Here is a 72,089-nt window from a genome sequence, read left to right on the forward strand (position 1 = left end):
TTGGGGACTTCATTTCATACTATGTAGAGATATGAATTTTCCCGTTTTCATTACATTTTTTATTGCTGATTCACTCTAATTAGTCGTAGCGTGATGTTTTATAGCCTAAAGCCTTTCTCAATAAATGGACTATTCAACACAAAAATAATTTTTCAATTCGAACCAGTAGTTAGTGAGATTAGCGCGTTCAAACAAACAAACTCGTCTGCTTTATATAATTAGTATAGATAAATATAGTCTAACACACAGGTAGTGATGAAAATAATGGAAACACTTGAGCAATTGATTCATACAAGTGTTGAATAGTGTTCAACGGAATTTTATACCATTCTTCATGGAGACATTGTGAATCAAAGTAAATGAGATAGAACAGTCGATTCCGTTTTAATGAAATATGAATGTTGTTGCTTTTCTCACCCGTTGCTGGCGGAAAATATTACTTTATATTTTATGTAAATATGATATTTAAAGTCTTTTTTTTTTAAACATAAAAAGTGAAAAATTTGTTTTATCTACTTAAGGGGGTCTGGGACACAAAAATCGTCAAATTTTGCAATTTTTTTTTTAATCATGTGAAAAATTATTCCGTTTTTTTCCGATTAAGAGGACGTTTGAATCTTGTTTCTATCTTAAATATAACGAAAGATATAATTATTTTCGTTGCATGCACACCTAACTAAAGTGTACTTAACTTTAAAACTTTAAACGCGTTTTTCTCCATGATGCAATTTTTCCCGATTTCTTGCATTCAAACTCTTATAAGTCAGGAACCGATAAAGATAAAGTAATGAAACTTGGAGCATATCTTTTTCAAACAGTTTACTTTAAATTTTATTCGTCGAATTTGAAAAAAAGTTTACTGCAAAAATTATAATTGTTCTTAAAAAAGTATCTTCGAATTTTTCGAAATTTTACTTCAAGATTTTTTATTTTTCGTTAAATCAATATTTTTAAATTCGCCGAATAAAAATTAAAGCTTAGGTATTTGTGCGTAATTTATTTTAAAAAAATGAAAATTGATCAAGAATATTTTGAGTTTTAGCAATTTAAAGCAACCCCATTTTTTTAAACTAATTAAATTTAAATAAAATTTTTTTTTTCATATTTATGTTATGATTCTGCTTATTCAATAAATGGTGAATCAGTGCAAAAAATTTCAAAACTCTAAAGTATACAATAAAAAAAATTCAACATGTGTCCCGGACCCCCTTAAGTGCAGAAATACATTTGTTTATTAAAATTCTAAACAAGAGGAATGAAGTAAAGACAAATCAATGAATACAAATTGATATCAGTAAATGTATTCCAAAGCTTCCAAAAGTCATCAGCCCCCTGTCACCAACTACCGCCCTTATAATTTACTTTAAATTTCCCATGCGCATCATTTTTAAATGTCAGGCTGCGATAACCGCTCAGGGAAAAGCGATGATTTCGAATGCCGAGAGAATATATTTCAGAACCTCCTGACGGTTTAAGCTGCGCATTAGCATTTTTATTGCCCTTGTCAAGAAATTTAAGGAAAAAAAAAACTTGATTTCATGTTATTTAGCAATGCAGACAATCTTCAGAACATGTTTATACTTTAGATAAAGTTGAGTATATATACCTTGAGATCTCTGCATCTCCGCATACCAGCTGATTTTAGTGTCAATCATACCAATCCTTTTTTTTTTTTTTTTTGAGCAATCACGATTGCTATTGCTTTCATTTAACTGTTTTTGGCTTTCCTATGATTTTATTTTCCCCCCGCCTCCCTCTGCAGCATCACCGTCGACCGGCTCCTCACGATGCTGCTCCTAGAGCGAAAATCGTCTTTAGCTTGCGTCCATTTCCTGCACACACGCGCATGCATACACAACTACACACGCACACAAACACATACACACATAAACACATACACACATACATTTACCTACACACATACACAAACACATACGCATACATACACATAACTACCCACACATTCATGCCTGCACACAGACACAAACACACATGCCTACACAAACACACACGCATACATACGCATAACTACCCACACATTCATGCGTGCACACAGACACAAACACATATGTCTACACACATACACATACCCCGCCCCCACGCACACAAACACTCATACACACAACTACCCACACACTCATACCTGCACACAGACACAAACACACATGCCTACACACACATGCACATATCCCCTACGCACAAACATACATACCCCCCCCCCCCCACGCACACAAACACACACTCGTAATTGCGAAAAACATAATTTGAATTCAAAATGACAAAATTCGAATTTTTTTTTTTTTTTTTTTAGTTTTCTTGACCGCTTAAAATCATAGGAAGACATTCATGGTGTGCTGCATTTTGATAATTTCGAACAAAGAGATTGAATTGACATATTCATTTACAATCGATTACACAATCCCACAAACGCACCTACAACGTCGAACTTTTCTTAAAAAATCCATTTTAGTTTACTTTTTCCGAGAACTCTTTTTTAGTAATCATTTTTCGTTCCTTAATCTTTCTTAGCATTCAAAACCAATTAATAAGCTTCCGCAGCAAACGACTAGTAACAAAACCAAGTGTTGCTATTAAAGAAATTACAACTGAAAAAAAAAAATAGAATTGTTAAAAGTCAATGCTGAAGAAGGTAAATATTAGTTCCTGCAACACCACCTTGCCCTAATGGGGTGGTTTCCTTCAGTCAAAAGTACTACTTTTAATCATTGAAATTGATAGAATGAGCAAAAATAATTACGTGGACCCAGAAAATACTTTCATTTTCCCAACAGTTTTTTTTAAATTAATTTTTTAAAATGTCCGACTTTTCGAACAAGGCGTGGTCTTGATGACGTCACAAATGATGCAATTTGGCGCATCTTTCTACCGCATTTCCACGTTATGATAATCAAGAAGCGAATTAAATATTGCGCTCTACGCTTGCTATCAACCCTATCGTTGCCAATACACGTGAGTAAAGATGCGAATTAAAAATTTTGTTCTATGAATGGCAACATTGAATGGCATTTCATCATTTGTGATCTCACACGACAGAAGAGTAAACAATGAAAGCACAACGATTTAAGTAATTTTTTAAAAATATTAAACTTAAATAAATTATTTAAAAAATGGTCAGATCCTCTGTTTTTAATCATGCTCTTTGAAATTGAATTAAAAAAATACTTTTAAAATTTTGGAAACGACCCCATTCTTATACTGTCATCTTGAAGAATATTCTATTTACAAATGAGACAGTGTAGAAGCAAAAGGATGTAAGTGTCAAAATTCAAAATTTCCAGATAATCTACAAATGGAAGGAGATCCTCTCCTCTGTGTTGGTGAAAGGGATGTAAATAGTAACTTTGATAGGTTCAGCTACACACTATGATTTAAAAAAATCAATGTAATACTAGGTCAACCTGGGATCTGAACTTCAGATGCGTTTCACTCGAAACTTAATAACTTCACTTACATCCCCTTGCTTCTCATTGCCACAAATGCTCACCATGCGTCAGTTAAAGGGTTACAATACCTTTCAAACAATTTCTTTCAATTTACATAAATTTTATATTTCTTTGAAACCATAACATGCATACTTATTTCTTAATCAATATTTTATTTTCAAAATTTAAAAATATTGCCTACTTTTTTTGAAAATTCAAAAAATTGAGGAAAATTTCAATTTTTTAAAATGCCTAAGGCTTTTTTATTTTTACACTCATTTAAAAAACGTTTTTTGATAAACGATCACTATAATCATCTCTAAAAATCTGTGCATTCATTTGCTTATGAGTTCATTAGAAAATTTTCTGGGATTAATTATGTAAAAAATCAAAGTTTTTTTTTTAATTTGGTTTTTAAAGGTTTAACATGCTCTAAACATTAGAGAATTTATAAAATGCTTATCCAATGCACAGTTTTCTCAAATTGCAAAAAGTATTACTTTAAAGCTGTATCTTTAATAGAGAAAAAATCATTAGGGATTCTAATGACACGAAAGCACAAAAAAAAAAAACCATCATCGAGAAAAAGCAATTTGAAGTTTTTCTTTTGCCTAAGAACACATAGGGAGCATGGCCTAAAACCACTCATAACTTTTTAAACATTTGAACTAAAGCAATGAAACTTTTCCCCTGTGTTCAGAATAGGTTTTTTGTTTTGAAATAAGCAATAAAAACTTTTTTGATCGTTTCATCATTTTTGAGGTACTGAAACTTCTTAATAATGTCTGTTGAATTCTTAAGCAGGCACATCATTAGGAAAGAAAACCCTCCAGGATCCAGCATACAACATCTGCCATCCATCCCCTGGCATTATATAGAATGGGGTTGTTTCCTTCAGTCAAAAGTACTACTTTTAGTCACTGAAATTGATAGAATGGGCAAAAAAAGAAAATAATAATAATTTGAATTTTGACATCTTAAATTAAAATTATGTTTTTCGCAGTCACGAGTGTGTGTGTGTGTGTGTGTGTGTGTATGCAGGCTTGTGTGCTTGTGTGTGGGGGGTATGTGTGTTTGTGTGTAGGGGTATGTGTATGTGTGTGTAGGAATATGTGTTTGTGTCTGTGTGCAGGTATGAGTGTGTATGAGTGTTTGTGTGCGTGGGGGTGGAGTATGTGTATGTGTGTAGGCATATGTGTTTGTGTCTGTGTGCATGCATGGATATGTGGGTAATTGTGTGTATGTGTTTGTGTGTGTATGTGTAGGTGTCTGTGTGTATGTGTTTGTATGTGTATGTGTAGGTGTCTGTACATATGCGTCTGTGTATGTGTTTGTGTGTGTGTGTATGTATGCGCGTGTGTGTGTAGGATATGGAGACGGTTTTTGCTATAGGAGCAGCATCGTGAGGAGCCGGTCGACGGTGATGCTGCAGAGGGTACTGGCGGGAAAATAAAATCATAGCACATCAAAACAGTCAAATGAAAGCAATGAGCAATCGTGATTGCTCAAAAGTAACATGGACCCAGAAAATACTTTCATTTTCCCAACAGTTATTTTTTTAATTATTTTTTTAAAATGTCCGATTTTTCAAACAAGGCGTGGTCTTGATGACGTCACAAATGATGCACTTCGGCGCATCTTTGTACCGCGATTCCACGTCATGAAAATCAAGAAGAGAATTAAATACTGCGCTCTATGCTTGCTATCAAGCATATCGTTGCCAATACACATGAGTAAAGATGTGAATTAAATATTTTGCTCTGTGAAAATGGGATTTCATCATTTGTATGTCATCGGACGAAGCGTAAACAATGAAAGCGCCCGATTAATATATATATATATATATATATATTTTAATATTAAGCTTAAACAAATTATTTAAAAATGGTTAAATCCTATGTTTTTAAGCTCTTTCAGAAAAAAATACTTTTAACATTTTGGAAACGATACCATTGTGTAGTCTTGAATTCCAATTATGCTTTTCGCACTCAGGAATTGAGATAGGACACTATTCGTTGCTCTAACAAAATCTGGTCTCCTATCGCAAAAGCATGATTGGGAAAAAAATAATTTGAATTCGAGACGTCATCACTCAAATGAACGCCAGGGGCTGGCTGCTAGATGTTGTGTACTGCATGTTGTTTTTGCCAAGAGAGCAGGGGCGTGCATAGAAATTTTGGGGCCCGTCACAAATGACTTTTCCGGGCCCTCTCCATATTGTTTACCCCTAAATTTACCCCTAGTTTTAGAAATATTGGGTCCCCTTCAGGCTCGGGCCCGGGTCAACAGGTTTCCCCTCTTTCCCCCCTGTGCACGCCCCTGCTAAAGAGGATTGTGTAAAGTCAGACATAAATAACGCCGATTACGGGGGATATGGACGAGAAGCCGCTGCCCAGGAGAAGCACCAACGAGTGGAGGCCGGTGGACCAGAGGAGAGTTCGTATTATAGTCATCTTTATCTTTACTAATAATAAAGCTGAAAGTCTCTCTGTCCGGATCTCTCTCTCTCTCTCTCTATCTGTCAGGATCTCTGTGATGCGCATAGCGCCTAGACCGTTCGGCCGATTTTCATGAAATTTGGCACAAAGTTAGTTTGTAGCATGGGGGTTTGCACCTCGAAACGATTTTTTAAAAATTCTATTTTGTTCTTTTTCTATCCAGAACATTTTCCCGAGCAAAATTATCATAAGATGGACGAGTAAATGACCAAGTTATCATAACGTGGAACGGTAACATGGGCAAGCCAATTGGCGAGAAATTCATCATCTATTATTTGTAACTATACAGGCGAACGAAAATACCTTTTAATTTTCTACTACGGGCAAAGCCGTGCGGGTGCCACTGGTAGAGAAATAAAAGGATAGGACGTCACCTAAGGTCAGGTGAGAACCATAAGCAATTCGTAATAGCTCAAAAAAAAGTGTATCCTCACGCAATTTTTAAACTTTTATTTCCAAATAATTTCCCAACTTTTCTCGCAAATAATAATTTCATCTTCCTCAAACATTGAACTCCCATTCTTTACGTAGATATGAACAAACTCGGCAACCAACCTATCAGAAATTCCCCATTAGCGTCGGCCGAGAATTGCGACATTAAAAGCCCTAAATCATAATTATTAGTGGGTTAGTGGATGAATTAAGCACCTTGATTATTCAAGGTGTTGGATGAAGGATGAGAAAGGGACCCGGCTTTAGTCGAGCGGTAAATGAGAATTTGACTTTAATGTTTGGCTGACGGAAATTATTTCAGGACATTTCGGGCCCCGAGGCACGTATATCAAATTTACGCGCATGAAGCGGTTAAGATAAGGACATTTTTGTAACTCTAATATTTTAAATTAGCGGTACCTGCACGGCTTTACCCGTAATAGAAAATTGAAAGTTCTTTTAATTCGACTTTATAAAGGGTGTCCCAAAATTAACGCAAGATTTGAATTTGCCGCCATTTTTGCAATAAATTGTGGGCAATCTTGAAAAAAGAACAATTTGGCAGCTGAGGGTCTAGGGTTATTACAAATGGAGCGTTTTCGATTCTATAATTCGTTTTCATTATCGAACAATTATTTGAAAAATAATGAAAGTTTGGGCGGGTCAAGCAGTTAACTGTTATTGGCGCTCGATATCGCAATTAGGTAATGCGCAGGTGGTTGTGGGCTTGCTGACATAGACGTTTGACTTCAAATAACCTCATAGGGAGAAGTCTAATGATGTAAAATCACACGATCTAGGGTACAATTCATATCACCGAAACGAGAGAGTACACGAACAGGAAATGCCTTATGCAGTGATTGAATTGTTTCGCTGGCTGTATAATAGCATAACACTCCGTTTTTACTAACCCTAAACTCCCAGCTGTCAAATTGTTCTTTTTCCGTGGCTGCCAACAATTCACAGCAAAAATTGTGGCAAATTCAAATCTTGCGTTAATTTTGGGACACCCTTTATTTACAAATAATGTATGGTGAATTTTCTCGCCAATTGGCTTGTGCCCATGTTACGGTTCCACGTTATGATCATTTCGTAATTTACTCGTCCATCTAATGGTAATTTTGTTCTTAAAATTGGAATAGAAAAAGAACCACATCGAATTTTCGAAAAATCGCTTCGAGGTGCAAACCCCCACGCTAAAAACTAACTTTGTGCCAAATTTCATGAAAATCGGCCGAACGGTCTGGGCGTTATGCGCGTCACAGAGATCCTGACAGACAGAGAGACTTTCAGCTTTATTATTAGTAAAGAAGATAACTTGAAATTGATGCTCAGGTTTTGCCAGAAGTGCCACCACGGAGAATAATCAGTTATTCAGAAGTTGCAAAAAGGTTTTCTCAACCTTTAGTTTATGTTTATGGAATCAAGCAAAGTGTGGTAAAAATAACTCCCACACTTGAAATGTGAGTAACAAAGACACAGAGAATGTCTACGGAAAAAAAAAAAAAACTTATAATGTGGCTCCGATAAGTTGAATATGACCTTGAAGATGTTTATTTTTTTTAATGAAAAGGGGGCATGCTATTTCAACTTGAGTTGGAATACTTTTGAATAACTCGTAGATCAACCATCAAGTTTAATAACGTATTGTTAAAAACATGATAACTGAATGACAATTGGGTTGTTTCCGAAATTTTAAGAGTTTTTTTTCTGAAAGAAACATGCTTAAAAACATAGGTTTTAACCATTTTTAAAATAATTTCACAAAGTTTAGCATTTTTAAAAAATTATTTTAATCGCTGCGCAGATTCAATTTCATTTCTTACGCTTCTGCTCATGACATCGCAAGTGATTAAATGCCTTCACTGATGCCAACAGCGCGGAGCGCTTGGCATTAAATAAAGATTAAAATATCATAACGCAATAATACTAATGAATTACATGTTTGCTTCAGAAAAACCTTCATTCAAAATTCTGATTATGATTGCTATTAAATGCTGTTTAATGGCAACCTTTTCTTTTTTTTTAAATAATACATAAACCTTCAGCGCGCCAATGGAGTAGAGTTCCGAAGAACATCACTTGTGACGTCATAAAGACCACGGCTTCTTTCCAAAACCGTACATGATAACATATTAAGTTAAAATAACTATTGGGAAAATATAAGTTTTTTTTCTTGGTCCCTCTTTTTTTTTTTTTGTCGTTGTTTATTCTTTCAATTTGAGTGACTAAAAGTCGTACTTTTAACTGCAGGACACAACCCCATTGTCTGTCTGTCAATTAAAATGCATTTAGCCCTTGTTTAAAAAAAATCATTTAAAATGTATTTTGAGAATCCAACTATCTCAAAAAAAATTTCTTAAATTACAATAATACTAGAGGACCCGACAGACGTTGTTCTGTTCAAACTTTGTAAATTGAAAAATAAAAAATTTCAGTAAACTATCAAGTGTTTGAACCGTTTTGTTGAAAAAAATAAGTAAAAAGAGAATGTTTTAAGCTGCTTGGTGTCCGAATGCGTACATTTATTATAACTTCATTTATTTGATGCCCACTGATCAGTTGTTTTATTGACTACTTTTTATCGCGTAACTTGAAAGATCTTCATAGATTGCATGGTTTGTTCCTTCAGCCATACTCAAAGTATAAAAATCGTCCTCAGATTCTAAGTGAAAAAAAACTAACTACCCATCTAGAACAAACGGGAAATCCCGCTGCAACATCCCTCATATGAAAACGAATAAAAAAATCGAAAGGATATCGTTTAAAAAAATGATAAAGGTAAAAACAGTTCTCAAAACCAGCTGAGAAAATCGCTCACCCCCACCCCCTCCCGGTGTAAAATAACCACATTCTTCTACTAAAATGACTAAACACTCTTTAAAAACGAAAAACAATTCTTTGCAATTTAAAATATTTCGCCAAAAAAAAACAAAAAACGCAATTTTTTGCATTAACAGTAGCTTAAAAATGTAAACAAATGATCATGCAACTCTATTGTTTATAGCCAAAGTCGCCAAGCCACCACGTTACTGTAATCCAGCTGATCAGTGAGCGAAGCGAACTCCGACCGATTTGCGATCCGATCTTTTGAACGAAAACTTTTAAAACTTCATATATTTCCTGATTTCTTCTTTCCACCAAAGATAAAGATCTTCCACTGGGGAAGATTTCGATAATTGGGAATCTTGCGATCTTTCTTAATTGGCGTCAATTTTTATCTTCAGCGCCTGCGCGAGAGGTATTTTTCGTTGCAAATCTAAACAAAGAGAACGGAAACATCTATTCACATAGGGTTACTATAAATCAGCAGGGTTACCAGAATAAAATTAGTTACGCCAAAATGAAGAAATGATCGACGACCGCGCTAGATTCCCAATTATCGAAATATCCCCTTCCACTGCACTGATCTTTTTTGTACAGAACTACCCAGTTGTAATTCATCTGGACGAAAATAAAATTTGTTTCGTCTTTAAATTCCATCATCTTTTCCTTTAACAATGTACCTATTAGTTTGATAATCCTTAAAGTATTCTTGACAATGGTGCCAAAACTCAGATGGATTTGAACGATGCCGAGAAACAAATGTTGCTAGGTACGGTACTTTTCTGATCATTCAAAACGTAAAGCACCGATCCGGTCACATGTTTCAACTACGACGCCAGAACACACGTTTTGCGTGAACCTTCCAGTACTTTAAAATATATCTCGGGATCTGAAATCGTTGCTTTTTCAAGAAATGAAAAAAAGGCTTCACTCTCTCTCTCTCTACGTTTTATCTATTCTCAATCGACATATCACAGTAGGAAATTTCATTACAAAAAGCAGAGCCGGCTTTCTTATTGTCCTTTGGCAACGGGTTAAATATTTATTTCAGTTCTCGCTCAACAATAGGATAAAATAAATATTAATCATTTGGGAGATATAACCATACAATGTTTAAATTATTTAATTAACAAAAACGTTTCCGATTCGATCCATCGCGCTTCGAAACCATGCTTGCCACAACTTAATTACACACAAAAAATTTGGTCAAAATCGGTCCAGCCGTTTAAAAGCCTTATGGTGACAAACGTCCGCACAGAAGATTTTTATATATTAAGACGATAGCTCGTATGACGTGTATATTTTGAGCTGAATGTTACAAAATAATTACTCTTTTGTTTCAAAAATGTCATTCAGTTACACGGGACATTGCCCAGCTTCTTTTATTCTTCGTGTAAGAGGAAATTTTTTGAGATCATGAAATGTTCTAAAATATAATTTTAAGTTTTCTCTAGGATGCGAAGAATAATAACAAGCTTAAAAGTAACACGTATTTCACTTTCTTATTTCACGCTCAAGTATCTTTCATGAAATAAGTATTTATTTTAAAGAAATATATTTATACTTCACGAAATTAAAAACACACAAGTATAGCTTCCAAAAAATATCTTGCTTTGTTTTACTCTTATTGCAACTTATTGCATTATAATAATGAAATAGCTTGAGCAAAACAAAATATATAATACATCAAGTTCCCAAAAAATAAAATTCAAACGTTCGCAGTGCCTCGGGTTTTTGAAAATTGGAAGCAGCTAAAATATGAGATTTTAAAGAATGTAAATAATAATACAAACAACACCTTTTCTTGAAGCGAAATAAGATGTACATGAAAATTTTCCTTAACATTTAATTTCATTTGTGTTTACTTTAACTGAAGTATGGGGAAAAAGTTTTTAATAAATAAAATAACTAAAATCGCGTCCAGCAGTAAACGCTATCACATTTTCGTAAACCGGAATGTAATTTATGTGACTTTAGCTGCCTTCATATTCAATTGAATTATGAAAGTATATAAGAGTTAAGAGAAGTCGGATTGATTTTGAAGTAAAGAAGTTCAATTCTTTAAAATTCCAAGTGTTTGTGTCGGAGTCGGAGTCTCTGAGTACGGAGCTCTGAGTCGAAAACTCTAAAATACCCGGAATCGGCCAGTTTCCCTCCGACTCCGCGGCCCTGAGGTACTCTTAAATTTATGATTTTCTTCAAAATCGAAATAAAAATCATGGAATACTTCTTTTCTTAACGAAAGGTACCCCATGTTCACCACCGCACTCCTTTGGTTGAGTAGTTAAGGTGTGAAAAGGTAACAAGCAAATAAACAAAGTCATGAAATTCTTAAGTTGTTTTCCATCTCCAGCTCAGTCACTTTCCTATGCCGGTCTGATGAGTGCTAATAAGCACGAAAGTGCAGTCCTCGACTGGAATTAACTGAGTTGGGGGCGTATTTCATGTATTTCTGCTTTAGCACTATGGGCGGTAATTTACTGAATAAACAAAGTCACTTTCATATTTATAATATACTAGTGGTACCCGCACGGCTTTGCCCGTAATAGAAAATTAAAAGATCCTTTGGTTCGCCTGTATAATTACAAATAATGTATGGTGAATTTTCTCGCCAATTGCCTAGTGCCCATGTTACGGTTCCACGTTATGATCATTTCGTAATTTACTCGTCCATCTTAGGATAATTTTGTTCTTAAAATTGGATAGAAAAAGAATTACATCGAATTTTGGAAAAATCGCTTCGAGGTGCACACCCTCATGTTAAAAACTAACTTTGTGCCAAGTTTCATGAAAATCGGCCGAACGGTCTAGGCGCTATGCGCGTCACAGAGATCCTGACAGACAGAGAGACTTTCAGCTTTATTACTAGTAAAGATAAAGATAAAGATAAAGAAGTAAGTATATTAGTCTTAATGGAATGGATGAATATCAATTTCTCATGCTAAACTTAGCTCTAAATCTGTTGCGGTAGTACATCTTTTTGACACGGAAATTACAAGCTAATTTTATTTTTTTAAGCTGTTCGTTCATCTGGCTCTTGGATATCGTCGGATGCCTTTCATCCAAAAGCTCATTCAAATGAAAAAAGATCAACTAAGATTTGTGTTACAATATCATTAAATTGTAAAACCAATGTAAATAAAGCACAAATTAACACGAAAATACAGCAGCTATTTCAACGCTACAATGGAGCATCTTTGTCAGTGCAAAAACTCAGTACATAACCAGAAAGTCGTGGGAGAACTGAATGTCAACCACGTGGACACTTAATAGGTCGACCATTAGGAATTCACAGCAAGATACGACAAACAACCAATCAGCGAAGGACAAGTCACCCCCGAGGCACTTAGCAAGGGGAGGAGACAACGAAGCAGAAGACTGGAAACAAACGAGCTGATGTGTGCATCACATGATTTCCTTTTACTCCAATTTAATGTCATTTCCACATTATTGGCAGTTTTAATGTGATTCAATAGTTTACTCTCTAAATATCACCAGCAGTGGCCAAATTGAAACCAGATTTAAAAAAAAAGAAAGTAAAATGGCCAAGTTGGCGACCAAAAGACTGGCGATATATCGCCAAGTGCCCGCCGAATTATAACACCTCTTGAGTTTACATCGGAATTAACAATGATTTCCCCCAAAAAAAGGCAAAAGACCCCCCTTTGGAGCATCCGAATGCAACCAAAAAGGGAGGTGCATAACTAGACCCCATTAGAAGTCTACGTACTAAATTTCAACTTTCGGGGACATTCCGTTCTTGAGTTATACGACATACAAACGCACATACGCACATATGCACATACATACGTACATTACAGACGTCACGAGAAAACTCGTTGTTCTTTTTCTCGGGAATCGTCAAAATGGTTATTTCACGTGTCTATACGTTCTTAGGCACTTATCCACGTGTGGTCGAGTCTAAAAAAAACTCAACATTCATTCGGGGGTGAGCAAAATGGAAATTAAGGTCGATTTTTGAGTGAAAATTTATTCGCGAATGCAATGCTTCCTTCTTTGTAAAAGGAAGTAAAAATGTTTACCATTTAAGTAGTTGCATTAACGATTTCTAAAGAACTTTAAATCTCTTTTAGAGAGTGCAAAAAACTCTCTAAAAATGTGTAAAGAGTCTTTTTTAAAAGAGTGTTTTAGAGAGTGGAACCATTTTTGTAAAAGGAAGTAAAAAAAGTGGGAGAAAACGAACAACCCGAAGAAGCAAATAATAAAAACTGCATCAAAATATCAGGAGAAAATGGAGAGCTGGAAAAATCATTGACCAGAAAATACAGCAGCTATTTCAACGCTGCAATGGAGCTTCTTCATCAGTGCAAAAAACTCAGCACACAACCAGAAAGTCGTGGGAGAACTGAACGTCAACCACGTGAACACTGAATAGGTCAACCAATAGGAATTCACGGCAAGAGACAACAAACAACCAATCAGCGAACAACAATTCACCCCCGATTCGCGTAGCAAGAAGAGGAGATAACCAATCAGAAGCCTGGGAACAAAAAAGAGTCGGAGAAAACGAACAACTCGAAGCAAATTATAAAAACTGCTTCAAAATATCAGGGAAAAAATGGAGTGCTAGAAAAATCATTGACCAGAGAATGAAAATTTTTCCAAATATAGTGAGCTTCCCAAAAATCGAGATCATAGACCGAAGAACGTTTACAAATTATTCTGGCAGATGAAAAATCAAAACTGTTTTGAGTTTTCCCGTCTTTCCCCACAATTCAAGATATTCACCTTTTAAACTGTACTAGAAGTTTAATGGCCACATTAATTTATGTTTCGCAGTAGGATGTCGTTTTAATAAAATTATCTTATTCTTGAAATGACATAATCGAGTGTTGTACTAAGACAGTAAATGAATTTTTAGTCCACAATTCATTTTAGGAGTTTTTCTGCAGTTCGTTCAGAGAATCTCTACATAAGATAAATAAATACCTTTGTGCTGAACAGTAAAGTAAGACAAAATAACGTTAGAAGAAGCACAAATTTGTAAATTACAGCAGACACGTGTTTCGGCGTTACAGGGAACGCCTGTAATTTACAAATTTGTGCTTCTTCTAACGTTGTTTTGTCTTACTTTATTAATCTCTACATAGTATAAAATGAAGTCGACAAAAAGCGTCTGTGTGTTTAAATTCGCAAAACTCGAGAACTACACGGCCGATTTTGCTGAAATTTTCAGTTTGTTCCTTTAAGTCCTGTGAAGGTTTGCAGACCTGTTCAAAAAAAATTCGACGAGTAGTTCTTATTTTATTCCAATTTAGGCCCAATTTTCACATAAATTCCCGAATATTCGGGTGAAAAATTACTTGCACATATTAATATTACACATCGTTAGAAAGGGTAGAATGTTCCGCGTTCAACGCAATTTGGTTCAATGCTCTAATTTTATTATGGTGGGAGTTATTTGCGTTTTTAGCTCGAATTTTTTTAGGCTTAGCTGAAATTTGGGCACTACTTTCTTCATTAAATAAATCAATAAAAAGTGAAGGAATCGTTCCACAGCTTTCTTTTTGTCGCCATTTTAAAAAAGCGATCTTTTTTACTCCAGATCTAACTCGATCTTAGGTCGAAAAAATAAGCTTTTATCTCGAAAGGAAAAAGAGTTACAAGCCTTTTTAAATCAAGTTTTAAGAAATCTCGATTCCATTCAAATTGCGAACCATTTTCTTTCGCGTTTTAATTTCTTAAACTTATTTTGTGTTTACATGGTTACTCATTTTAAATCCATCTTTCTGGATTGAGTTTCTTAAAAGAATTTTAATATCTGTCGTCTTTGTTTGGGCGGGAAATCATGATTTTTTTAAATTTATTTTTTACACCGATTGTTAAATATACGTCACTTGACACAATTTTTATTTTCAAGGTTGACCGGGCAAAGCCGGGCAACGCAGCTAGTACTGATTAAAAGATTCACTCAAACCTTATTTTGATCTATTTTTTGAGCGACTAATTTCAACTAAAAGAAAGAATTCAAGTTCCGCGGAACCTCTAAGTGAGCTGCGTGGTACCGGGACAGCCACGAAAGTAACGGAGAGCAGCTCTGCTGCTTCTTCGGGCCCGGTACTACTAGAGGGCGCTTTAGCGTTCCGTGTCGATGGACAACGTGGTGTTTGGGCCGTGGTAGCCCGATCGGTAGAGTGTCGGATTCGGGGCCGGAGGGTCCTGGGTTCGAACCTCGATGGTCGAAGACCCACCGTCGTCATTAAAGGGGATTGGGCGACGTTAATCAGGCTCGTGGTCTCAATGTCCTCCAAGTGAAACGATACCTCTGGGGGTGCTAGCACCAAGTAGCTATTAGTTCCTGGACTAGTTCTAAATTCTCAATAACTGTTCGATCCGGTGATGGTGCTGCCATCTATCGGTATAAAAAAAATAATGGAGGCAAGGCACTTAGTATGCAGTCCTCGACATCAATACAGTTGTAGTCAGGTGTGACTCGGAATCGGAAGTTCTGTTGCTTCTTCGGGCCCGGTACTACTAGAGGGCGCTTTAGCGTTCCGTGTCGATGGACAACGTGGTGTTTAACATCGGCGATTGTTAACACTGTATAGGAAAGTATGTGATGAAAATTATGTGATTAAAGTCTTATTTCTTCTAATTTTGAGTGCACTAGATTCGCATGCAGCTGAAGACATTAACTCATTTGATGCAGGTAAGTTGTTATTATATTATATCTATATTTATATTAATTCCAGTGATAGGCTTAAGTTTGATTGTCAATTAATTATTCTCAAGCTTTCGTTTCAAATAAAATAGTGTCTAATTAAGACATGATTAACATTTGTTATAAATTTTTGAGAAAAATGTCTAGGACCAATTCATTCTAGTAGTCAAGTGTTTGAATTGTGTTTTTCGCTGTTGAATAATAAATCGTTTGTGAAAGCGAACTTTAATAACTAAGATCTATAGCTAGTACTTGGTTGACAGTTGATTGCAACTAATATTAAATATTACATTAAGTTAAACTAGCACTGGTCAAGGGGTCGACATTGTGACATGACAGCATTTGTGAGGTACTGTAAGAGTTTTTTTATTTTGATGTCGACCTCCAGTGAATCGATAACCCACAATTTCGATCAAAATACGTAACTACAATGACTTTAAAATAAAAGAAAAATTAATTTGAATTTTGACATCTTGAATTCAAATTATGTTTTTCGCAATCACGAGTGTGTGTATGTAGGCGTGTGTGTTTGTGTGTACGGGTTATGTGTATGTGTGTGTATGAATGTGTGTGGGGGGGGGGTTATGTGTATGTGTGTGTAGGCATATGTGTTTGTGTCTGTGTGCATGCATGAATGTGTGGGTAGTTGTGTGTGTGTGTATGTGTCTGTATGTATGCGTGTGTGTAAGTGTTTGTATGTGTTTGTGTGTGTATGTGTTTGTGTGTGTGTAGTTGTGTATGTATGCGCGTGTGTGTAGGACATGGATGCAACCAGGAGACGGCTTTCGCTATAGGAGCAGCATCGTGAGGAGCCAGCCGGTACACGGTGATGGTGCGGAGGGCGGCGGTGGAAAAAATCAGCGTAACGCCAAAAACAGTCAAATGAGAACAATAAGCAATCGTGATTGCTCAAAAAAACCGACGATTCCGTATACTTTTTATTGGTTTCGCAAACTTAATTAAAATACAATGCTCCAAGTTGTACAAGAACAAGTCTGAAAATCAGTCATTTTTTTTCCACAGCTAGTTATTAAAAAATATTAGTTTAATATTTGTAGTGCATTAGAGTACATTGTTTGCTATTGTAATTATATTTGATTTGTTTATCAAGTTTGTTTCCGTGTTAATACATTCAACTCCCGTTTCTGTTGAAGCCGTACATAGCAAATTTAAGGCTATGACGTAACAGCTTCAATCCTTCTTCACGCTTTACCAGGGCATGATTATCGCACAGGCCAACTAGGCCTGGGCCTGGGGCCTCATCTTCCTCAGGGGCCCCGATTTTTTAAAAACTTATTCATAGCATCAAAAAATCGTGCATTTTTGTGAAAATAATGAAAATTAATGATTCATTAATTGAAAACATACTTCTTAAATATTGTTAAACATTATTTTGCATTGACTTAAAGTGATAAAATAGAGAGGGGGGGGGGGGGCCTCCAAAGCATCGAGGGCCTTGGGCCTCACATTTAGTTAGTCGGGCCCTGAGCTTTACTGTAACTTTTTATTATGAAATTACGGCTATAACGAATTTTTTAATCGATTCTTCGACTCCGCTATAAACGTACTGTATTTCTTAAACGACTTAGCGATAAAATTGCTTTTTATTCTTTTATTTATTTGTTTCTTTGTAAAGGGGATAGGAAAAGAAAGAGCGACATTATATTATCAAGTGTGTTTGAATTGTAAATTTAGTTTTTACTTCATAGGATATTTTGTTATGCATTTTCTAGTTTCCTAATATGTGAAGAACATGATTGTTGTATAACTTTTGTATATATAGTTGCAAAAAAACTATTGTCTAAATATCTTTTTGCCTAGTGTTTCATGATATAACACTTACTGTAAATCTAATATAATTAAATTTGTGACTGCTTTATTTTGATCAATAAGAATTATTTACTTTTTAACTAGAGCTGAAGACAAAAGCTGTTTTACATTGAATAATTATTTGAGTTTTTCTTTTTTTTTGCTATGCATCAAAAAAGAAAAATTGTTATTTGATAGGGATAAGCTGACATTTCTACTGTAGATCTATAAACAACTTTCTGCTGCTCATTTTAATATTTTATTTTTATTGTTATTGAAATGAAGTGCATGAAATTATTTTCTATTCTCCTAAAATTAAGTCAATTTTGTTAAAGTTAGATTTTAAAAGTGACAGACGATTTTGATATTTATTTAGTGCTCAGGAATGAAAGGTTTGTCATTGTATTGAATTTGATTGGTGTGTGAAGTCTATACTCACATTTCCTTAATCTATTCTTCAATACAAATGACATGCTTTTGTATCCTTAAAGGGTATGAAAATGTAACTGTATTATCTAGTGCACGTCTATACTCACATTTCCTTAATCTATTCTTCAATACAAATGACATGCTTTTGTATCCTTAAAGGGTATGAAAATGTAACTGTATTATCTAGTGCACCTGAAGCGTAAATTTTTAGCTTTAATTTTAAAAAAGCTTGTTATGAACTTGTAAATTTTCTATGTACATGCCAACAAATCTGATTTTAATATAATTGTCGTGTTTATTGACTGAAATAATGTTTCATGTTTTACCACCTACAAAAAGTTTGATATTATTTAAATCTCTGTGCTACACTTTGATTAATCATAAAATTAAAAAAAAAATCCAATATTATCTTATCATCAAACCAGAAAGAAGATTTTGTGGTTATTTGTTTTTAAAATATTACAATTGCACAAGCTTTTCTTTAATCGATAGGCAAAAGGTTTATGATCCGAAGGAGTTAGTGTCACCGATAAATTTGTGCTCTTGATGAATTTCTATTTCGAATAGCATTTTCTTCCTGACGCGAAAACACCGTACATCTCCAGATCGTCAATATTTTCGTTTCTTCCATTGCTTAGCTTTCATAGTTACTTTCGCGGCGGTCCCGGTGGTACCCTGAGACTGCGGGGGACACCCTTTAGGTTTTAAAGTATTTACTTTTACGAGTTGGGATTGTTTACAAATAATTAAATCTAAAAAAATAATAATAATAATAATTAATATGAATTTTGACGTCTGGAATTCAAATTATGTTTTTCGCAATCACGAGTGTGTGTATGTAGGCGGGTGTGTTTGTGTGTGTGGGGGGGTATGTGTGTTTGTCTGTAGGGGGCATGTGTATCTGTGTGTAGGCATATGTGATTGTGTCTGTGTACTGGCATAAGTGTATGGTAAGTTGTGTGTATGAATGTGTGTGCGTGGGGACGGAATATGGTGTATATGTGAGTAGGCATATGTGTTTGTGTCTGTGTGCAGGCATGAATGTGTGAGTAGTTGTGTGTATGTGCGTGTGTATGTGTAGGTGTCTGTATGTATGCGTGTCAGTGTGTGTTTGTGTGTGTATGTGTATAGGTGTATGTGTGTGTAGGTGTTTGTGTGTGTGTATGTGTAGTTGTGTATGTATGTGTTAGTGTGTAGCATATGGATGCAACCTGGAGACGGCTTTCGCTATAGGAGCAGCATCGGGAGGAGCCGGTCGACGGTGATGCTATAGAGGGTGCTGGCGGGAAAATAAAATGATAGGACGCCAAAAACAGTCAAATAAGAACAATAAGCAATCGTGATTGCTCAAAAAAAAAAAGAGGATTGATTGCTTTTAAAAACCTAGGCGCACAGCGTTTTGACTGAATATAAGTATCAATGCTTTATGATCGAATTTTGTCATTGTTGAAAACATTAATGCTAAACTTTAAGAAAGCGAACCAAGATGGAGAAATATCACTTTTACTTTCTACTCGATGGAAAAAGTTTTCTCTTCTACTCGATTCCCAGAAAATGGAGCCCGAAATTGTCTTTTAAGGAAATACGATTTTTCCATGGCGTTTACAGAATGCTTTACTAAAAAATGAAGCTCTAATGGAACTTAAACTTTTCGAAAAACGTTGTAATACTTCTAGAAAAATAGTTTTAACATATCTGGAGTTCGAATATTTCAGATGCGCGTATTATATCCACAATTTGAGTGAACAGGTTTTTATTATGATTAAAAAAAGAATGAACGAAAGAAAAGAAAGCTTTTATTTATCTTGATCATAGAAGAAACCAATTATCGAGTATAAGAATATATGAATAGAAGTATGTTCTGTATTTCGGTCAATAAAAATGCATTAATAAACTTTTGTTTATAGTAGAAATTCTCAATTAATAATTTTACTCAACAAATTAGTGTTGTTCTATTTAAAGTTGAGAATGAAGTTTCACTTCTAAATTTATAATATCCGTTTTTAAGTTAAATATAATACACTGGCCATGGTGTGCACTGCATTGCAGTGTCCTATTGTGTAAAGTAACTCTTCGGAAGCAACTCTTGAATGCTGATTGCAAGGGATAGAAATTTCTCATCCCCTTATACAGTAAACCCTCGACTATCCGCAGAGTTAAGTGCCGCGGATAATAAAAATCGCGGATAAATCGCAAAAAGGCTAAAGTGAGAGACTAATAAGGTAAAAATTTTCCTTCCTCAAAAACTTGGCTGCATTGATGCATAATACTTTCTTCAAACAGTGAAAATATATACAGTAAAGTAAAAATGGATTGTATTTAACCAACAGATATTAACATTAATAAAGAACATGCGCATGTGCGATAAAGAAAGCGCAATTAGTAAATAAACAAATAAATGAATAAACAAAAGCAACTGAGTTTAAATTTACAATTTTTCGACAAAAAAAAAAGTCATTGTTAAATCACTCGCGGATAAGTCTCTCGCGGATAACGGGAATATACTGCTTGACCACGGATTGTATGTAATTTGGCAATTGGCCAAGTTAAGACGATTCCATCTGATTGAATCTAGCAGGGAGAAGAAAAAATAGCAATGGGATTTTGATTCACGCGTTTTATAGTGTCACTAGTGCCTAATTAATTTATTTTATTCTCTAAGTTGAAAAAGAGTGGAAACAAACAGTTTCTATAGAAACAACAAAAAGAAAATACAATGTTTTCATTTCGTCAGGAAAAGTAGAATCAAAATGGTAAGTGCAAAATTATGTTGTTAAAAATATGTCAATTAATTTTTGTAGTAAGAATTTAGATCGAATGTAACTTAGATTTAGGAAATGATTCGGTGAACGAATAGTCATTTGCACAAAACTGCGTCTAAATAGGCAAAAGCGCACATCTTAGACGAACAAACTACCACCCCTGCAAACTAATAGGTGCGTCCATTTCCGCCTATAAACCGGATATTAACCTTTCCATGTAATCGATGGTCAGACAGTACTGTATTGTAATGTTCAAAGAATGCTATCAAATAAAAATGGGAAAAGCATTTAAAAACTTCCTATTTTGGGTTTTAAAAAGTACAATTTTTTAGTAAAATAACGTAAACATGTAGGACGTTTCAGATACTGTAGGATCTGATGCGAGGGAGGTTACTGTGGCACCTAAAACGTTTTTTATCCTCCAAATGTTGACTGTCGATTCGGAAAATAGGAGGCCGAATAACAGTATTCCCATTACCTTTTTTTTTCAACCTTTAATTGGATAATACATTACGCACCTCTTCAATAAATGTGCACTCGTATACAAGCATTTTTGACTTTTAGTCATTCGGTAAAAATCATAATTTTAAGTGAGAGAAGAATTCAAAGTGAGAATGTTATTATTAATTTAATTTTTAAAGCATTTTTGTTAACTTATTTTTGTTTTTTCTACTTACTTCTGTAAGATTCGTAGCATGCTTTGTGGTACACGAGGAGTTTTCAACTTTTAAATTAAAAAAAAAAGTGAGAATGTTCCTCTTCAAAAATTTAGGTTCAAGGTGAAGTTATGCATAGAATAATCTCTTATATAATTAAAAACTGAGCGTATCTATGTATGTCCAAGCTTCTTCTCCCGAACGACAGTGAACTGACCATCGAACCAGGTATCGATGGATTCGTTATCTTCCCATCTTCAAGTTTGGCTATTTGACATAATAATTAGCGGATATATCAATTAAAAACTATTAATTACGACCCTTAGATTTCGACATAAAATCCCTATTTTTCGAAGGCTTTCCTCCATTCAAATGATTATTCAGTGCTTCATCTCCACTTTCCGCAACAATGCTTTTATTAAAATGTATAGCGTGAAGAAAATCATTGAGATAAAAGATCTATTGCCATTTTTTTCTCGAATATGAACAGGTAAAATTCTTGTTTTTGTTTTGAGGCTTTTCTTGTAATCAGGGAATTTAAAATGTTTACTTTTTGCGGTTTTTTCCGCAATCTGTCGCAAAATTTCACTGATTTTTTTTTTTGGTTCAAGACTGAATGTTGAACTCGCGTCACTTGACATAACTTTTATTTTCGAGGTGGACCGTGCAAAGCCGGGCGACACATCTAGTTATTTTTAAATTTTGGGGAACGATAAAGTATTTAAGTTTATTTTATGGGGTGCTTGCTTCAATAAGTGCAATAATACTGCTTACAATATGAGTGAGTCCGTTAAAAATAGCAACATCGTGGATCAAAGTTATGCTGAATGAATGGGGGTCAATAGAGGTAAAAGGCAGTAAGCAGTCATAAAATCGAATATTTCATACCCTGTTACTCTCAGAGAGAAGTCTTGGACGCTATGCACGAAATTTTACATCCGAATTCATCCAAATGAAAAGGAAAGGATGAAAAGTTAAAACATTGGAATTCCGTTTTACTTCGCCCCAACTGATCCTAACGTTATTTATATAAAGAAAAGGAGAAAGAAAATTGTTGATCTCGAATGACAAATGGAAAAGTTTACGGGGAAAACTTCCCATTTTTCAAGATTCGGGAAGAATTTTAAGATTATTTAAAATGGATGGAACGAGAACAGAACGAAAGCCATGCATTAATGTCATATTTGGAAAGATTACTCAATACACGGCGATGCGCCATTTTGACTATTCGAAAGGAATGAAGCGACCCCACAAAAGAGCAAAAGAAGAAAAAAAGTCTTTACGATCTGTTAAAATGCTGAGGCGCGCAATTCCCAGGAAGAAGCGTAACCAGGGAGATCTCTCCAATGTGGGAAAATGGCTTTTATATAAAGGCCTCGGGATCTATTATGAATTTAAAAGCATCCCCGTGTTTTCATCTCTCGAGTTTGTGACTATGTAAATGTGTGGCATTCCGTAGCCAATCGTGGGTTAAATAGTAAATAAATTTTGTATGGTGCAGAGGCGAATCGTAGAAGTTTCTTCCTTGGAATTTTAATAAAAATGAATTTATTTAAGTAAATAAAATCGAACGCTTCGCCTTTTATAATAAACTAGTGGTACCCGCACGGCTTTGCCCGTAATAGAAAAATTAAAAGGTCTTTTGGTTCGCCTGTGTATTTACAAATACTGTATGGTGAATCTCCTCGCCAATTGGCTTGTTATGGTTCCACGTTATGATAATTTCGTATCTCGCCAATTGGCTTGTGTCCATGTTACGGTTCCACGTTATGATCATTTCGTAATTTACTCGTCCATCTTATGATAGTTTTGTTCTTAACATAGGAATAGAAAAAGAACCACATCGAATTTTCAAAAAATCGCTTCGAGGTGCACACCCCCATGGTACAAACTAACTTTGTGCCAAATTTCATGAAAATCGGCCGAACGGTCTAGGCGCTATGCGCGTCACAGAGATCCAGACATCCTACAGACATCCAGACATCCTCCAGACATCCTCCGGACATCCAGACAGAGAGACTTTCAGCTTTATTATTAGTAAAGAAGACTTGGAATTACATATTTAGGTAAAAATTGTCAATCATATTCTACGTTACTTAAAATACACCGCCAGCTCAGTTATTCCATCCGAGGACTGCAGTTTCGTGCTTTTTAGCACTCATCAGCCCTGAATAGGAATTACTTGAGCTGCTGGCGAAAAACCTCTTAACCCGAGATTGCTCGCGCGACCAAAACGAACGGGAGTGCTCGCGCAAGTTATCTCATACCCTAGGAGGTTTTTTAGTATTTTCGAGTTCAACTTTTTTTCAAAAAGGTTGAAAAGTCAAATAAGAGTAAAGAGTATAGTTATAAAATACTTTCTTAAAAGACTTGCATTCAATTTCTGCATTTTTTTGCAAATGCGTGACATATGGTCCATGCAAATATTTTTGTCACATTTTTCACACACAAATTTGGTTTTTGTCTTTTATATTGGGGCTTCAATACAGCTTTTGGACGTTGACTTTGCTTTTTTAGCAGGGGATGCAATGTCTTCACTAGATCCTAGTTTTAATTTTAAGTCTCTTGGAAGCATTGCGTGTTCTTTAGTTCAGAACTGTAGCGGAAATACTCGCGCAGGGTATGATACACCCGTAGAAGTCAATTCCAAAGAAACTAATTTTAGAATGTCCCCACCGTTTCTACCCCTTCAAGGTCATGACCTATGGGTCAGCTACTCAAGAAATCGTCCACTTCCAATAAAAAACGTGGGGAGAAATTTGATTGAAAGCGAAGAGGTGGGTATGTCATACCCTGCGCGAGCAATCTCGGGTTAAGGGAGCTAAGAGAGCAGAACAAACTGGTAGCTAATGTAGAATTAGCACACCAGATGATTGACTGCATCAGCAATGGTGCGGTTCAACTCGAAGATTGATGGCAAAGCAAGGTATTTTGTAGTAAGTTACCGCCCTAAGCCAGGGCTAAGGCAGAAATACTTAAAATACACCGCCAGCTCAGTTATTCCATCCGCGGACTGCAGTTTCATGCTTTTTAGCACTCACCAACCCGTAATAGGAATTACTGGAGCTGGTGGCGAAAAACCTCTTCAGTGAGCCAAGAGAGCCAACCAAGTAGCTAATGTAGAATTACCACACCAGATGAATGACCGCAGCAATGGTGCGGTTCAACTCAAAGAGTGATGGCAAAGCTAAGGTATTTTGTAGTAAGTTACACCCTAAAGCCAGGGCTCAGGCAGAAATACTTAAAACACATCGCCAGCTCAGTTATTCCATCCGAGGACTGCAGTTTCGTGCTTTTTAGCACGAATATATGCTTACTAGTGGAACCCGCACGGCTTTGCCCGTAATAGAAAAATTAAAAGGTCTTTTGGTTCGCCTGTATATTTACAAATAATGTATGGTGAATTTTCAAGCCAATTGGCTTGTACCCACGTTACAGCTCCACGTTATGATAATTTCGTATTTTGTCATAGTTTTTTTCTTAAAATTGGAATAGAAAAAGAACCACATCTAATTTTCGAAAAATCGCTTCGAGGTGCACACCCCCATGCTACATACTAACTTTGTGCCAAATTTCATGAAAATCGGCCAAACGGTCTAGGCGCTATGCGCGTCACAGACATCCTACAGACATACAGACATCCTCCGGACAGAGAGACCTTCAGCTTTATTATTAGTAAAGAAGATTACGAATCTCTGCTTATTAGGGCGGTAACTTACTACAAAAATAACAAAATGAATGTATAAACAAAGCATCTACAATAGTTTGACTTAGTTTAAAGTATTTTTTATAGTATAAACAAAGCTCTGCACAGGCGCTTACAAGGTAGCCGGTAGACCGTTGTTTTTTTTTTTTTTTTTTGAGCAATCACATTGCTTCTTGTTTTCATTTGGCCTTTGAATGGCGTTCCTTTAATTTTATTCCCCCCCCCCCCCGCCTTTCTCTGCAGCACCACCGTCGACCGGCCCCTACCGATGCTGCTCTTCTAGCGAGCAAACTCTCCAGGTTGCGTCCATATCCTACACACACACATATACATTCACACACCTACACACACATACGCACACACACATACCCACACACTCTCATGCCTACATTCACACACACTCATGATTCCGAAAAACAGTTTGAATTCAAGATGTCAAAATTCAAATTAATTAATTTATTTATTTATTTATTTATTTGTTTATCTACTTATTTATTTATCTTTTGAGCAATCACGAATTGCTTATTGTTCTCATTTGACTGTTTTGATGTCCTTTGATTTTATTTTCCCACCGCCACCCTCCGCAGCATCACCGTCGACCGGCCGCCTCACGATGCTGCTCCTCTGGCAAAAACCGTCTCCAGGTTGCGTCCATATCTTAGACACATGCGGATACATACACACACTGCCGCATACACACGCACACGCCTACACGAAGATACACACGCCTACACACGCTCGTGATTGCGAAAAACATAATTTGAATTCAAAACGCCAAAAATTCAAATTTTCTTTCTTCATCACCTTCTTTCTCCTGCCCCCCCCCCCCCCCCCCCCCCTCCAGTTCACTGTAGCTGCCAACGTCCTCTAAAAATAAAAGCTAAAAACTATCCCACTATGAAATGCAAAAAACTAAACTTCTCCGATCGTTTTCCGGTTTCATTCACAAGTATTTTTAACGAGAAGTAAATATGGTGTCCCGAATCTGTAATAGATAACTATTACAAGCGAAAAGTGGTTTATCAGTGCTTCTAAAAAGTATTTACATGCTTTGTAACATATACTTCTGTATAAATACATTTTTACATACATTGTAGCTTCTTTTCAAAAAGCGTCTTTACAATACGCAGCACCCCTTGCTACTTTATATTTGTTGGGAAGCATTTTCTCAGCGAAGGAACTGATATAAAAGATGCAAAATTTGAAAATATGCATTCATGAAAGCTGAGCATAAATTGTTTTCCCTTATATCTACGTTTCAAGTTTAAACATTCCTAAAAACTTTGAGCAACATACGTCCGAAATCAAATAACATTCTTTGAAAAGGTTTCTTCTTTTCTTTTGGCAAAACGCAAAAGTTTTCATGATAGTTTTTCGTTGCCGTATTTCCTGCATGCAAATCATAACATAATATCGCTTTTTGAAAATAAAATACCGACTATTGTGTTACCTAATAAATTTTTTTAGGTTCGGAAATATTTTGTGTAACTGCAACAATAAAGGTTTTGGCTTTAAAGATATTACATATGACGGAAGTTTTTTTTTTTTTTTTTTCTCGTAGCATATCGTTTCGTTTTTGAAAGATTTTTAAATAGCTTTAAAAACCAAACTTTTCTAAAGATACATAGCGGTATGATAAATTTTGTGCGCTGTTTTAAGAGGGAATCTTTTACTATTTCTAGATTATATTTCGACACTTTAAATTGCTTAGTATCAAAATGTATTTACATCAAACATTGAAAATGTTTTTACTAATATACTTCCTTTGGTTTAAAATTATTTCCTATGCCTAATCGCCATAAATAATAATAATAATTTGAATTTTGACATCTTGAATTCAAATTATGTTTTTCGCAATCACGAGTGTGTGTTTGTGTATGTAGGCATGTGTGTTTGTGTCCAGGCATGAGTGTATGGGTAGTTGTGTGTATGTGTGTTTGTGTGTCTGTATGCATGTGTGTATGTATTTGTGCGTGTGTGTCGTATGTGTAGGTGTCTGTATGTATGCGTGCGTGTGTGTGTGTGTATGTGTTTGTGTGTGTAGGTGTGTGTATGTGTGTTTGTGTGTGGGGGGTATCTGTGGGTGTGTGTATGTGTTTGTGTGTGTATGTGTAGGTGTCTGTATGTATGCGTGTGTGTGTATGTGTTTGTGTGTGTAGGTGTATGTATGTATATACATTTGTGTGTAAGTGTGTGTATGTATGCATGTGTGTGTAGGTGTGTGTATGTATGCATGTGTGTGTATGTATGCGTGTGTGTGTAGGATATGGACGCAACCTCAAGACATCTTTCGCTAGAGGAGCAGCATCGTGAGGAGCCGGTCGACGGTGATGCTGCAGAGGGTGGCAGTGGGAAAATAAAATCATAGGAACGCCAAAAACAGTCAAATGAAAGCAATAAGCAATCGTGATTGCAAAAAAAAAGGGAAGAGAGGTTTCAGTAAAGAGGTATCTTAGTGACAAGAATGTGGTGAGGCATTCATAGATTTTCAGTTGTAATTTATTTTAAAAATCATCATTTTACATGCCAAGTATAACGAGACGTTCACTTTAAAATGTTTTAGGCATGAACACATGTATTGAACACAAAAATCACAATTATTGGAAAAAATCCAAAATTTTAAAATTCAATTCCCAAGGAGTTATGCATCTAAGAATTTTAATAATGTATGTCGAGATTTTATTTTCAGTTTCCGTTTAGCTCTTTTTTTCATGAAAAAAAAAATGATAAAATTGGCAAAAGCATATTTTTTCACCCAAAAAAAAAAAAAAAACTTTTATTATTAAAGCCAACTAGATTTTAACAAATTAATGTCTTAATAAAATACATTTTCTTGATAAATTAAAACTACAAAATCACACAAAAGAGAGGGAAAAAATAAAAAAGAAATGGAATTTTGTGTCACTGTTCCTCCACTTAGTGGGAATAGTGAGACACATATTTTTAAATGAGCAAACTGTGAAAGAATCTAAATTTACCTGGAAAAGTACGAATAGTCGTTGCAGTTTGGTTTTGGTGTGAACTTTTTTCTTTGGCTAGGTAAATTTCATGTCGTCCTGACACACAGTAGTGACCTTTCCCGCGTATTTGTTTGGGAATGAGAAAGAATGATTAAGATTATTCGGGATAAAAACTTAATGAATGATCCCCTAGACCTAACACTGTGATTTTTTCCTGTGAAAATATGTAAAGGATCTGTGTTTATACATCCACCTTATCGGCTAATATTGACGAAAAGCAAATTTGGATCACTTCAGCGATTGCTTCTGTGATTTGAGACATACAAATGCACATACAAATGTGGTGACCAGCAACAGGCTCTTGGTCCAGCTAGACTGGTCCTAGTCAATTAATTAGTCCCCAATGAAGATCAATGGCCCTCTTAAAGCTATCCACCCCCTTGCTCTCCGTGGCTATAAGCCATGGAGAGCTTTTGAGTGACACTACATCTAATAAGCGAATTTTTGCAAAAAACGGAAATTAAGACCTCAAGATTTACCTTTGTTCAGATTCTCGACCAGTGTCCACGGCCCAGTAACACACTGTTCGCGGCCCACAAGTGGGCCGCTGCTCATGGGTTGGGAACCACTGTCTAGCCGGTTGTGCAGATCTGGTGTTATTTCGACCAAAAATGGAGGCAGTAAGTAAAATGAAAAATAATTGCCACTATTAAAACTGCGCCAAGTGCAGTAACCACAACAGTGTGGTCTAAAAAATAAGCGAACTTTTTAGTAAAAGAATAAAATAAGCCAGGTAATATGTTTTAAAATTAATATTTAATCAAAATAGGATTCATTCATTAATAAAAGCTTTGGACGGTCCACCATTTTATCCATCGACTTTAGAAATTCTGTTTTGGGAGTGTTCTTTTGCACCTGTGACACGCTGCTTTAATGGCTGGAACTGCATCGTAAAAAGCTCCTTTCATTGTAGTTTTTAGTTTCGTGAACGGAAAATAGTCACACAGGGACAGACAGATACGGCAAATACGATCGACGATGCAAAGCTATTTTCTTCAAAAGCTCCTTTCATTGTGGTTTTTAGTTTCAGGAACAGAAAATAGCTTTGATCGTCAATCGTATTTGCCTTATCTAACACTGTGTGACTATTTTCCGTTCCCGAAACTAAAATCTACAACTAGTATGTTGTGGCCATTACGAAACTTTCTTCTATATTTTTCTTTTTTTTTCTGATCCCTCCCCATGCTTGACGAGGAAGCAATATTCCCAACAAAAACAAAATGACACATGCAAAAACTTGACGACCATCCCAATGTCTGAATTATTGCAAAAGCAAAGCAAAGAGCGAAAATTGAAAGTTATTTTAAAAGCCTTCCTTGAATTAATTACAAATATTTTATTTATTAACAAACATAAGATGGCAACAGTTAAAAATTTTAAATCATTGAGATAATATTTCCGATCATTTCCATACAATTAAAATCACGAGAAATACGCAGACGACAATCTATTACGATTTATCTTTCGTATTGTTGCATTAATAAAACTATTTTTATTCAAAAAAAAAAATCAACACCTCTTGGAGCGATTGGCGTCAAAATTGAACCAAAGCCTGTTTACATATGGATTCACATATATTCCAAATTTCAACTAGAACGTTGCATTACTTCTTGAGATAGGGCACTCACAATGGAAAAAAAGAACGGGCGATTGCGTTACCCCCCCTTTTCAGCTGTTGACACCAAAATAAAATCGGCTCTTATACCCACTAAGGACTACTTGCCGATAAATTTTTCTTTCATTCTGTTCATTATTTCTTGAGATACAGCAGTCACAATTGACGACAAAAAACGTTCTATAGCTCAACCCCCGTTTGAGTTATTGACACCAAAATTGAATCAGCACCTGTTCCTGTTAATGGCAACATATGGACCAAATTTTGTTTGATTCCGCCAATTACTTCCTGAGGAATAGCAAGCACGCGTAACTCAAAAAACGTCCCATTGCTCCACCCCCCTTGGAGGAATTCGCGCCAAAAACCAATGGGCACAAGTTCACATAGGAGCACATATGTGTACCAAATTTCGTTCGATTTCATGCGGCAGTTTTTGCTGTAGAGCGGCCACAAAAAACTGGTCACACACAGACGTGACACACACACACACATACACACACACATACATACACACATACACACACACAGACAGACAGACATTTTCCAAAAATAGTCGAAATGGACTTAACACACCTCAAAACGTTCGAATCCGTCAAAATTCGAAATTCGAAAATTTGCACGAATCCAATACTTTCTTCTATGTATTAGATATAGAAGAAAGTAATAGAAGGAGCTTTTTAGGACGCTGTTCCAGCAGAAGTTTCACTGGTGCTAAAAGAACATTCCCAAAGTCGAATTTCAAAAGTCTATGGATAAAATGGTTGACCGTTCAAAGTGTTTTATTAGTAACTGGATCCTGTTTTGAACTAGTATGTTGTGGCCATTACGAAACTTTCTTCTATATTTTTCCTTTTTCTGATCCCTCCCCATGCTTGACGAGGAAGCAATATTCCCAACAAAAACAAAATTACACATGCAAAAACTTGACTACCATCCCAATGTCTGAATTATTGTAAAAGCAAAGCAAAGAGCGAAAATTGAAAGTTACTTTAAAAGCCTTACTTGAATTAATTACAAATATTTTATTTATTAAAAAACATAAGATGGCAACAGTTAAAAATTTTAAATCATTGAGATAATATTTCCGATCATTTCCATACAATTAAAATCACGAGAAATACGCAGACGACAATCTATTACGATTTATCTTTCTTATTGTTGCATTAATAAAACTATTTTTATTCGCAAAAAAAAAAAAAAAAAAAAAATCAACACCTCTTGGAGCGATTGGAGTCAAAATTGAACCAAAGCCTGTTTACGTATGGATTCACATATATTCCAAATTTCAAACAGAACGTAGAATTACTTCTTGAGATAGGGCACTCACAAAGGAAAAAAAGAACGGGCGATTGCGCTACCCCCTTTTTAGCTGTTGACACCAAAATAAAATCAGCTCTTATACCCACTAAGGGCTACTTGTCAAAAAATTTTTGTTTGATTCCGTTCGTTATTTCTTGAGATACAGCAGTCACAATTCACGACAAAAAACGTTCTATAACTCAACTCCCGTTTGAGCTATTGACACCAAAATTGAATCAGCACCTGCTCCAGTTAGGGGCAACATATGGACCAAATTTTGTTTGATTCCGCCAGTTACTTCCTGAGGAATAGCAATCACGCATAACTCAAAAAACGTCCCATTGCTCCACCCCCCTTGGAGGAATTCGCGCCAAAAACCAATGGGCACAAGTTCACATAGGGTCACATATGTGTACCGAATTTCGTTCAATTTCATGCGATAGTTTTTGCTGTAGAGCGGCCACAAAAAACTGGTCACACACAGACGTGACACACACACACATACATACACACACACAGACAGACAGACATTTTCCAAAAATAGTCGAAATGGACTCAGCACACCTCAAAACGTTCGAATCCGTCAAAATTCGAAATTCGAAAATTTGCACGAATCCAATACTTTCTTCTATATAATAGATATAGAAGAAAGTAAAAAAGTACCATGAAATTTTCAAAGGAAGATGCTTCGAATTGCAGTTCCTTCTTTTAATAGTTACTGTTAAAAAAATAATAATAATATTAATAAAAATAATTTGAATTTTGATACCTGGAATTCAAATTATGTTTTTCGCAATCACGTGTGTGTTTGTGTCTGTGTGCAGGCATAAGTGTGTGAGCATGTGTGTGTGTGCTTGCTTCTATGCATGCGTGTGTATGTGCGTATGTGTGTATTTGTGCCTGTATAGGTGTGTGTGTGTTTGCGCGTGTGTGTAGGATATGGACGCAATCTGGAGAGGGTTTTCGCTGGAGGAGCAGCATAGGGAGGGGCCAGTCGACGGCGGTGCTGCAGAGGGAGGCGGGTGGAAAATAAAATCAAAGGACGCGAAAAACTATCAAGTGAAAACAATAAGCAATGTGATTGCTCGGTACCATTGTAGACTTTCTCCAAAGCTGCTACTATAGTGTAACGGAGCAAAAAATTTTGCTAAGCTCTATCTTTGCAATAACAGTTTCGGTTTTCATTCACAATATCTGAGGAAAGTTCTGCTGTTGTGAGCAGCATTCTACTTCTTTCTTCTTTCATTTGCAACAAACGCAGACGATTGTTACGACTGCATAAGAAAATTTTTTTAAGGTGAGAGAAACTTGAGAAGAATATCAGTTTCAGTAACATGCATTTAAACGCTTTTTAGAGTAGGGGAATGTGGGGAAAAGTGAGATAGTTAAAAAAATTTACCTTTTTTTAAAATGAAAAAATAGGAAATTTGTTTTGAAACATAAACAAAGGACAGTGTATTTTGTGGGAAAGCTTCCATTGAAATGCATTTTTTTTTTTCAATTTTGGTGGCCAATCTGTAACTTAATAAAAAAAAGGACTGAACTGAAAAATAATATATCTTTCTAAAGAAATATTTTTTGTGGATTCTTAAAAATATGTGTCATCTAATCTATACATATAATAAAATAAGATGTTTGTGTGTGTGTGTGTGTGTGGCGCGCATCCCGAGAAAATGGTAAGACCTAGAAAGATGAAATTTGGTATACAGGTGCAGTTTTTGCTGAAGATGTGCACCTCGGGCTTCGATTTTTGATATTTTAATCAGAAAAAAAGTTATTTAATGTTTTATGTTTTTTTTTTTTTTGCACTTTTTACCTCACAGACCCCGAACCAATCGTGCCACACAAATATTTTTTGCACTATAAAGTAGAAGATTTAATTTTAAATATGATGAATGAAAAAATTTTGAAAATAGAGCAATATTTGTATTTTTTATGAATTTTTTAAAAAACCTTTAATTTGCATTTTTTCTGGGTTTTGTTTTTTTTAAATATTATCCTGCGAGAAGTATCAAAGCCCCATTTCTAAAATTTAAGTTGGTAATAGTAAAACCATTTCGCCCTCTTCAGAAGAAAAAAGTTCTTAAAAATACGCAATCGTTTTTTTTAAAACAATTTTGTAATGCTGAACACATTATGTCTTTCCACGCATCGGTCGAAAAAAGCGTTCTTCAATCTTTTATGCCTCTGACGTCACTACTTGGATTTCGATTCGGTATTTACGATGGAATCTTAATCGCAAACAATGTTTATCTTTTGTTTTTACTATACAGCTTACTTCTACATTTTATGACGTGATGACCACGTGTTTTCCGGCAGAGCTTGCTTTTTTCTTTCCTTTTTTTTTTTTTGTTTTATTTAGGGATTGCATTTATTTCTTTTTCCATTCCCCCCCCCCCACACCAAGCTGGAACGTTTTGCTGCATCTATATTACGTTACACTTCATAGTTATGCACATTTAATTCAACAATTGCCGACGGCGGCAATCTTGGCGTAAAAATGTGAATGGCACAACAAAAGATAGAGATATATGATTAATACTGCTGCCAAATTTATTTAAACAGCCACCGAAGGCGGCAAAAATTTAAATGACAAGTTCGCCAACCAGCCGCCGTAGGTGGCTGCTTGCATAGAAAGGCGAATGGCGTAAGAAAGCGGACCGGCTGGTCGCCGCAGGCGGCTAGTGAGTGAATAAATAAACGAAAATTAATATTTAAAAAAAAAAAACAAAGATCTGAACGAATAATTTAATAAATAAATTTTGTTAATTTATGAGAAAAAAAATAAATGAAAGAAAGAGTGAATGAATACGAAATTAAGTGAATGAAGGAATGTAAATGAATGCATTTCGACAAATTTTAAAAAACATTTCAGATCGAAACATGCCTTAAAATATTAACTAAATATATGTAACTATATGTTAATTGTGGAAATATTTTAACTTTTTATAACAACAAAAAATAGTTTTGATAAACTACAAGATATTACTATTTTTTTTCCAAATTTTAAACCATTTGCATTATTATATACGAGAGCTATTCAGAAAGTATAGAACGTTTCCGTCTCACGCCCCGAGTAGCACACCGATCTCGGCAGCTCAGTCGGCATCCAGCCATCACAACGGGAACATCTCCGCGCTACCCAATTTCCCGATATTCAAATTTAAAATGTAGGTTGCAATTGAAAAACCCGCGAGTTGTGAGGTGCGGCCTGTGATTCGGGTTTTGTTGGCAGAAAATCTTAAACTTATACAAATTTATCATTAGTGTACGGAAAACACGTAATGAATGAAAGTTCCGCATTCAGTTTAAAATGGTCGAATTTACGTTCACGAAGAAGGGAAGTTGCTAATGCAATATTTTCCCTCATCCGTCCTAGTGTTGCGATCTTGTACCTAGTAGGTTTGACTTGTTTCAAAGAATGAAAAACAGGCTAGCGACGCAGCACTTTGACGAGCGACGAAAAGCTTGGTCTACGCGTCACTAAGTGGCGTAGATCACTGGCGGTAGAACTCTAGGACGTAAAAAATTCAAAGCTTGTTCATCGCAATGATAAGTACCTCAATTCGTATGGTGACGATGTAGAAAGGTAGAACTTAAGTTACTCTTTCAGGTGTATATTAAAACAAAAAAAAAAAAACCTGCTCATTTTTACTTCCTTTTTCAAAAAAGGAAGAATTGTATTCGCGAAAACATTTTCACACAAAAATCGGCCTTAATTTCCATTTTTCTCAACCGCAAATAGATGTTGAGTTTTTTTTTCGACCCGTTCACACGTGGATATATGCCTAGGAACGTACAGACACCCGAAATATCCATTTTGACGACTCCCGAGTTAATTACGACGAATTTTCTCGTGACGTCCGTATGTACGTATGTATGTGCGTATGTGTGTATGTATCTCGCATAACTCAAAAACGGTATGTCCTAGAAAGCTAAAATTTGGTACGTAGACTCCTAGTGGAGTCTAGTTGTGCACCTTTCCTTTTAGTTACATTCGGATGTTCCTAAGGGGGTCTTTTGCCCCTTTTTGGGAGGAAATCGTTGTTAATTTCGATGTAAACTCAAGTGAAGTTATAATTTGCGGACACTTGGTGATATATCGCCAGTCTTTTGGTCGCCAATTTTTGTCGCCAACTTGGCGATTTTCCTTTTTTTTTTTTTAATCTGGTTTCAATTTGGCCACTGTTGGTGATATTTAGAGAGTAAACTATTGAATCACATTAAAACTGCCAATAGTGAGAAAATGACATTAAAATGGAGTAAAAGGAAGTCATGTGATGCACACATCAGATCGTTTTTTTTAATGTTCCAAAACGTTTCTTACTTTCTGAATAGCCCTCGTACCTTCCTCTTTGGAGCTATGTATTTTTTGAATGAAATCGATTGTATGTTTAAGAATATCGACAAAATATTGCTAAACAGGTGGCGCTGCAAACGGGAATATTTTACCAATTTGCGTTTGTCCCCAGATTCCCCCTCTTTTTTTTTTTTTTTTTTGGTTGACTGCAGCACCTTCTAAAATTTATGACAATGTGGATGGCAGGTGCGGTAGCAGCAAACTTTTGCTGCAAAATGCATGGATATTTCCTTCCAAGTGCAGTCGTTAAAGAACATTAAATGTTCCATTGAAATAAAAGTAAAGCATGTAGAGCGAAAACGTGTTTTTGCCAAGGTAGGATGTGAACAAGTCGTCACGTTTACCAAAAATTCTTAAACAGAATCTTTAAAATCTCGATGAATAAAACGGCTTTGTTTTTCGGCACTTAATCATTCCCTTTTTTGTTGATTATATTTAAGATTGCAGGAAATTGCTTTTTTCCCCCGAGGAGCAGTAAAATAAAAGTTAGCTTGCTATTCAAGAGGCAATTCTTTGCCTTCGAAGTACAGTTTCTTCTTTTTTTAAAAAAAATTTCCTATTTACCATAAAACTTAGAGCTCAGTTCCTGTTTGAGGTGTACTCATTAAAAATGTTTTCTCTATTCAAAAGTTTACTTTGTTAAATTTTAAGTAATCAAATACAGTAGTCCCTCGTTTTGCACGGGTTTATTTTACGCGGTTTCGATTATACGCGGTTTGAGATTTGACACCTTTATTTTATTTTACGCGGATGAGTTTCGGTTTTACGCGGATGCGGCAATGCAAACAGATAACATTTTCCCCTCTTTCAAAATCCAAACTCCTAAACATTGCAGATGACGCGTAATCAACTGCATTTTGGATTGCTAATAATCGAGCTTGGGCCACTGGAGACGATTGGTTCCAGAGCTCTTTATAGAAGTAAATTTGTTAAACTGACACAGTTCAGAACTCACTGGAAGACGAGCTTTTAGGAGTGAAAAAGGAGGCCAAAACTAACGAGGATACCGACGTCGGTGACGCACAACCAAAAAACGTACACATTAAAATTTTTTGCCATTCTCAAACAATAGAAAAGATCTTTCTGATTTGTTAGTGAAGGAAGATTCTATCATGGAAATGAAGCAAGTGATCATGAATGCGTTAATGCTCTGCAAAGAATGACAGAGAAAAAGTCTTAATGACTGCCAAAAGACTATCATAGCCAGCTCCTCTTAATAAACAGAACACGAATTAATTTATGTTTTCTTTATGCATGTTGTGCATGAAAATCGATATATAAGTACACATTAAACTTATAATACAATTAGTCATCCTTAGAATGAAGTATTTCGTTATCTATGGAACCAAACCCCTATTTTAACACCAGTATTAGGTCTCAATTTACGCGGCATTTCAGTGGCTGGACTCGTAACAATATGTATTGTCTGGAAGAAAAATAATTAATAATTAAATATATTAATAGATATTTAGCTTACATGCATTTCATTGGTTGCTCCACAGTGATTCACGTGGTCGGCTATCCACCAATCGTAAAAGCAGTTGAATGAGAAACATCAAGACCTGTAAAATGAAATCAATAAGCAATCTTGTTTGCTCAGCAAAGCAAGAAAAAAAAAGTTTAAAAGTTCATGATTATTCAATAACTCCATAATTCGTTTTTAATATTTATTTGGCGATAACTTGAAAATTAAAAGCAATTAGACTGATATTTTGTTATTAAATTAAAGGGAGAACATTTTTCCATTGCTTTTATTGATATTTATTATTAGTAGCAGTAATGCAATTTCGACAATTGTCACCTATCGTTTTCAAGATATCTCCTGACTTTCTTGAGCCATTATTTTTCTAGATATAAACAAAAAGAAAGAAAAAGAAAAAAAAAAGAGAGGCCATTACATCTTCCGAAATCCAAGACTTAAGACTCCTCTTAAATGACGCTATTAAACATTACCTTTAATCCCCTAAGGTAAGATCTTTACAGCCGAAGAAAACAGAAGTTTTTTTGTTTTTTTTACTTACTTTCATTTTGTATCTTCTTTTTTACTTCTTCCATAAAACTTTCTGAAAAACATTTCAGGTTTTCTTGAAACTTTTTAATGGTTTTTGTCATAGGGCAGGTGGTCCAAAGGTGTGTGCTTAAGGTAGTCCACTCCTAAAAAGTAGACTTAATTTTATTTTTTTATCACAAAACGGTGGTACTGTATAGTTAAACATTTATCTGCAGTGAAAATGGCTGAATTGGAAGAGATTACCTCAAATGGCATTGGCAGCTATTGTACGCAGGGCCGCAGAGAGCCAAGGTGGGCACCTTGTCAGTTATATCGCCGGACCCTTCCAGCTACCAAAAAAAAATAATAATAATTTGAATTTTGACTTCTTGAATTCAAATTATGTTTTTCGCAATCATGAGTAATACCGCTCTATATAACCACATTCACTTCAGTTTTGAACAATTTAACAGTTTGATAGCCTAAAGTCGCATAAATGGTGCTCAAAGTGGTCACCGTAAAAAAAAAAAAGAAAAAAGAAAAAAACTTGAACATGAATATAGTAGAGTAGTTTTCGGCGCTTCACTGTTTTGTATTACTTGCTTAACATTACACATTTTTCTGCAGTCTTTTTTTTTTTTTTTTTTTTTTTTTTGAGTACCCACTATTACTTATTGCTGTCACTTTATCGCTGAATGGTGTCCATTCTTTTTTGAAGGGAGGAGGCGATAAATCATTTCGAATTTCGTTGACTCCTTTTTTTTTTTTCGCAAACATAATTTACGGGCGTTTTGTCGAAGTTTACACACGATTTAAAATGCACTATTTTATACGACTCACGAAAATTGTTTATTTTATTTCATTTGAAAAGGCTCAATCATTTCGTACAAGGTTGCGATACATAAAAGGAAAAATAATTACCAAGATTAAAAGTGCGTCAAATGCAGTTCCTATAGCGGAAACGGACCAAAATACAATGGATTTATTCAGTTGTTTCAACCACCATTCAATGGTTTATTAACAAGTTTTCAGCTTTTACAAATAAGAGTCTTTTGCGAAGACCGATGAAATTAATTTTCAATACCGATTTCTTTTTTTCCCTTTAATATGCTCTTCAGCGCAGTCTAATACATGAAAAATGCTAATACAAAATTTAAAATAACATCGATTCACTTTTAATCATAAAAACGCGAAAGCATTAATGTTAATTAATGCCTCATAACCTTAAGTAAACTGCAGTTTTTTTCTTTTCCGAAGCATTAAAAAATAGAAATAATAATCCCAGAATTAAAATGAAATGGCTGGACTGAAAACCTTATTAAAAAACTTTATCCGTCTACATCATCATAATATTTTAATTAACTTACTCAACTCCTTCGAAATTTTCCTTTTTTCAAATCCATCGTAAAAGCGTTTGCATTTTTTTTAAAATGCCTCTTTTATAATTTACTTTTACTTGTCTCGACATCATTATAAAAACTTTATATATATATATATATATATATATATATATATATATATATATATATATATATATATATATATATATATATATATATATATATATTTTCATTTTCACGCCCGTTTATGATCTATTTCAATATTTTTATTATGTTTTTTGTTAAACTATAAATCAAGTCTTGAGGGAGCGTTCATTTTTTTTCGCACCTCTTTGAAAAAATGACGAATGTTATTAAAAACTTTTTATTATGACAGCAATTTTTAACAGCTATTTTAGCAAGATAAATCTTTGATGAAAAGAAAAATCTCTATGATTCTCAAATATTTTAAAACGTATATCCAGTATATTATTAAAGGGTGTTTTTTTTAACTGGAGCGTTTTTACGTTACTCGTGTTTTTGATTAATTAAACTCACTTTTTTTTAAATCTTCTTTCCAATTTTTGAGCTCGGCGATACAGAGAAGAAACAGTAAAACTTTGAACATTTTTTTTCTGAATTTCAATTCATTATTATATTAATAAGTTTAGTGTTTGAGCTTTGAAAAAAAATTTAATCAAATTAAATTAATCTATGAATTTATATGTTTTATACTAATTAAATTCATAAGTTGAAGTTGTAATTCGAATTTACCTACGAAAAATGTTCATAAAATAAGTTCTTTTCTTTAACCCTCCCGTTTAATTAGAATGTAATTAATTGCATTAAATGTGAACCATTCACAATGCGAAATTGTGATCCTCCGAAATCCTAATATTTTCTAGCCACAAATTCAGCAAAAGTAAAAATGATTTTTTTTTTTTTCAAAAAAAAAAGTATACTGAGTCTTTATGAGAAGTCATGCAGTACTTTCTGCACTTGAAACACGATTTGTACGAAAAATACAGTACATGAAATTGGCGTTCAAATTACTGTGAAGTTGGTTTAAGTTTGTCTCAAATCTTGACTACAAACATTATCTCATAAGCGGACAAAAAAATTGCAGAGAAGAAGATAAGTATGAATAGAAAGCAAGAATGTATAACTTCTGGTAGTGGGAAAATACGCAAGTAAAGATCATGTTTCTAATAACAGCCCTAAATATCAAAGATCTGGATTAATTAAAAAAATTGGTGGGAATCATCGGTTAAAATAAAAAAAGTAAGGAACATCGCGTCTTTGTACCTTTCTCACAGGGTGTCTGTCCCTTTGGGTGGTTCAATTTTTTACTTCCTTTTACAAAAAAGGAAGTATTGTATTCGCAAACAAATTTTCACTCAAAAATCGGCCTTAATTTCCATTTTTCTCACCCCCGAATGAATGTTGAGGTTTTTTTTTCGAGCCGACCACACGTGGATATATGCCTAGGAACGTACAGACACCCGAAATCTTGACGACACCCGAGATAGTTACAACGAATTTTCTCGTGACGTCCGTATGTACGTATGTATGTGCGTATGTGTGTATGTATCTCGCATAATTCAAAACCGGTATGCCCTAGAAAGTTGAAATTTGGCACGTAGACTCCTAGTGAGGTCTAGTAGTGCACCTTCCCTTTTGGTTGCATTCGGATGTTCCTAAGGGGGTCTTTTGCCCCTTTTTGGAGGGAAATCATTGTTAATTTCGATGTAAACTGAAGTTGTTGTTATAATTTGTCGGACACTTGGCGATATATCGCCAGTCTTTTGGTCGCCAAGTTTTGTCGCCAACATGGCGACAAATTCGGGGATTTTGTTTTTAAATTTGGTTTTAATTTGGCCACAGTTTGTGATATTTAGAGAGTAAACAATTGAATCACAATAAAATTGCCAATGATGGGAAAATGACATTAAATTGGAGTAAAAGGAAGTCATGTGATGCACACATCAGTTCGTTTTTTTTTTTTTTTTTTCGAGCTAAAGTCCAGGACACCATTATTTTTTTCAGACTTACAAATAGTATTATGCTGTAAAAGTTTCAGTTTCTTACTCAAATTTTAATAGGGTGCTCAATGACCCTTTAATTTAATATTAGCCGTAGCGTAAAAAATGCTAAAAGTTTAGAAACATTTAATTTTCCCAGCTATTTTTTTTTTTTGTAAATAATTATTTTAATGCAATGTATATGCATATTACCAGTGTATATTATAATATGTAGCATTCTTTTTTCAGTTCAGTGTACTTTTTTAACCATACGTATGAAGTTTGGGGGAGGGGCTTGAGCACCCTCTTCCAGTTGAAATAGGAATCTAAAATTCTTCGAGTGTATTACTATCCTCAAGTCTAAAAATATCGAGGGGTGTCCCGTTATCTAGGAGAAACTTTTTTTTTACATGTATTTTTGAACCACTCTAGTGTCCCTAAGGCCCCTATAAATACGAGCCGACGCATCAGCTTAAGATCAGCCTTTTTGGATCGGAACGCGAGTTTGAGTGGGTGTGTAAATGGAATAAATAGAATATATATTCTATTTATACAACCTGGACTATTATTATTAATAGTCTTTAATACCAATAGTATTAAAAAATACTAATTACTAATATGTCAATTAAATTATTAATTGAATTAGTAATATGTAATTAGATCTTAATTACATAATACTAATTATCTACTTATTAATACTAATCTCTATTAAGTTAACTAATCAACAAATAGAATAATTAATCCAGAATTAACTTAACTTATAATCTGGAACTATCAGCAATATAAGGCCCCTATATATACGAGCCGACGCATCAGCTTAAGATGAGCCTTTTTGGATCGGAGCGCGAGTTTGAGTGGTTGTCTTTTCTGGCGAGTGATCGCGTTTGGTAATTGTTCACTGTAAGCAATTATTAGCGGCACATGAATTCTTTAAAAAATAAAATATTATTTTCTGCAAATTTGGCGAAATCCGAAACTTTGCTGTGATAACTCAAGCAGTGCAACAATGAAAAATCCGATCCAAAATGACTTAACTGAAGCTGGTGCGTCGGCCTGTCTATATAGCGACTCTAAGTGTTCGTGCATTCATTATTGCACGACTTGAAAGCAGAAATAACCGTATTTAATACTGGTCTAAATTTTTAAAATGGCCCCGCCCATCAGGGCTGTAGATCAGCCTGATGGTCGGTAAAGCGTTGGACTCGTATTTTTTTAATAGCTGTATAGCCACATGCTCGATGCAAGGCGGTCGAAGAGCCGCCGTGTACGCTAATGGGGACTGATGCACGTTAACCTGTTCGGGACCACCGGAAAAAAGGAAGAGGCAAGCTAGTTCCTTGGATATTGCGCAAGAGACTGCGTGAATTTCTTAGTTAAGCCGAATTTTGTTTAAAAATTCAAATAAAACCATTACATCAAGGAAGTTCGCTAAAATTCAAAATCATCTGACTAAATTAGAGCACAAATGTACGAAAGTTTTAAGTTATACGTTGCATACAAGTCTTCAAAATAAAGATAAAACACTAGAGTATCAAAAACAAAAATAGACGTTGAGACCAGACCTATTTGAAACTTCTCTTAAAATTTCGGCAGGCTTACTTAAGACCGAATATCTCGATAATGAATTGAAGAGGGCAAATAATTTTGCCGTCGAAAAATGCCGTCTAAAAAATGCGTCTAAAGATGCCTCAATATAAATTTTTGAGTAAGATGAACTAATACATTTTAGCAGAAAATAGCCCTCCTAGTGTTGGCACCAAAGAAATTACAGCTGAAATGAAAGATAAATTTACTAGCTGCGTTGCCCGGCTTTGCACGGTCCACCTCGAAAATAAAAGTTACGTCAAGTGACGCGAGTTCAACACTCAGGTTTAAACAAAAAAAAAAGTCTGAAATTTTGCGGCAGATTGCGGAAAACCCCCAAAAAGTAAACATTTTAAATCCCCTAATTACAGGAAAAGCCTCAAAACAAAAACAAGAATTTTATCTGTTCATATTCGAGAAAAAAAATGGCAACAGATCTTTTATCTCAATGATTTTCTTCACCCGCTATACATTTTAATAAAAGCGTTGTTGCGGAAAGTTGAGATGAAGCACTGAATAATAATTTGAATGGAGGACAGCCTTCGAAAAATAGGGATTTTATGTCGAAATCCAAGCTTCATGATTAATAGTTTTTAATTGATATATCCGCTAATTATTATGTCAAATAGCCAAACTTGAAGATGGGAAGATGACGAATCCATCGATACCGGGTTCGATGGTCAGTTCACTGTCGTTCGGGAGAAGAAGCTTGGACATACATAGATACGCTCAGTTTTTAGTTATATAAGAGATTTTAAACTGTTAATTTTAAAACAGATGATAAACGTATAGTCCTGCTGTACATACTACGCAATAAGCTTCGTCGCTTTTGAAAAATATCCAGTCTTCCCTCTTGGTTTATGCAAACAAAATGTGTGCGGACACTTCCGAAGTTTCGTACACATGGCGTATGGAAAGGAAAATATTGATTCTCCCGAGAGGTCCATAAAAAAACGCTAAAGGATTTTCCGTGTGAGTGGATTTTCAATTTTTCCGATCCCCGGGTCGAGCAAACATCTCATATGCATACGCCTCATCGCTGCTGGCTTGAAATTTTAAATATTTTACTAAAACGCAGATGAATTATGGATAAGACTCCGGCCGGATTCTGATACGTTCGTGGAGAAAGCGCTCTTAAATTTAAATTTCTTATACACACGCTTATGCGGAGCATTTTGGAAGCCAAATGCGACGGGAAAACAAAGTCTATTTCCTTATAATGTAAATGCGTTTTAATGTTTGTTCCTAAGCAACAGTCGTCGCTAGAGTGTTTTCAATCCCGGAATCCAGATTTTTGATGAAAAGAGATTCAACTATTCATTTATACAAAACATTACCGTTGTTTCTTCCATTCCCCTTTTGTGCAATTTTAAAATTAATGTATTTCTGCATATAAGAAAATAAATCCTTTTTATTTCAAAAAAAAAAAAAAACATTTTTAAGTAAAACATAAAATTTTTCACCAACAACGGGAGATTAAAAAACAACAGTCTCATTCTATCAAAGCATTTGAACTATTCCATCTATATTTTATCTTTGTCATTGAAAACAAACATTAAATACCGAAAATGATAATTAAATTAATGCAAAGCTTACGTTCGACGAGCTCAACCGGTAGCGACCGGTCGATTGATCACGTGACAGCTAGTGACGTCAGCTAATGCTAAAGCTTTGAAGGTGACGTCATTATTTTAACATCTCCCGAAAGGGGAGATGCACTATTAGACCCCACTAGGCGTCTACGTACCAAATTTCAACTTTCTAGGACATACCGTTCTTGAGTTATGCGAGATAAATACGCGCATACGCATATACATGCATACGTGCATACAAGACGTTACGAGAAAACTCGTTGTAACTAACTCGGGAATCGTCAAAATGGATATTTCGCGTGTCTATACGTTCTTAGGCACTTCTCCACGTGTGGTGGAATCGAAAAAAAACTCAACATTCATTCGAGGGTGAGCAAAATGGAAATTAAGGTCGATTTTTGAGAGAAAATTTTTTTCGCGAATACAATACTTCCTTTTTTGTAAAAGGAAGTAAAAACTAGAATACTTAATTTTCCTTGCTGCTGTTAGTTATGACTTACGGGTAGTTCGCTTTTTCCAACGGATCAAGCAATCCCGGCGCTTTCCTAATGTCCTGTTTTAACTAGCAACAGAAAATAGCCGTATCTGTGATGTTCTAAAAGGAGTAACATTTTCCGGAAATATCTCCTTTTTACTTCCTTTTCCGAAAAAGGAAGTATTGTATTCGGGAAAAAATTATGTAAAAGGAAGTAAATATAGTAAATAATATTAGCGTTTCGTTTTTCAAACTGAGTGTAGGAAAGAAAAGTAACCGAAAAAGCAGATAATAGAGTTAATAGCAAAAACATCTGATGATCTCGATACGTAAGCAGGAATCGATTCTTTCCCAAGGTCTTTTAACAAGAGAAGTTGTGAAGGAAGAAATGAATGATTATGTCACATGATATCTGGGGTGCAAAGAGAAGACTTGGAAGATTGATCTGAGCCTTTTCAAATATCCTTTTCCTAGCCCCTCTACTTCCGACGCATGTTTGTACTTTTCTGGAAAACAGAATGTGGAGACTGAATTGGAACATTCAGCGTTATTTATATAATTTCCGGGTATAAAACTGAACTAATTGCTAAAACAGGCTGATTATTTTTCTTTCGATTTGATTGTAATATTTTATTTCAAATGAAACAACAAGTAAACTTTAATGCTTCGGTGCAGTATATGGTGCAATACGTTGGAATCAAATCAATTGATTCAGTGTAGTAACTCTGATTACCAGGATAAGTGGGAAATGACATTCGGGGGGGGGGGGGATTCGTAATCCCGCTCACGCAAATATCTCTGAATAGAATGGAATTAAAAACTCGCAACTGGTGCCGCCATATAGCTAAAATTATTATAAATTTATAGTAAGGATGCAGTCATTGTCGGAAGGAAGATGTTTTTCTGGACTCGCGTTATTAGTTAGCAGTTCTATTCTAACACTATCACAAGATTTTATTATAACAGTCTCACAAAGACGTTTAGGTTATAAACGTTGGGTCCCTGGTAAAGTGAAAATGACGAGCACATCCTTAATTGTGCAACAGCTCATGCACCGTTGTCTAAGCGACAAGAACGCAAAAAAAAAAAGCCAAAAAATCTTTTTTGAGCAATCACGATTGCTTATTGTTCTCACTTGACTGTTTTTGATGTTACGCTGATTTTATTTTCCCACCAGCTCCCTCCGTCGCGTCGACCGGCCTCACTATGCTGCTCCTCTTCCAAAAACCGTCTCCAGGTTGCGTCCATATCTTACACACACACATACACACACGTGCCTACACACTCATGCCTGCGCACATACACAAACACACACTCCTACATACACACACACATATACATATACACACACTCATGCCTGCACACAGACAAAAACACATATGCCTACATACACACACACGCCTACACAACACGCACACACACACATACACATACACACACTCATACCTGCGCACAGACACAAACACATATGCCTACATACACACACATGAACGCCTACACACACAGCACTGCATACACAACACGCACACACATGCATACATACACACATAAACACGCACCCACATACATGCGCCTACACAAACACACACGCGCATTCATACACACACACGCTCGTGATTGCGAAAAACATAATTTGAATTCAAGATGCCAAAAATTCAAATTAATATATATATATATATATTTTTTTTTGGACAAATTCGAGTTTTTGTGTAATCAAAAATTACAGGCAAGTAATTACTCAATTTTGCTGCAAGCTGAAATTTTGCATAAATATTAGTTTATCTTTATCATTTCTATATATATATATATATATATATATATATATATATATATATATATATATATATATATATATATATATATATATATAATGGGGATGTTTCCTTTAGTCGAAAGTACTACTTTTAGTCACTGAAATTGATAGAATAAGCAGAAAAAATAACATGGACCTAGAAAATACTTTCATTTTTTCCCAACAGTTATTTTTTAATCTATTTTCTAAAGGTCCAATTTTTCAAACAACGCTTTATGACATCACAAATGATGCATTTTGGCGCATCTGTCTGCCGCGATCCCACGTTATGATAATCAAGAAACAAACGAAATATTGCGCTCGACGCTTGCTATCAACCTTATCGTTGTCAATGCACGTGAGTAAAGAATCGAATTAAATATTACGTTCTGCGAATGACATTTCATCATTTGTGATGTCATCGGCAGAAGCCGTAAACAATGAAAGCGCTCCGATTTAAGTATTTTTTTTTTTTTAATATTAAACGTAAACAAATTTATCAAAAAGTTGTCAGATACTATGTTTTTAAGCATGCTCTTTCAGAAAAAAATACTTTTAAAGTTTTGGAAACGACTCCATTATAGAAGACTTATTCAGAAGACTAAAGGAGAAGATGACAATGACATTTATGTATGAGCAAGCGGTCGCAAACTTAATGATGACGCGACAGATGCACACTAAGCCAGAAAACTGAAACATGATAAACAGGTCACAAATAATAATACATTGATACACAAACACGATTTACACTACATTTTCTTCCATCGTGTTCTCGAAGAGGAAGAAGTTTTCCTCTCTCGCTTCGCGGATTTGAGGGGCAAAATTTGTGTCACAATGGGATCGTTTCCAAAATTTTAAAAGTATTTTTTTCTGGAAGAGCAATGCTTAAAAACGTAGGATCTGACCATTTTTTAAATAATTTGACTAAGTTTAATATTTTAAAAAAATTATTTTAATCGATGCGCTTCTGTCGATGACATCACAAATGAGGAAATGCCATTCAGTAGAGCAGCTATAAAGATAGACCGACGCATCAGCTTAAGTTTAGCCATTTTGGATCGGATTTGTCATTGCTGCACTGTCAGGGTTACCACAGCAAAGTTTCGATTTTCGCCAAATTTGCCGAAAATAATATTTTCGCCGAAGGCGGCTAGTATTTAATAAACAATTCACGTGCCGCTATTAATTGCTCACAGTGAACAAGCACCAAACGCGATAACTCGCCAGAAAAGACAACCACTCAAACACGTGCTCCGATCCAAAAAGGGTAATCTTAAGATGATTCGTCGGCTCGTATATATAGGGGCCTTACAGTGTCGCCAAAATATTTAATTCGCACATTTACTCACGTGTATTGGCTACGATAGGGTTGATAGCAAAGCGCAGAGCTCAATATTTAATTTGCTGCTTGATTATCATAACGTGGAAACGCGAAGAAAGATGCGCCAAATTGCATCATTTGTGACGTCATCAAGACCACGCCTTGTTTGAAAAATTGGACATTTTAAAAGATTAATTAAAAAATAACTGTTGGGAAAATGAAAGTATTTTCTGGGTCCATGTGTTTTTTTGTGCTTATTCTATCAATTTCTGTGACAACAAGTACTACTTTTGACTGAAGGAAACAACCCCATTTTAAAATGGCTTTTAAATTTCCGTTTCTCTTACGCTTTGAAAGATTTTATTCACGCTTTAAACTAATGAACAGAACATTGAAGCTGCTGTTCCGAAACCCGTGAAAAAACGCGTGGGGCAGTTAAGTGAGAAATTATGCAAATATTCTTATTTCACAGCCAGATGAACATGCAAGACTCGAATGATGATAATAAAAGTATGTTCATGAATTATGTACGTCTCTATTGAAGTTAAAAATGTATTTTGATGAAGTTCATGGAAAGGACAGTCCTGCACTTTTAACCTGCTTAATATGAAAGCAATGTCAATGGAGAAAGTAAAGTCTGAAATTAAAAAAAAAAAATCATGTCATTTATGTGCACGAATGTACCGTAAAAGAAGAAAATTTGAGAATGTCGACAGTCACCGTTGAATCACTGAAGATATTTGGTCTTCCGCCGGTGTCTCTGGTATGTGAATGTTGACATTAACCAAATTTTGTATTCTTGTTGTAAAGGAAATTGTTTTGGCAACAAATAGTTTTTGTCTTGATTTTAAGACACGGATGCGAAAAATTATGAAAAAATTAAAGCGCTTTTGATATATGTTATTGGAAAACTTTTCCTTCGAAATTATCTCAGTTAAAGAATAAATATTATAAGAATAAATCAACATTCACATTCTATCAAAACATTTCGATTAATTTGTCTAATACCCTTTGTTGTTACCATTGTAAAAAAAACTAGTATGTTGTGGCCATCACGAAACTTTCTTCTATATTTTTCTTTTTTTTCTGATCCCTCCCCATGCTTGACGAGGAAGCAATATTCCTAACAAAAACAAAATTACACATGCAAAAACTTGACGACCATCCCAATGTCTGAATTATTGCAAAAACAAAGCAAAGAGCGAAAATTGAAAGTTATTTCAAAAGCCTTGCTTGAATGAATTACAAATATTTTATTTGTTAACAAACATAAGATGGCAACAGTTCAAAATTTTAAATCATTGAGATAATATTTCCGATCATTTCCATACAATTAAAATCACGAGAAATAAGCAAACGACAATCTATTACGATTTATCTTTCTTATTGGTGCATTAATAAAGCTATTTTTATTCGAAAAAAAAAACCAACACCTTGGAGCGATTGGTGTCAAAATTGAACCAAAGCCTGTTTACATATGGATTCACATATATTCCAAATTTCAACCAGAACGTAGCATTACTTCTTGAGATAGGGCACTCACAATGGAAAAAAAGAACGGGCAATTGCGCTACCCGCTTTTTAGCTGTTGACACCAAAATAAAATCAGCTTTTATACCCACTAATTGCTACTTGCCGATAAATTTTTTTTTCATTCCGTTCATTATTTCTTGAGATACAGCAGTCACAATTAACGACAAAAAACGTTCTATAGCTCAACCCCCGTTTGAGTTATTGGCACCAAAATTGAATCAGCACCTGTTCCTGTTACTGGCAACATATGGACCAAATTTTGTTTGATTCCGCCCATTACTTCCTGAGGAATAGCAAGCACGCGTAACTCAAAAAACGTCCCATTGCTCCACCCCCCTTGGAGGAATTCGCGCCAAAAACCAATGGGCACAAGTTCACATAGGGGCACATATGTGTACCAAATTTCGTTCGATTTCATGCGGTAGTTTTTGCTGTAGAGCGGCCACAAAAAACTGGTCACACACAGACGTGACAGACACACACACACACACACATACACACACACAGACAGACAGACATTTTCCAAAAATAGTCGAAATGGACTCAGCGCACCTCAAAACGTTCGAATCCGTCAAAATTCGAAATTCGAAAATTTGCACGAATCCAATACTTTCTTCTATATATTAGATATAGAAGAAAGTAAAAAAATAGCGCAAAAGATTGTAAAATTAAATATATATATATATATATATATATATATAATGATAAGAAATATAAAACATTTTAAACGATAATAAATTGATAAATCTATATAAATAAATGGCGGTTTCTGTATGTATGACCTGGGTAAACTTCAAAACTACTGGACGGATTTTAACCATTTTTTCACCAGAAATAGCTACAATATCAGGAAGCATTTTAGGCTGTAGTTTATTACTAAAAAACTTAGTTTAAAAAGGTTATGACGGGAAACAGTATATTTCATATACTTTCCCCATTAAATGATTAAATACAAAACCATTTGTTACAAGTATTCAATGCCTTAACACATCAATATTAATAGTAATCATATTGACAGTTTTGATTCAAGGCTTCTCCGGAGCAAATATGAGTTTAAAGTCATATAAACATTTGGAAACTTTAATTTTTGCACATTAAGGGAAACATAGTCGAGAGGGAATCTTTTTTTTTTCTTCGTTTTGTGTGTGTAAACTATTTAATTAAATAAAGCGCACGGTTTTTTTCGGGATCTTAGTTTTGTTAGCTCATATTTTGTAAATACTTCAGATTTTTATATGCTTTAATTCGTGCTTTTGTTTCTAAATGAATACTCGTTCGTTCTTTCTACTTATAGCTATTTTACTTTCATGGGTAAGGAAGAAGCTCGATTTTTAATCACGTCAAAGCGGTGTGTTTTGCGTTCTTTCAGTTAAAACAGAAGACGAAAGAAAGTAGCGATTGTTTCTCACAATTATTACTGACCCAAGCAACGCCGGGTATTTTGCTAGTAATAAATATAAGTCACAGCAGACATGCATTTAAATAGCAGCAACGAACTACTTTTGCAAACTCAACTCGAAATTGTTTTTTTTTTTTTTGTTTTATCAGATAATGAATGAAACATTTCTGTACCTCAGAGTCATACTGACGTTAGTCCAAAAATCACGAATTTCCGCCTATTAGTGCATTGTATGTAGAAGCCTATTCCGCATCGAACCATATGAACGTAGTTCTTTAAAAAAAAATTAATTTGAATTTTGACATCTGGAATTCAAATTATGTTTATCGCAATTACAAGTATGTGTATGTAGGCGTGTGTGTTTGTGTCTGTGTGCAGACATGAGTGTGTGTGTGTGTGTGTGTGTGCAGGCATGGGTGTTGTGGGTATGTGTGTGTGTGTGTAGGCGTGGGATGTGTGTGTGCAGGTGTGTGTATGTATGCGTGTGTGTGTAGGTGTGTGTAGGTATGCGTGTGTGTGTCGGTATGTGTAGGTATGCGTGTGTGTAGGTGTGTATATGTGTGTAGGTGTGTGTAGGTATGCGTGTGTGTGTCGGTATGTGTAGGTATGCGTGTGTGTAGGTGTGTATATGTGTGTATGTATGCGTGTGTGTGTGTGTGTGTAGGTGTGTGTATGTATGCGTGTGTGTGTAGATGTGTGTATGTATGCGTGTGTGTGTAGGTGTGTGTAGGTATGCGTGTGTGTAGGTGTGTATGTAATGCGTGTGTGTGTGTGTAGGTGTGTATGTATGCATGTGTGTGTAGATGTGTGTATGTATGCGTGTGTGTGTAGGTGTGTGTATGTATGCGTGTGTGTGTGTGTAGGTAGGTGTGTGTAGGTATGCGTGTGTGTGTAGGTGTGTATATGTATGTGTGTAGGTGTGTGTATGTATGCGTGTATATAGGTGTGTGTATGTATGCGTGTGTGTGTGTAGGTGCCTGTATGTATGCGTGTGTGTGTGTAAGATATGGACGCAACCTGGATAGTGTTTTCGCTTGAGGAGCAGCATTGGGAGGGGCTGGTCGACGGTGGAGCTGCAGAGGAAGGCGGGGAGGGGAAATAAAATCACAGGAACATCAAAACCTGTGACGTGAGAACAACAAGCAATGTGATTGCTCAAAAAAAAAACAATCCTTTTAAATTTTTTACCAGGGTTAAAAGAGCGTTCGTCCCATCCTTTGCATGCGACAAAAAAAAGCTTTTTCCCTCCCTCCTGTAAAATCACCACAATGTGACTTACGTCCTTCTCGCTCTGAAGTACAGATTTGACACAACAGTTTGCTTTTCACCAATCCTTTCGTTTTCTTTCTTCTCTCTCAGTACACAGAACTATCCATTGGAAGAAAACTTTCCATTTGAACAAGACTTTAACTAGTTTGTGTTTGCGTACATTTCAAAACTATCTGTTTACAGACACATTTAAACATGAATGATAAAGAAAGGTTTTATTGTCTTTTACGTGAATAAATAGCTGGTGGATGTTTCCCCTTGAATGTTTCAAAGTAATTTTTTTGTGTTGACATTAGTTTCCAGCTTCGATTCAAGTTTGCTTTTTTTTTTCTACAAAGTATTTCTCTTATTTTAATTCAATTTCGCAGTTATTTTTGAACTGTCGTTTCAACATAATGATTTTCGAGGTGCTATGAAAAGCGGATGACTATTATGTGCACGACGTGGAGGAGTGGTGCATGTCCGTGCCGTGGATTTCAACCACGGAACTTTGCGAAACTAACCCTGGGGATGCAAGCTTAGCCGTTGAGCCAAAAGCACCTCAAGGCTCTGGGGTAAAGTTAGGTTATGTGCTGCATAAATGCAGGTTATGTGCTGCATAAATGCAGGTTATGTGCTGCTTCCTTTTTGTAAAAGGAAGTAAAAATTTGAGCTGTATTCACGAACGCTTGATGATTACAGGGTGCGGCTTATCAACCTCCCGTATTTTACGGCTTATCAACCCCCCGTTTACGAGAGCGTGGCGTATAAATACGCCACGCTCTCGTAAAAAAAAAAAATTAGTGATACCAACGACAATTGAGGCAGTGAGAAGCAAAGGGATGTAAGTGAACATTTTCAAGTTTTGAGTGAAACGCGTTCAAAGATTACAGTGGTGGAAAAAAAAAAAAAATTGCATCACTCGTGCCGTAAAGGGGAGGAATATCATTCCGACTGCATTCAGCACACAGTCAAGCATCCCGTATCCTACACTGTTAAAAATTTTCCGGAAAATTTACGGTAATTGTTACTGGCATCCATGTTGCCAGTAACTATTACCGTAAAAATCAAATGTTACTGTAAAATTTTACGGTTTCCTCGGTAGGCCACAGCAACCAATTGGCGCTGGGATCGCTTATTTCTCCGGTATAAATTACCGTAAAAATCAGCGATGCGTCGGCGATGTAATTTTACAGTAACAATTACCAGAAAATCTTCCTGAATTTTTAACAGTGTAGATTATTTGGGGATGTATTTCTGATCAAGGAGTTGGTGTCCTTCACTTCGTGCAAGAAACAGTGTGAACGCTCAGTGTATATTGGCATTTTGGAGGAGAAATTGCTTCCTGCTATCCGGGATCGCTTTACTTCAGTTCCAAACGGCATTTTCCAGGATGATTCTGCTCCGTGCCATAGGGCAAAACTAGCAAGTAACAACTCAAAAACATTTAACCTGCCATTAGACTTAAACTGACATGGGGTTCATTTATTATTATTTTTTCCTCTAAACGTCACACGCAGGTTCCGAAATGGAAAAATGAGCATGGGGTCAGCAGATTGCGTTGACCCTTAAGCAGCCCCGATCTACGTAAACAATGATCGGATTCCTGCCGTTAAATGTTTATTTCATAAGTGTTGCAGAATTTCACATACATTCATCGTTAATCGATCGACCAAAACTTCTCACGTAATCCCATTGTTGTGAAAATGTGAGGGTGATGCAATTTTTTTTTACCAGCACTGTACATCCCAGGTAGGCTTTCATTGATTTTTTTTTCTAAATCATACTGTACAGCAGCACCTACCAGGGCTACTAGTACCAACTCTTGCCCCAAAACAGAGGAGAGGTTCACCTGTAATTTGTACTGGTTATCTCCAAATTTTTAATTTTGCCACTTGCATTCCTTTGCTTCTCACTGCCTCAATTAATCTTACCTCTTCCACCAAACTCTCCAAATACGTGAGGTTGATATGCCGCACCCTGTAATTCTCAAACTTTTGTGAATACAGCTCAAATTTTTTACTTCCTTTTACAAAAAAGGAAGGATTGCATTCGCGAAAAAATTTTCATTCAAAAATCGACCTTAATTTCCATTTTGCTCACCCCCGAATGAATGTTGATTTTTTTTTTTTTTTTTTGATCCGACCACACGTGCATACATACCTAACATACCTAAGAATGTATAGACGCTCGAAATATCCATTGTGACGATTACCGAGTTAATTACAACGACTTTCCTCGTGACGTCTGTATGTACGTATGTATGTGCGTATGAACGTATGTGCGTATGTATCTCGCATAACTCAAGAACGGTATGTCCTAGAAAGTTGAAATTTGGTGCGTAGACTCCTAGTGGAGTCTAGTTGTGCACCTCCCCTTTGGTTGCATTCGGGTGTTTCAAAAGGATTTTTTTGCACCTTTTTGAAATCATTGTTCATTTCGATGCTAACTCAAATGGCGTTATAATTTGGTAGACACTTGGCAATATATCGCCAGTCTTTTAGTCGCCAAGTTTTGTCGCCAACTTGTCGACAAAATTGGCGACTTTTTTTCTTTTTTGAGCAATCACGATTGCTTATTGTTCTCACTTGACCGTCCTTGATGTTACGGTTCCTTTTTCAGCTTGGACCAGGAGCCTCTGCAGCACCACCGCCCGCCGTCTTCCAGGCGCGGCTGTCCCCCTGTCCTGAGCTATCCGCTTCTCCTGGTCGGAAGCGTCCATGTCCTACACACACGCACGCTCACACACATACAAACACACGACTTCACACTCCTACACACACTCCCATACACACACTCATGCCTGCACACAGACACAAACACATATGCCTACACACACACACACGAACACCTACACGCACACGCGCGTACACAACATTCACTCCCACACACACACATACACACACTCATGCCTGCACACAGACACAAACACATATGCCTACACACACACACACACACACACGAACACCTACATGCACACGCGCGTACACAACACTCACTCACACACATGCATACATACACTTACACACACTCATGCCTGCACACAGACACAAACACATATGCCTACACACACACACGAACACCTACACGCACACGCGCGTACACAACATTCACTCCCACACACACACATACACACACTCATGCCTGCACACAGACACAAACACATATGCCTACACACACACACACACACACACACGAACACCTACACGCACACGCGCGTACACAACACTCACTCACACACATGCATACATACACTTACACACACTCATGCCTGCACACAGACACAAACACATATGCCTACACACACACACACACGAACACGAACACCTACACGCACACGCGCGTACACAACACTCACTCACACACATGCATACATACACTTACACACACTCATGCCTGCACACAGACACAAACACATATGCCTACACACACACACACGAACACCTACACGCACACGCGCGTACACAACATTCACTCCCACACACACACATACACACACTCATGCCTGCACACAGACACAAACACATATGCCTACACACACACACACACACACACACACGAACACCTACACGCACACGCGCGTACACAACACTCACTCACACACATGCATACATACACTTACACACACTCATGCCTGCACACAGACACAAACACATATGCCTACACACACACACACGAACACGAACACCTACACGCACACGCGCGTACACAACACTCACTCACACACATGCATACATACACTTACACACACACACGCACCCACACAAACACACGCGCATACACCCGCTCGTGATTGCGAAAAACATAATTTGAATTCAAGATGCCAAAAATTCAAATTAATATATATATTTTTTTAATCTGGTTTCAATTTGACCACTGTTGGTGATATTTAGAGTTAGCAATTGAATAATTTTAAGATTGCAGTAATGGGGAAATAAAATTAAATTGGTGTAAAAAGAAGTCATGTGATGCACATTGCACACATCAGCTCGTTTCTTAACGGTATTCGGGGGGAGGGGGGGTGAGTATTTTCCGGTTTATAAAATTAATTATTTTGAAATGATATTCTGTGTGATAATTATCGAATAAGAAGGGGTGAAATCATAGACCAATAATAAGAGTAGACCGAGCTATGGCAACCCTTTTGCTGCTCATAAACCAAACCATGTGACTGATGGATATCCTAGCAACAGCGGGCGTTGATCGTAGCAGACGATCAACGAGAAATAAAATAAATAGAATTGATGGAACAATGATCTTTTATGGAGTCCGATTTGTAAATTTGTTATTCTAAGTTGTAAGTATTTTGTTAATATAGTGAGTTTTTCGTTTGGATAGTATTGTGCATTTTCTGTATTCAATTTCAATAACTCTCTAAGCAACTGAAGATGCAAGCGCCCAAAAAGAATCGGCAAACGGTAAGATTTTTACCTACAATTTCAATTTAAGATACCGATTAGTACATTTTTGCCTAAACGCAAAACGTTTACGCCATTACGTTTACGCCAACGCTGACGTGTAGTTCCGAATGAAATAAAAGTTACTGAAAACTGTGATCAAAAACTAATGCCAAAATAATGCATAACTAAAAGAAAAACAGTTCAATCTCTGCACCTGGGAAAAAAAATTATAATAAAAACACATTACGTCTTAAAATACATGTCGAGTGCCAAACTATAGATAACGCTGCCATCTAGCAACCATGCTGCCAAAGTCTTCGCCAAGCCCTTCCACTAGTCACATGATACATCTATGAACCAATTTTCTTCATCAGCAAGAATGAGAAAGCTCGGTCTACTCTTATTATTAGTCTATGGGTGAAATCAAAACCATTTAGTTTAATTACTTGCAAGTGAGAAAAGTTCTATCTCCACATCAGCAGACTGAGTAACTCATTGTCGGACCCATCATTCTTAAGCTCATTAGGAGGAATTATGAACACTGCAACTAATTCCCTCCTTGGAATCTCTTGAGAGATCATTTATCTCACCAGCCGGTGGGACTGATGTCACATGTGACCATCATCACAACTGTTGTAGTAATTTTGATCTCAAATTTCGCGATTTGCAGCCCTCTCCCTCTCCCCACACTCATTTTTATGGTGTTATTGCATCAATTCGTGATTTTTTTTAATGTCCTCTATTTTTACGCGCATTTCTTACATTAAAGATCATCTGTTGTTGATGGTTTCTTCATGTAATACGGTTAATACGGTAAATTTAAACTATGATGATTCATTTGGTGCACTTTTCGTATGTTGCTTCTTTACTAATAATAAAGCTGAAAGTCTCTCTGTCTGGATGTCTGTATGTATGTGACCTAGTATCATAGTGCCTAGACCGTTCGGCCGATTTTCATGAAATTTGGCACAAAGTTCGTTTCAATTTTAAGAACATTTTCCGGAACAAAATTATCATAAGATGGACAAGTAAATTACGAAATTATCAAGACGTGGAATGGGAGAGCGAATGAACATAGCCAATTGGCGATAAATTCGTTATCGATTATTTGTAAATATAAAGACGAACCGAATAACCTTTTAAATTTTCAACCACGGGCAAAGCCGTGAGGAAACCACTACTAGTATAAATAAAAAGTCTTCAAAGTTTCGCTGAAATGCATGCAAAAGGAGAAAACTTTTTAAAATATGGCATAGGTTCAAAAAAGAAAAAAAAAACTTGAATGAAAGTTTTGAAGCCTTTTAGTAATCTTTGACTACAAAAAATTCATTTTGTCAAGACCAAATTTTCATATTTCCTGTTTTTTTTTCGAAACAAATAATTTTTTTTCAATGCATTGTTCGTATATTTTAAGTACTTAACGCTCATAAAAAACGGATGCAGGGAAAATCGTAAATGGCAAAAGCCAGTACTGACGTAGTATCAAGTAACTTCGCTCAAAACCAAAATCTTTTTTTTTAAACATACGTATCAAATTTCACTGCATACGAATAACACATAGTATAAAGAATTGAAGTTCAACTGTTTTTTGTTTTTACTAATCTTCAAAACTACAAGAGTAGTTTAATGTGCATTGTGATCGCGAATTCCTTAAAAGCCTTTTAGCTCTGAGCTATCAGCTATAGATGACGCGCTTTTCCGACTTGGCAGATCGCGTTTCAGAAAAGATACACTTCAACTTCGACTATTCCATAGGCCGCAGGCAGCAGAAACCTTCTTTTTAAAAGCTATTGGCAAAAAGCTCAGCTTGAAATATTGGTTTTTGATGATACCTGACGGAAGAAAAAAACACCAAAATATTTTGGAAGCAAAGAGATACTTCCTTCAAACACTTTTTTTTTATGAAATTGTTTTTTTCCCGTTATTCTTTTCAATTTCGTTTTTGCAGATACACTTTCAAATCAAAAGTGGCTTATAGATCACAAGTAGACAAACTATATCTTTACTTACTAATGATAAAGCTGAAAGTCTCTCTGGATGTCTGGAGGATGTCTGGATGTCTGGATCTCTGTGACGCGCATAGCGCCTAGACCGTTCATCCGATTTTCATGAAGTTTGGCACAAAGTTATTTTGTAGCATGCTGGTGTGCACCAGCATTAATTTATTTAATGTTTTTCGGTTGAAATCTTTTCTACTCAGAGATTTCTTTATCTCATTTTATTACGGAAAACTAAAATTTATTAAAATTTTGGGCTATTTTTTATGTTGCTTTATTCTTAACTAGTGGTAACCGCACGGCTTTGCCCGTAGTAGAAAATTAAAAGGTCTTTTGGTTCGTCTGTATATTTACAAAAGATGTATGGTGAGTTTCTCACCAATTGGCTTGACCATGTTACGGTTCCACGTTATGATAACTTGGTAATTTACTCGTCCATCTTATGACAATTTTGCTCCGGAAAATTTTCAAAAATTGGAATAGAAAAAGAACCACATCGAATTTTAGAAAAATCGCTTCGAGGTGCACACCCTCATACTACAGACTAATTTTGTGCCAAATTTCATGAAAATCGACTGAACGGTCTAGGCGCTATGAGCGTCACAGAGATCCAGACATCCAGATATCATCCAGATAGAGAGACTTTCAGCTTTATTATTAGTAAAGAAAATTAAATTGTTACTTTTGCTTTCTCAATATCTTTCTAATGACATATCTTTCTACTGTTAAATTTTTCAACGTTCCAATAGTTTTCGTCAGTAACGCACATTTCATAAAACTGTCGCACGTACTTTCTCTGCGTCATAAACGTGTATTTGTGATACATTGAAATATGAAATACATATATTCATGCAATGAAGCAAATACATATGTTTATGTTCTGAAGTAAATGTATAAGGAAATTAAATTTGCATTCTAGCATACGAAATTTCTGCTTAACGAGTTTCCGTAAGTTGTTTCATCATTAGCAAAGTAATATATCAAAAGAAAAAAAATTCAAACTTTTTCTCATATCTTTCGGAAGAACTTTCGTCATTATGATATAACTGATGAAAAATCTATGGGCGCTTTTTTCTTTCTTTTGAACAAAATACAAAGTAAGAGTTATCTTTTAGAAGTAATTTTTTTCTCTTCCCCATTAAAAGTATTTATCTTTTTATTTAATCTTCTTGTTTTTTATTATTCAACGGAAAGGATAGACCATGCCGTTAGAATTTATTCTTTAGCATTTCTGGGAATCAATAGAATTTCGGTTAGTCTAACAACGCATAGTACTTCACTATACAACTTCAAAAGTAACGAAAACTCTATGTATGTACTGATTCTCAGATTTCAATTCATATCATACTCTAAAAAAATTCATAGTTATTCTAACCGTTGACACACACAGACGGACACACACACATACACACACACAGACAGACATTTTCCAAAAATGGTCGAAATGGACTCAGCACACCTCAAAACGTTCGAATCCGTCAAAATTCGAAATTCGAAAATTTGCATGAATCCAATACTTTCTTCTATATATTAGATATAGAAGAAAGTAAAAAGTACATCTAAAGTTCATACTCATTTTTATAAAATATTAAAATAAATATAAAAATTTGCCAGTTGGCATTTTCGATTTACAGTCAACTTAAAGCATAATTAAGTTAAAGAATGTTTTGATGAACATTTTCGAGATCGATAATATATGAATTCCTACATTTCCGGTCAAAGAAGGTTCATATCCTTTTCGTGTAGTTGATTCTCTTACCCTATTTTCTGCTAGTTTTAGTTATGTTTCAGTTTTATGAAAAGAAAGGGAAAACTGATGAGCTTCCGTACTACTGAGAGAATACTAAAAAATTTAGTTTTAACTAAACTGCATTAAAACAAAATGTTTTATTATTAATCAACAGAATTTTTATAAAATGAAAGTATTCCAATAAAGAACTTGGAAATAAAATTTAAAAACATTTTTGAAAAGGGAAAAAGAGGAAAAGAAAAAAAAACAAAAAAGTAAAAAATCCATAACAAACAGTTTTTGTCTAAGGCAATATAATTTAAGCCACAATTTATTTCTCATAACTCTGAAAACCTTTTGAATAACTCAAAGAAACAAAAAGACTCATTCTGAAAAAGAACCGTCTCCGCTTGAGAATGAGCTTCAGAAGAAAAACCAAATTAAAGATTCCTATTACATTTTGCATAAAAGGAATTGTAGTCTCCCTTTTTTGTTTCAGAAAAAAAAGAGTACAACCAAATAAACTCAGATTTTTCCTCCTGATATCTACTCCAGTGCATCTTTTTCCTGCTGTTGTGCTTTCTTACAGTTTCGCCAAAATATACATCCGTTTAAGCTCTATTTTAAGAAACTGAAATAGCCCAAGGAAAAAGAATTGTGCTCCATTGCTGCCTTTTCTATTCTTATGCTGAATATTTATTCATTGAGTTATAATCTTTTGTATGTCGATATGTTTGTTTTAAATAACGTGAAAAGTTATTCCCCAGCATTACCTGATAGAGCTAAATATATATTTTTTTGAGCAATCGCGATTGCTTATTGTTCTCATTTGACTGTTTTGAATTCCTATGATTTTATTTTCCCACCAGCACCCTCTGCCAGCACCGCCATCACGTCGACCGGTTCCTCACGATGCTGCTCCTCTTGCGAAAACAATTTTCAGGTTGTGTCCATATCCTACACACACACTCATACACACACACGCCTACACACATATACACACTCATGCCTGCGCAGAGACGCAAACACACACACTCCTACACACACACACACATACACACACTCATGCCTGCACACACACACAAACACATGTGCCTACATACACACACACAAACACATATGCCTACATACACACACACAAACACATATGCCTACATACACACACACGAACGCCTACACACACATGCGCGTACACACACAGCACTGCATACACAACACGCGCACACAAGCATACATACACACACACACAGCACTGCATACACAACACGCGCACACAAGCATACATACACACACACACACGCACCCACACACAGGCGCCTACACAAACACGCACGTGCATTCATACACACACACGCTCGTTATTGCGAAAAAATAATTTGAATTCAAGATGCCAAAAATTCAAATTAATATTTTTTTTTTCTAATTTAGTTCTTGTCATTTAGAAGTAATTCTTATTTAAGTGAATCATTAAGTGATATATTGTACTGTCTTTCGTACTATCATCGTACTATATCGTAAATCTATATTAAAAGGTCCATTTTAGGGGAACATGGGGCAAAGTGAAATGGGGAAATATTTACTCTGCTTTTAGCTCCACTAATCAGGTAGTATTTTTACTGCGTAGTAGCATGTGTAGTATATTCCAGTCAGAAAAAATACCGCCGAAGATGAAAGCATTTGGTGATACAGGCAATTTTAAAAAATGATATTCATATTGTAATACTTTGTTGTAAGTAACAAATTATTTTTGTTACTATAGAATGATAAAGTTATTATTAACATTTTAAATATTAATTAAGACCTCCTAATATTCAATGCAGTATTAATTTAATTAATATTAAGGTCATTTATATTTTAAATAAATTGTACAATTAATCAAGTACATAAGGGCCAAGGTGGATAGGGCAAAGTGAAATGGTTTGTTTCATTTACTCACTCAATCATTTAATATAAATCACTTACGTTTTTATTTAGTAATTAACTCATTTACTTTCCTTCATTTATTAATTCACTTATTAATTCATTCACTCACTTATTTTCTTATTCATTTATTCTTTTACTCGCTTTTTTTTAAATGTAAATTGATTTATTCATTTTATTATTCATTTATTCATTCAACCTTTTATTTACTAATTCTTTTGATCAAAAATATGTTTTATAGTCGAATGGAAAATATTTCATTAGAAAAAAAATTTCATTTTTCACTTTGCCGCATGAAAAAAAAGTGAAAATTTTCCATTTTTGTTTTGTGAACATTCAAATTTACTGCCGAAAATAAAAGAAATACTGTTTCGACGCAAGTTTTATCATAAAATAGAATGTTCTTTCTTTATGTGCTGTAATTTTCAAAACCAATTTCCGATTTTTTTCATTTTGAAAAAACTCATAAATGTTAACCATTTTACTTTGCCCCACATTCCCCTACTATGTTCTAAAGTATTGTAATATCATTAACTAATGTATTGTCACATATAATAAGTTAATCATTGAATGATGAACTAAAATGTGTGATCAAAAACGTCTTAATGTGTAATCAGGAATGAATCATGCATTTGTTATGGTATTTACGGGCCCCCAATAAAATGGGGGTCCTAAAGTATAGCTTATTTAGCTAACAGGTAAATCCAGCCTTGTGGAAAGTAAACTTTCTGCTAGTTTTAAAACTACACCGCTACGTACCTGCGGCGCCCATAACTTGAATTTTCGGGAAGGAGGAAATTCTCAATTAACTGATTAAAACTCTGAATTTTACAGAAACATTTAGAATTGTTATGCATGTTGCGTTCATAACCACATCTAATCAGAAGAGGTAACATTAAAAAGATCAGAAAGAAATTCGTAAGACAATACTCAAAATATTCCTAATCGTCAGACAAAATTTGCCTAGTAAAAATTTTTGGGAGGTCACAGTGCACTCCCGTTGTCTCCAGCTGCATGTTTTTTTTTTTTTTTAATTTTATTTTATTTATTTATTTATTTTTATTTATTTATTTATTTATTTGTTTATTTTTATTTATTTATTTATTTATTTGTTTATTTTTATTTATTTATTTATTTATTTATTTGTAGTTGAAAAGTAGTAGCAGGATCCGGAGAATTTATTAGGGCGGCGGGAGTCGGAGTCATAGATCCGGAGTGGGACTGATTTCGGGTAAAGGAATCGAAACCAGGAATGGAAAGCTTTAAAATTCTAACAGCGGTCGGTCGGTCGTTTTTGTTTTAAGTCCGCAACTCTGGAATCGAACTGATTTTGCGTAAAGAAGTCGAAATCTCTGAAATTTCTGGATTCAGAGTCGGAAATTGTTCATTTTCCCTCCGACTCCACAGCCCTGGAATTTATATACAGTAAATTCGCGAATATCCGCGAGCGGATTGTCCGCGAGTCAATCAAAAATCACGAACATGTATTTCCGTAGAAAAAAGCGAACACCAGTCGCTGTATGTTTTTTTTTTCGTTGAAAAATTAAATTTAAACTCAGTTCCTTTTTTTATTTATTAATTTGCTTATTTACTTATTTATTGTGTTTTTTTAATTATTTTTTTATTAATTTTTTTTAGTTGATGTTAAGTTCTGTTGGGCAAAAATACAAAATATTTTTACTGTAATGTATATATTTTCACTGTTTATAGAAAGAATGGGGTCGTTTCCAAAATTTTAAAAGTATTTTTTTCTGAAAGAGCATGCTTAAAAACATAGAATCTGACCATTTTTTAAATAATTTCTTCAAGTTTGATATTTTTAAAAAATTACTTAAATCGGTGCTCTTTCATCGTTTAACGCTTCTGCCGATGACATCACAAATGATGAAATGCCATTCAGTGTTGCCATTCACGGTCCAAAATATTCGCATCTTTACTCACGTGTATTGGCAACGATAGGGTTGATAGCAAGCGTACAGCGCAATATTCAATTCGCTTCTTGATTATCATAACATGGAATCGCGGTAGAAAGATGCGCCAGAGAGCATCATTTGTGACGTCATCAAGACCACACCTTGTTTGAAGAATCGGACAGTTAAAAAAAATTAATTAAAAAATAACTGTTGGGAAAATGAAAGTATTTTCTGAGTCCATGTTTTTTTTTTTTTTTTTTTTTTTTTTTTTTTTTTTTTTTTTTTTTTTTTGCTTCTTCTATCAATTTTAGTGAAAAAAAAGTACAGACCCTCATTTTAGCCTTTCTACGGCTTATCCGCAATTTTGATTATCCGCGGCACTTGTGCCACCCAATTCCGCGGATAATCGAGAGATTACTGTAGATGCAGTTTTTTTTTTACAGTTTTCAATGAGCGGAAAATAATATTCAAATCATTTAGCCGTAGCTATACTCAAAAAAAAAAAGAAAAAAATCCTTAGTTCAATACCTAAGACGTTTCCATTCAGATAAAGATTCTAATGATATTCAAACTCATTAGCGATACTTAAAAATCGCATTAAAAGCGTTTAATGGCGTCATTATTTACAGCCTTCGGCCATTGGACAGCGCATTAATTAAAACACTGATTCCAGGAGCTGAAATATAAGACTCCTCTTTTAATTAAGGGATTTTTTTTAATTTCCAGGATCATTAAGTGTTGGCTTTTGTTTCAAATTGCATTCGTCACAGCGTCATTTAAAAAGGGATACTGTAGCATTACTACGCGCAGTAGTAAGGGATATACGGGAGAGTTATGATTTGGGAGTGTTAATCGAATTTTAATTCAAATTAATATGACGGGAGCACTTTGCGATGTAGGAGTCGAATGTTTTTAAAACTTCATTTGTTTTTCGTATCAGTGTTCTAAAAACCAACGAGACAATATTATTTGCTGCCAATACGTAGTTGTAAAATATATATGTCAAAACTTTAGACAGCGTATTTTAACAATATGCTTAAAATAATGATAGAGAATAAATTAAATACAGATACGAGAAAAAGTATTTTTTTGATAATGTTTTTTTCCCTCATTTTTGTTTATTTTTTACTTTCTTCTATATCTAATATATAGAAGAAAGTATGGGATTCGTGCAAATTTTCAAATTTCGAATTTTGACGGATTCGAACGTTTTGAGGTGTTGAGTCCATTTCGACTATTTTTGGAAAATGTCTGTCTGTCTGTGTGTATGTGTGTGTGTGTATGTGCGTGTGTCACGTCTGTGTGTGACCAGTTTTTTGTGGCCGCTCTACAGCAAAAACTACCGCATGAAATCGAACGAAATTTGGTACACATATGTGCCCCTATGTGAACTTGTGCCCATTGGTTTTTGGCGCGAATTCCTCCAAGGGGGGTGGAGCAATGGGACGTTTTTTGAGTTACGCGTGCTTGCTATTCCTCAGGAAGTAATTGGCGGAATCAAACAAAATTTGGTCCATATGTTGCCATCAACAGGAACAGGTGCTGAATCAATTTTGGTGTCAATAACTCAAATGGAGGTTGAGCTATAGAACGTTTTTTGTCGTTAATTGTGACTGCTGTATCTCAAGAAATAATGAACGGAATGAAAGAAAAATTTATCGGCAAGTAGCCCTTAGTGGGTTTAAGAGCTGATTTTATTTTGGTGTCAACAGCTAGAAAGGGAGTAGCGCAATCGCCCGTTCTTTTTTACTTTCTTCTATATCTAATATATAGAAGAAAGTATTGGATTCGTGCAAATTTTCGAATTTCGAATTTTGACGGATTCGAACGTTTTGAGGTGTGCTGAGTTCATTTCGACTATTTTTGGAAAATGTCTGTCTGTCTGTGTGTGTGTGTGTGTATGTAGGTATGTATGTGTGTGTGTATGTATGTATGTATGTATGTATGTGTGTGTGTATGTATGTGTGTCACGTCTGTGTGTGACCAGTTTTTTGTGGCCGCTCTACAGCAAACACTACCGCATGAAATCGAACGAAATTTGGTACACATATGTGCCCGTATGTGAACTTGTGCCCATTAGTTTTTGGCGCGAATTCCTCCAAGGGGGGTGGAGCAATGGGACGTTTTTTGAGTTACGCGTGCTTGCTATTCCTCAGGAAGTAACTGGCGGAATCAAACAAAATTTGGTCCATATGTTGCCATTAACAGGAGCAGGTGCTGATTCAATTTTGGTGTCAATAACTCAAAGGGGGGTTGAGCTATAGAACGTTTTTTGTCGTCAATTGTGACTGCTGTATCTCAAGAAATAACGAACGGAATCAAACAAAAATTTTTTGACAAGTAGCCCTTAGTGGGTATAAGAGCTGATTTTATTTTGGTGTCAACAGCTAAAAAGGGGGGTAGCGCAATCGCCCGTTCTTTTTTCCATTGTGAGTGCCCTATCTCAAGAAGTAATGCTACGTTCTGGTTGAAATTTGGAATATATGTGAATCCATACGTAAACAGGCTTTGGTTCAATTTTGACTCCAATCGCTCCAAGAGGTGTTGATTTTTTTTTTTTTTTTTGAATAAAAATAGCTTTATTAATGCAACAATAAGAAAGATAAATCGTAATAGATTGTCGTCTGCGTATTTCTCGTGATTTTAATTGTATGGAAATGATCGGAAATATTATCTCAATGATTTAAAATTTTTAACTGTTGCCATCTTATGTTTGTCAACAAATAAAATATTTGTAATTAATTCAAGTAAGGCTTTTAAAATAACTTTCAATTTTCGCTCTTTGTTTTGTTTTTACAATAATTCAGACATTGGGATGGTCGTCAAGTTTTTGCATGTGTAATTTTGTTTCTGTTAGGAATATTGCTTCCTCGTCAAGCATGGGGAGGGATCAGAAAAAGGAAAAATATAGAAGAAAGTTTCGTGATGGCCACAACATACTAGTTTCCCATTGTGAGTGCCCTATCTCAAGAAGTAATGCTACGTTCGGGTTGAAATTTGAAATATATGTGAATCCATACGTAAACAGGCTTCGGTTCAATTTTGACGCCAATCGCTCCGAGAGGTGTTGATTTTTTTTTTTTTTTTTTGAATAAAAATAGCTTTATTAATGCAACAATAAGAAAGATAAATCGTAATAGATTGTCGTCTGCGTATTTCTCGTGATTTTAATTGTATGGAAATGATCGGAAATATTATCTCAATGATTTAAAATTTTTAACTTTTGCCATCTTATGTTTGTTAACAAATAATATATTTGTAATTAATTCAAGCAAGGCTTTTAAAATAACTTTCAATTTTCGCTCTTTGCTTTGCTTTTGAAATAATTCAGACATTGGGATGGTCGTCAAGTTTTTGCATGTGTAATTTTGTTTTTGTTGGGAATATTGCTTCCTCGTCAAACATGGGGAGGGATCAGAAAAAAAAAAAGAAAAATATAGAAGAAAGTTTCGTGATGGCCACAACATACTAGTTTAAAGTAAATTTCAAAAATTTTACATTTTAAAAATTTTACGTTTCAAAAATAAAAATAGTGCAGATCCATTTTTTCCATGCATTTTTAGTTTTATCCTGGGATTCTTTACCGAATTCACATCTGTTGTTCTTCACCGCTTTCGTATTTTCACTTCCCTGAAAAATATCGAGCAATATTTTTACGCCTTGGGAAAAAAAAAGTGAGCAGTACTTCTGGTTGAAACCGACTTTCATTAATCCAGTAAGTTATAAAGTTCATCGTTACAACAGAATTGTATTATTTGAAATTTACTTCTTGTTGCTTTCAAATCTTTACTAATAATAAAGCTGAAAGTCTTTCTGTCTGTTAGGATCTCCGTGACGCGCATAGCGCCTAGACCGTTCGGCCGATTTTCATGAAATTTGGCACGAAGTTAGTTTGTAGCATGGGGGTGTGCACCTCGAAGCGATTTTTCGAAAATTCGATGTGGTTCTTTTTCTATTCGAATATTAAGAATAAAATTATCATAAGACGGACGAGTAAATTACGAAATGATCATAACGTGGAACCGTAACATGGGCACAAGCCAATTGGCGAGATACGTAATTATCATAACGTGGAACCGTAACACGGGTACAAGCCAATTGGCGAGAAAATTCACCATACATTATTTGTAAATATACAGGCGAACCAAAAGACCTTTCAATTTTTCTATTACGGGTAAAGCCGTGCGAGTACCACTAGTAAATAAATAAAATAAGGAACTAATATAAATTAAAGCATTTCGCGGAGTAAGTGCTGGACACTTTTAGCATTATCCTTTTAATCAAAACATTCTTAAATTCGATTATTTTCAAAACTTCCTTTCCAAACTCCAAAATATGTTTTAAAACTGCAATTCCGTCATCCAAATATACGAAGACTATGCTAACGAAAAGGAAAACGAGGATATTTCATAAACTAATAACTCAGTTTATCAGTGGAATTCCGAGTCGGGAGGAATTGATTGGCGTACTTATTTCAGACGCAGTGATGAAATATACATACGCGTCTGCCAATAAATTGCGTCGAAAATGGTTGTAACGACGGATTAAACTCAAAACTCCGTCGGAAGACAATTCAATCTGACTGATAAATGTGCACACAACTGTCTTAAAATGTATTCAAGTAGTAAATTTAGTCTTGTCAGTGTGTTCATTGTCAGTGTGTTCAAAACTTGGGGAAACTGTGATAAATGAAAGGATATGTTGAGGCACGATAATTTTCTATTGACGATGTGTTTCTTCCATTTCCTTTCTTCGAAATGTTAAGATAAATGTACTTCTGTACTTAAGCAAATAAAATGAAATTCTACCCTTTTTATAAGAAAAGACTTTAAATTAAAAATTTACGTAAAATATGAAATGATATTCTCTTCCAACAATGGGTGAAAAAAATACATCACTCACATTCCATTAAAATATTGTTACAAATTTTGTAAATAATAATTATTTCTATGAATGATTTGTTGTAATCGGGAGAAATTCGGCGTTTGTTCCATTAATTTTCATCCAAAATTATCTTAGTAACTTAACCTGTAAATTGTTTCTTATGATGAATATACAACCCTCCAACATTCGAATGACGTATGAGGTCTCCTGGTAAGATTCGTAAATGGATTAAAATCTGCCCTTTTTACTTCCTTTTACAAAAAAGGAAGTATTGTATTCGCGAAAAAAATTTCACCTAAAAATCGGCTTTAATTTCCATTTTGCTCAATCCCAAATGAATGTTGAGTTTTTTTTTCAACCCGACCACACGTGGATACATGCCTAGGAACGTACAGACACCCGAAATATCCGTTTTGACGATCCCCGAGTTAATTACAACGAGTTTTCTCGTGACTTCCGTATGTACGTATGTGCGGATGTGCATATGTATGTCGCATAACTCAAGAACGGTATGTCCTAGAAAGTTGAAATTTGGTACGTAGACTCCTAGCGGGGTCTATTTGCGCACCTTCCTTTTTGGTTGCATTCGTATGCTTCAAAGGGGGTCTTTTGCCCCTTTTTGGGGGGAAATCATTGTTAATTTCGATGTAAACTCACGTGGTGTTATAATTTTGCGGACACTTGCGATATATCGCCAGTCTTTTACTCGCCAAGTTTTGTTGCCAACTTGGCGACAAATTTGGCGATTTAATTTTTTTTTTAATCTGGTTTCAATTTGGCCTCTGTTGGTGATATTTAGAGAGTAAACTATTGAATCACATTAAAACTGCCAATAATGGGAAAATGACATTAAAATTGGAGTAAAAGGAAGTCATGTGATGCACACATCAGCTCGTTTCTTTAACATATATTGTTGGCATTCAAAACAAATAATGAAAATAAAGAAATAAGGAACCAATATAAAGGAAAGCGTTTCACGGAGTAAAATACTCGACACTTTTAGCATTATCCTTTTAATCAAAACATTCTTAAATTCGATTACTTTCAAAAGTTCCTTTCCAAATCTCTAAAATATGTTTTAAAACTGCTTATAGCAATTCTGTCATCGAAATATACGAAGACTACGCTAACGTAAAGGAAAACGAAAGTATTTCATAAACTAATAACTCAGTTTATCGGTGGAATTTCGAGTCGGAAGGAATTGATTGGCGTACTTATTCCAGATGCGGTGATGAAATAAATATACATACGCGTCCGCCGATAAATTGCGTCGAAAATGGTTGTAACGACGGATTAAACTCAAAACTCCATCAGAAGACAATTCAATCTGACTGATAAATGTGCACACAACTGTCTTAAAATGTATTCAAATAGTAAATTTAGTCTTGTCAGTGTGCTCATTGTCAGTGTGTTCAAAACTTGGGGAAACTGTGATAAATGAAAGGATATGTTGAGGCACGATAATTTTCTCTTGACGATGTGTTTCTTCCATTTCCTTTCTTGGAAATTTTAAGATAAATGTACTTCTGTACTTAAGCAAATAAAATCAAATTCTGTCCTTTTTATAAGAAAAGACTTGAAATTATATATATACGTATATATTATTATTATTATTATTTAAAGTCTCACTCGTAGGTAGCACAGTGGCAAGTGTACTAAGCAACAAGAAACTCAAAAGAAAATTAACAATGTAAATTGAAAACCATGTAAGTATGAAAATTTGAACAATATGAATATTAAACTAAATAATAGAATGGGCAGTAACTGCTACATTATCAAAGAGCTGGAGCAGTTGGCATATTATTTTTTACTTCAAGTTTTAATAATTATATATATATATATATTATTTATTTGTTTACGTAAAATATAAAATAATATTCCCGTCCAACGATAGGTGAAAAAAATACATTACTCACATTCCATAAAGATATTGTTACAAATTTTGTAAATAGTAATTATTTCTATGAATGAGTTGTTGTAATCGGGAGAAATTGGGCGTTTCTTCCATTAATTTTCATACAAAGTTATCTTAGTAACTTAACCTGTAAACTGTTTCTTATAATGAATATACAACCTCCCCAACATTCGGATGACGTAGATGGTCCCCTGATAAGATTCGTGAATGAAATAAAAACAATGAATGACCGGTGCTCCGGTCAAGGGGGCTCTATTTAACATACATATGTAATACGGATATTTATTTATATAGTTTCTACTGCAATCTACGTATTATAGCACGATCTCACTTTCGAAAGAGAGTATGATACTTCTATTTATAGAAGAAATATTCGAGTCCTTCAGTTGATTAAATTTCCATTTTCTTTTCCTTTTTTACAGAAATGTTTTTGTAAGATATTGGTCTGCTCCTTCTCCAATCCTCTCGAGCTCATCGTTTCGCATTTTCGGCTTAAAAGAAAAAGAGCTTAACGAAAATACGGAAAGATTTAACTGGTTATTTAAAAGTTAATAGGTACATAGCAGAAAAATAAATAACGTTGATAAATTTTTAGAATGATGGGCTTTTGGATCTACGTAATGGCTTTCAGATATAAATGTCAAAATAATGTTTAAATGATGGGGGAAACGTATTTTCTGTTTTGTGGCTTTTAAAGGAATAAGAATGAAGGGGGAAAAGTGATGCCTGGAATATGTTCCGTAATATTGTTTCAAAATTTTGAGATTTAGTTTTCACATTACGGTTTAATAAGCTATATAATGAGTCACTAAACCTTTTCAACTAAGTATATGAACAAAGAATTGAATATGCTTTTTATTTATTTATTTATTTATTTATTTATTTTAACTATGCTAAGATGAGAAACTTAAATTTAAAAAGTAAAGATGTTTTTTCTCTTGCAAATTCCCATCAACTTTTAACGTCGTTAAATAATTTTTGTAAAATCCTGCTTCCTTCCCAAAACGTATCCTATTTCCCTTCCAAATTCGACTCTGTTCAAGACTGAATCCTGCACAAAAAAAAAACTTTTTTATACCAGTAAACTGCAGTGAACCGTGAAAAAACATAATTTTCTGCGCAATACGGACACACATTTTGACGAGAATCTATTGTAATGACTGTTACTATACATTTGGCTGTTAATAACAAACTGCTTGTTGAGAACGCTTTATCACCAATTAGACTATCAGATGAAAATAAAATAATGTTTAAATGATGGGGGGAACGTATTTTCTGTTTTGTGGCTTTTAAGAATGAAGGGTGTTATTATTTTATAAATGTGTATAATTTGTTATTAACAGCCTATACATTTGGCTGTTAATAACAAACTGCTTGTTGAGAACGCTTTATCACCAATTAGACTATCAGATGAAGATAAAATAACGATCTAGGGAAGTTTCGCTGTTCTACATAAAAAGTGAGACAGTTGGTTTTATTGGCCCACATGGCCTTATTTTGCTCTTTTTTTTTTTACTCCT

This window comes from Uloborus diversus, chromosome 1 (assembly GCF_026930045.1).
Source record: "Uloborus diversus isolate 005 chromosome 1, Udiv.v.3.1, whole genome shotgun sequence".
NCBI lineage: Eukaryota > Metazoa > Arthropoda > Arachnida > Araneae > Uloboridae > Uloborus > Uloborus diversus.